The sequence below is a fragment of the Ascaphus truei genome, chromosome 5 (assembly GCF_040206685.1).
Source record: "Ascaphus truei isolate aAscTru1 chromosome 5, aAscTru1.hap1, whole genome shotgun sequence".
Lineage (NCBI taxonomy): Eukaryota > Metazoa > Chordata > Amphibia > Anura > Ascaphidae > Ascaphus > Ascaphus truei.
The window spans coordinates 38,516,928-38,589,016 of record NC_134487.1 but is presented as its reverse complement, the minus strand read 5'-3'; the positions used below and the strand labels follow the sequence as shown (position 1 = coordinate 38,589,016).

Sequence of the window (72,089 nt, the reverse complement as noted above, 5' to 3'; positions counted from 1 at the left end):
TATGAAAGCCCCTGTAAGACATGCACACGTATGAAAGCCCCTGTAATACATGCACACGTATGAAAGCCCCTGTAAGACATGCACATGTATGAAAGCCCCTGTAAGACATGCACATGTATGAAAGCCCCTGTAAGACATGCACACGTATGAAAGACCCTGTAAGACATGTACATGTATGAAAGACCCTGTAAGATATGCATATGTATGAAAGCCCCTGGAAGACATGCACACGTATGAAAGCTCCTGTAAGACATACACACGTATGAAAGCCCCTGTAAGACATGCACACGTATGAAAGTCCCTGTAAGACATGCACACGTATGAAAGCCCCTGTAAGACATGCACACGTATGAAGGCCCCTGTAAGACATGTACATGTATGAAAGACCCTGTAAGATATGCATATGTATGAAAGCCCCTGTAAGACATGCACACGTATGAAAGCTCCTGTAAGACATACACACACACGTATGAAAGCCCCTGTAAGACATGCACACGTATGAAAGCTCCTGTAAGACATGCACACGTATGAAAGCTCCTGTAAGACATGCATACGTATGAAAGCTCCTGTAAGACATACACACGTATGAAAGCCCCTGTAAGACATGCACACGTATGAAAGCCCCTGTAAGACATGCACACGTATGAAAGCCCCTGTAAGACATGCACACGTATGAAAGCCCCTGTAAGACAAGCACACGTATGAAAGCCCCTGTAAGACATGCACACGTATGAAAGCCCCTGTAAGACATGCACACGTATGAAAGACCCTGTAAGACATGCATATGTATGAAAGCCCCTGTAAGACATGCATATGTATGAAAGCCCCTGTAAGACATGCACATGTATGAAAGCCCCTGTAAGACATGTACATGTATGAAAGACCCTGTAAGATATGCATATGTATGAAAGCCCCTGTAAGACATGCACACGTATGAAAGCTCCTGTAAGACATACACACGTATGAAAGCCCCTGTAAGACATGCACACGTATGAAAGCTCCTGTAAGACATGCACACGTATGAAAGCTCCTGTAAGACATGCACATGTATGAAAGCTCCTGTAAGACATGCATACGTATGAAAGCTCCTGTAAGACATACACACGTATGAAAGGCCCTGTAAGACATGCACACGTATGAAAGCCCCTGTAAGACATGCACACGTATGAAAGCCCCTGTAAGACATGCGGACGTTTGAAAGCCCCTGTAAGACATGCACACGTATGAAAGCCTCTGTAAGACATGCATATGTATGAAAGCCCCTGTAAGACCTGCATATGTTTGAAAGCCCCTGTAAGACATGCACACGTATGAAATACCCTGTAAGACATGCATACGTATGAAAGACCCTGTAAGACATGCATACGTATGAAAGCCCCTGTAAGACATGCACACGTTTGAAAGCCCCTGTAAGACATGCACACCTATGAAAGCCCCTGTAAGACATGCATATGTTTGAAAGCCCCTGTAAGACATGCACACGTATGAAAGCCCCTGTAAGACATGCATATGTTTGAAAGCCCCTGTAAGACATGCACAAGTATGAAAACCCCTGTAAGACATGCACAAGTATGAAAACCCCTGTAAGACATGCACATGTATGAAAGCCACTGTAAGACATGCACACGTATGAAAGTCCCTGTAAGACATGCACACGTATGAAAGCCCCTGTAAGACATGCACACGTATGAAAGCCCCTGTAAGACATGCGAACGTTTGAAAGCCCCTGTAAGACATGCACACGTATGAAAGCCCCCGTAAGACATGCACACGTATGAAAGCCCCTGTAAGACATGCACACGTATGAAAGTCCCTGTAAGACATGCACACGTATGAAAGCCCCTGTAAGACATGCACACGTATGAAAGCCCCTGTAAGACATGCACACGTATGAAAGACCCTGTAAGACATGCACACGTTTGAAAGCCCCTGTAAGACATGCACACGTTTGAAAGCTCCTGTAAGACATGCACACGTATGAAAGATCCTGTAAGACATGCATATGTTTGAAAGCCCCTGTAAGACATGCATGTTTGAAAGCCCCTGTAAGACATGCATATGGTTGAACTCCCCTGCCTGAGCTACTGTTGTAACGAATTGCAAAAAGTCACATAATAGATTGCATTTGTTAATTACTGCATCAATCAATTAATTCTGATTTGTGGCTCTGGATTTTTCGTGGATGAAATTGAAGGACTAATTCTCTAACTGGCATAGCAAGGCTTTTTTTATTCTATGCACATGTTCATTCCCATGCTTTACTGCATCGTTGATTTATTCTGCAACATAAGCATTGATCATAAATTCTACTAATGATGTAGCTATTCTGCTAACCTTAAAACCTTTGCATGGGTTTGCCACAAACATGATTTGGTTTTGACTTTTTTTTTTTCCTTATTTTTTTTTTCTTTATGATTAATTCTAATTTCCTCCTTTCCTTTCTTATCGCATTCTTTTCTTTTCTCTCTCTGACCCCTTTTCCTCTCTTTCACGCCTCTCTTTCTCTCCTTCATAGACCACATAGCACACATCATTGAGCTTCTAGGCAATATCCCAAGACACTTTGCTCTGTCTGGAAAATATTCTCGGGAATTCTTCAATCGCAGAGGTAGTACCTCTCCTTTTTGGAAGGCACCGTGATGCAGACAGAATGGAAATCTTTGCTGCTGTTGTTATAAAATGCTATGATACCTTTTAATGGACTGGCACAAGAGCTCTGCTTAGATTAAATGATAGTGAGCAGAATTTCTGGACCCGCACGGGTCTCGTCTGCATTTGTGTTTTGTATTGGACTTCTCAAAACCAATGAAACTTTAAAATGGGAACTAGAACTTTGAACAGATTTGAAATATTGAATTATTTGCTTTTTTTTTATAGCACTATTTGTGTAGTAAATCGAAATTACAGCTAATCCCAGCTATGGAGAGATTGGATATTTATTCCACCCTTCAGAATGAGCTGCTTTCATTTAACGCCAGTGCGAAAGCCTCATGATTGCCATTTTATTTCATTTCCTGTGGCTGAAAGATTGCGTCTCCTTTCAGTGACGGTCTGAAATCGGGCTCATCTGAAACTGCAACAGATGCAAGTTGATGTTCAAATTTCTATTCCCTTGTAGTATGTGATTCTACTCTACAGCATGCCGATTGATTCTGTCTGTACCGGGCCAAATTTATGCATTGATAATATGTACTGATTAAGCTGTATGTTTCTGTTTTGCTGGCAATGTTCTCCAAATACAGATCACTTAGCATTGATCATTGAACTGCTGGGAAAAATCCCTCGAAAAATTGCTATGTTGGGGAAATATTCCAAGGATATTTTCACCAAAAAAGGTAACTGTATTTCTGCACCACACAATCAAGCTTTTTGCTATGTGTCCGGAGTCAACACTGATAGAAGTGGTAATGAATTAGTAATGTTTTAGTAAGCTACATAATACATTGTTCATGTTACATGCTGTTAATGGTACACCAATCTAATTGTAACACACACATCTAGCATTTTAATGTACAAATTATATCTTTGTCGTCATTAATTAATGGTTTCATATGTGAATTGAGTAGTTACATAAAGATTTAAATCAGTTTGTCAAATACTTGTCACTTTGCCTGGCGCTTAACCAACGGGTGTATAATCGGATGGAATAGGGTGAAATTCAAAGGTTACAGTTAACCAACTTAAAGAGAGAAGTTGCATTAATATGGTCAGTATTATATTGGGAAAACAGATACAGTCCCTAAAGACCAAAGACTGCAACATAGAATAATTACAATAATTAAACTAGGCAGGTATTGAACATGTGATAAATGGGAACATTGGTAAGGAGGCTAAATAAGGGAGCTTTTAATGGTGAGGAAAGCATAGATCTGTCCAGTGTCTGTCTCTGCCGGTACAACATATCCCGCAGAGAGAGCGGTGATACGGGTCATATCCGTACAACCGATTACAAGATAAGATACCGTGTGACAATGGTGCAAGTAAGTAGAAGAAAGTGAGAAGCTGGGACGTGACACGTGCTTCAGGCATACATATTTTGAAGGATAGGGAAAGACCCGAAAACATTTCAGCAGCCATGACTGGGAGAGAATCACGAATTGTGCCAATATCAGAGAGAATCTTGGATGTGTGAGAGAAAAAGTCACACAGAGAATTATTTCCATTGAATGAAAGAGCTCAGATGACTTACACAGGAAAAAAATATATATACTTAATACATGGAAAATATATACAGACAATAGAAGATGAAGCAAGGAGCGGAATAATATTCTGTAGCGTTATTTGACTATGCCACCTGCTCTCCTATCTCTCTCCCCCACCTTGAGTAGCTGCACCGTTAGATTTATATATATATATATATATATATATATATATATATATATATATATATCTGAAATAATACAGGTGGCAGAGAGGTGTATCGAGGACAAAGGATGGTTTATATGCACACATTTTTTTACGCACAATGGTGCAATAAAGTGATGTCAATAGTGTCCAAATTCAGTGACCAGTTACAACAACTTTTGCTGCCAGAGGGACCTGCAATGTGTTGTAAAGTAAACGAATGTGTTTCAGCTCCTCTGGCAGCAAAGTAGTTAACATTGCATATGTTTCACGTGTGATGTGAATTCGAAGTAGAAAGCCTAGTGTGAATAGACAATGTGCAGTTGTGTGAAACATTCTGGACTTTGTGTGAGGGGGAAAAAGGTGTTAGGAAATATATTTTTTTATTTGCAGATTTTAGATTAAAGAAAAATGGAATAAAAAGTTGGTTTGACTAGATAAGAATAAAAAAAACAAGAATTAAGCTAGAAGCTGAATAAAAGAAGAGGGTTAAAGCTGCAGTTCAGTCTTTTTTTTTTTTTTTTTTTTTTTTATTCAATAGTTTAATGTTTGCAATTTCTAATTACCTAAAGAACTGTATAGCTGCCAGTCAATTTGTTCTCCATGTATTGATTGGCGAAATCTTTAGATATGGGATATGTTTTTCCTCTGCTTCTGTCACTCAGTGCAGGAGTGCTCATGAATATTCATGAGCTTCCACTGACATGTGCTAGAGGGAGGGCAGGGCTGACAAAGGGGTGTGCCAGGGCTTGTGACAGGACATGAAGGGGCAGTGCCTTAGCAAATGGCTGTTAAAATAGAATACAAGAAAATTGATCTTTTAAAGTTGTTTTTTTTTAAACAGAAAATGCTAAAAGTATTTTTTCTTACTACAGAACTGATTTATTAAAAAAAACACACACATGCAGGATATTGACTGAACTGCAGCTTTAATAGGTCCAGTACGTTTTTGTGTGGTGAGCTTATTGAAGAAGGCTTAAGACATTAAAAGAAGTGAGTTACATACATAGCATTTAGAAATAGCAGCAGGTGAGGGGGAGAATATTGGGCTTATGAATGAACAGCTAAATATATCAATGTGTAATTGAATGAGAAAAGTTAGTCCAGGATACCAATGTTGAAGACTGCATTTGTGAAGCTCTTTGTTCCAGATACCAAGAAGATCCATATTTTACTGTAGTATTTTCTAAGAGCTGGGTCCACTTACACCAAGTACATCATGTCATGTTGGCTTTATTTGGACATAAAAAAAAAGTAGAACCACCCATGCTAATGTGTGGTATTACTTCGAACCGAAGACATATATTTAGATTTCATTCAAATAATTTGTGTACATCGATAGTGACCACGGAGTAAAAAAGTGAAATACTCTTCTCTCTCCGTTGATCTGCAAACATTCATGTAGTTAGTTTTGTACAGTTGTCAAACTTGTTGCATTGCAGTTCAACATTTTTAAAGTTACAGATTGTTATGTCGATGTAATTTTTCTGCAACATAAGGACACATAATAATACATCACAGATTTGTCTTAGCATTGAATGATAACCTGACATTATATAACATAACATCATGAATAAATGTAGAGATGATAAAGCACGAAACCAAGGCGCTGTATGGGGTTATTAAGATTGCATTTTTCCCTACACAGGAGAACTTCGACACATTACAAAGCTAAAGCCGTGGAGCCTCTTTGACGTTCTTGTGGAGAAGTATGGGTGGCCTCATGAAGACGCCGCCCAGTTTACAGATTTCCTGACTCCGATGCTAGAAATGGTTCCAGAGAAACGGGCATCTGCTGGGGAGTGCCTCAGACACCCTTGGTTGAGCTCTTAGCAAAACTTCCAGGCTTCATCCTCTGAGCCAGAGATTTTGCTCCAGTACTTCGGACCTAAACACTGACTGTCACAAAACGTTTAACAGGATTGAGTGAGCTAGCATCAGCCTCAGACCTTTTAAATTTCCTTTTTTGAAGTACATTTATGTTTTGTTTCTTTGCTTGGTGTGCGCTGTGGTCATTGGAAAGGGTAGCCTTTATGTCCAGCTATAAGCTTTACTGACCCCCCTCCCCCCCCACTTTTCTGAGGAAAAGAAAGCTTAGTATCTGTCCTTGTTTCTCGTGTTACGTGGCATTCAGATGTCCAATTTTTGAACAAGGAGTACATTTTTTTTCCCTCAATGTGTCTGACAGATTTTGTAACTATTTATGGAGATATGTTTTAGCAGATGTGTTAGATAAATCCATGCTTTTGAAATTCTTAAAACGGGCCTAAATATATGGTCACTGTACAATTTTTACCCTCTCCGAGGGATAACCATTCTTGTACTATAGTGTATGTACATTCACTTTGTAAATGTTTATTTTCATTAAAACCCCTGCAGTGCTAGAGATGGCCGCAGTGTGCTGCATGTCCCTTTTTAGCACTGAAGAGGTTCCTGACGGGAAAGGAGATTGAAATTCCAAAGCAGATCCATCTTTTCACGGTTATTTTAGCAAGCAAATTGCATGTAGTGAATTTCAGCCATTTTCAGGAGGTGCATAAAGCCTCTCTGAAATGTAAATGAAAAGAAAGCTGCTCTCACTTTTTTAAGCAATTACCCCAAATGGCACTTTAGGGGAAGTTGAGTTTTTTTGAAGTTTAAACCAATGCATTACATTATAGCACTGCTGTATTTTGTATATTTTTTTAATTGATGTACAAGCAGCATTTCATATTAGGAGCATTGCGATGAGTATCTATATCCGGGGTGGGCAACTCCAGTCCTCAAGGGCCACCAAACAGGTTAGGTGTTCAGGATATCACTGCTTCAGCACAGGACTGAGCCACTGATTGAGCCACCTGTGCTGAGGCACCGATATATCCTGAAACACTGACCTGTTGGTGGCCCTTGAGGACTGGAGTTGCCCACCCCCGCTCTATATACTCCCAGCCACCCCTCTTTACAGCACACATAACAATAGCCCCAGCATGCCGACGCATAACAGATCTAGTGTTGATTGTGTGGTTCCAGAACTTACCATCCTTTTGACTCGCTGTAATAACCAACAGGAGTTCTTAGGTACAGGCACTTCGGTAAAAACCTCTAACAATAGAGCGAACGGTTTTAATTCTTGGTGTCTGTATTTCATAGAAGAGCTGATGGTTGGTGTATAGTCATACTCCAAATTGCTATATACTAGACACTGCATGTTATTTCTTTAGGAAGAGGTTTCAAATATGAATTGTTGCTTCCGGTTCTCACTGCTTGAGTGACCTGCAAAGTGCACATCGCTGCTGCAGGAGATACCCATACATTTAAGGGTTGATAAAAAAAACCAGTCGTGTTCCCTTCCAATGTGATGAAGACTTGATATCACGTGTTATTGCCCCATAAGAACACTATTCAAGTTGTACATTACATTCACTGAAAATTGCCATGGGGATGTGTCAATATGTATAATGTCTAAGGTAACATTTATTATATTTTTGCAAATATGCAAAATAATTAAATAGGGATTTTAAAAACAAACATTATGGTCCATAGTGCAATGGGCAATGTACTTCTTCCTTGGTGTGATTTCAGCACATTCTGAAAGTTAAATCGCCCATTTCACATGGTTGCTTAGTTGTACATATAATTCAGCATTATTTTTTTAAACTAATTGCACTGGTTACATGTATTTTGGATGAACTAACTACATAAAAATTTTCCAATTGAAAGTTAAACAGTTTTTTTTGTTAGTGTTCCCTTTACAACTTAAAGTAATAGAATTAAAGAAAATGTTCTAGGCTGTACCGATTTTAGAATGTATAGAGGTCTGTTTAGCCTCTTTTAGAAGTCCGTGGGTTGAATGTAAATTTATTTCTGGTTTTACAAATGACGGTGCCACTTTTTTCTTGACTTATCCATTGCAGTTTAATCACAAGCCTTTGCAATAATTAGATGTGAAAATATCCCGTGTTGTAACAGTAACCAATCGTTGTTTAAGGTGCTTGCAGTTGTCCAATAAAAGTGTATGTTTTTTTCAGATATTGTTCTGGTCATTGAAATGTTTACTAGTGCAAATACTCTAATTAGCTTTTTATCCTTACTTTAATCTACCTGTCCATTAAACAGTGGCACGGTATAGTTTGAAAGCATTTAGCCTGTCTAATATTTTGACTGTATTTTATTACTTCAGATATGTTGTGAGGTTTAACAGATACTAAACAGAAGTCAGAGTAAAGAAACTGCCACTGAATAACTCAATACATACTACTTCTGTGCAGAAGTGCAGACATCCCCTACTGTGTAAAGAATGCTGAAGTGGACCAGGTCCGATTTTAAATACTTAAAAGGAAACTTTTGGGACCATTGTGATTTTTAATGTTTTTGATTAGGACGAACATAGAGTATTTCAGTATGGTTGAGATGAAAATGGAGAAGTAAAATAATGGGGGGTTTTTAAGGACCAGCGCTTTAACCCACTTTACTGTGCAATCGCATATATTTGGCCAATAAAATAACAATCTTCCTTAATTAAACACGTCTGCTAAAAGCAGATGTCTGACTTTTTGTTTCTTTGGAAATTGTCGTATTTTCCCATTCAGAGGCCCTAATAAATTCAATGTTAATCATATGTTTAAGAAACATAACATTAAAGGGCAAATCAGGACCAATTGCCCCACCTTGTCTGCCATTTTGGGATTTGCTTTATAGCCTCAGGGCATATTTGATCATTGGTTTTTCCTATTTAGAATTGGTTTATGTCTATCCCATGTGCTTTTATTTTTTTATAAATCCCTTTCTGTATTAACCCTTACCACTTCTGTTGGATTATTGAATAGCCTTCACCACCCTTTCGCCCCATTTTTTATTTTTGAGATTTTAAAAAGCGCATCGGAGCAGGGTTTGCCGTGTGCATGCGCTATACAAGGCATTGAGATAGATAAGTATGTCCTCACATTTCCCCTTAGCCTGCCACCCTCCAGCTTCAATCCAATGTTTCCCAAACTGCATGACACAAGGGTGTAAAGCGTGACGGGGGATACACATTGGGAGATGGATGCACAGTTGAGGGCATTCAGTGACAAATAGACAAGAACACAAACGTTACAGATAATCCAATTAATATATTCCACAATGTGGAATCCCTATTATATAAGCAATTTTTTGTGGACCCAAATCTTGGACATCATCTTTGCACATCAAATACAGAAGGGAATTCTGAAAGCTAAAGGAACGCTTTTAGGGGCATCCAATGTATAGGATTTGTGAACCGTTGCCTTTACCCCACCTGCCCTTGTTAGCGAGCCAATAAAAGGAGGGAGCAAATGGGCCTCTGGTTGTGCAAGCACTAGTTGGTGATATTACACACGGAGCAATCAAAGAAAATCAAACCCCTGCCAAGTCTGCTCACGTTTACAAACTAACTGATACCTATAAGAATTTTATAATCTCCCAGATATTACCCCTTAAACATGACCACGTAAAAATATATTATAATTCCCACATGCAATGAAGGGATTTCACACTTTTGTGGTAGATTCTGTTCAGCTCTGCTCTTACGCAGGCCAAAATAGTGTGTGTGTGTGTGTGTGTGTGTGTGTTTTGAAGAAGGGGAGCCTGGTTCAATTCCTGGTGTCAGCTCCTTATGACCTTGGGCAAGTCACTTTATCTCCATGTGCCTCGGGCACCAAAAACATAGATTGTAAGCTCCATTGGGCAGGGACCGTGCCTGCAAAATGTCTCTGTAAAGCGCTGCGTACAACTACCAGTGCTATACAAGAACATATTTTTATAAATACATTTCTAGAAGGGTTACCTATTTAAGAAAATCAAGACCTTATTTAATAATTTGAGTTTGAGGGTGGGGTGGGTGGTCTGACATGCAGCAGTTTGAAGGAACCATGTAAACTTGCTTAATGTTCAAATGTAGGTTATTGGTGTAGTTTTATCATGGCTCCATAAAGTGGTTTATTTTGAAATACATTTTTTTTTTTTTTTTTTAAATACAATTCTAGGGTGTTACAAAATCAATGAAGTGGTATCTTACCCATTGTAACAGTAATGATCTTTTCAAAGGAAGTAAAAAAAAAAAACAGGCACAACATATTTTGATTAGAAAGCATGTTTTTTTTTTTTTGGGGGGGGGGGGGGGGCAACTGCGGAGCTGCTTATTCCTGTTTTCCCATTCTCCTCTGCACCACTCCTTCCATCTATAATCTAAATATATTCACCCCCAATTCTGTCTTATGTTTACTCAAACCTTAAGTTAATTTACAGACTTTGAATCAAAATTCTTGTGCCATGGTCCTCACTTCTGATCAGTTCAACTTAGACTGCAACAAATGAAGAGCGCAAACCAACAGCTTTGGTCTCCTGTCAAACGGTAATGTAGACCAATGTTTTTGTTAACCTTTATTCGGTTAAGGAACCCTATAATTATATTGTGAAATTCTGAGGAACCCCAACCTTCTCTAATAGCGTGTCTGTGATCCGACGCCTTGTAAGGAACCCCAACCCACTGATTTCACCCGCGTTAAGTGTTGGGGTTTCTTACAATGCATCAGAGTCCAGATGTGCTATTAGAGGGGGTTGGGGTTCTTTACAATGCATCTAACAGACGCATTATAAATTCTTCTGTATTTGCTACAATTTTCAAATGACCTGAAAATTGCAGGGAACCCGTTGATGTCTCGGGAATCCTGTTGAAAAACACTTAAGATATTTCCTTTCTAGGATCAAAGTGAACCTTCAAGGTGCAAAGAAAGTTTCCATTTATTTGTGAGCAACAAGTTTATGGAGGCTTTGTTTGCATTTTGACGCTTCACTTTGATCCTTGCAAGGAAAGATCTACAGCAGTTGAGCGAGTGTCGTCTTCTTTCCTTTCTAATATTGAACAGTGTGGCCAGTCTGGAGACAAGCACCTATTACCACAGATGGTATACCTGCTTTTTACTCACTTGTAGGATCTCTTCATGTACAGATGTTAAACTACCATCCCCTATGTCAGTCCCTGCAAACTAAAGCCTTCTCCTTCACCTCTATTTGGGAGAGTTAAACCCTCCAATGTTTTCTCTGTTAAATAACATATTAGCACGTTCACATCTTGGGTAGGTCCATAAACCGTCCTCACCCCACAATCTCAGCATCATACATTGCTTTCATCGCAGCCAGCGATTCTGGGCAATGACATGCAAACGAACATTCAGCGGGCCAGTTTGTTTTAACATGGATCCCTTTAACTTTGGCTTTGCTGTGTAGAGCAGCAGCCATAAACGTAGTTCATGGCCAGTCATCATACAGCTTTTGGATGCCAGTGTGAGGTTGGTTACTAACCTTACATTGTGAAGCTGGTTGTAGCTACAACCCAAGTACATAAGTACCTATTTTCTCTACTACAAATGTAACCTCTTTAATGGCGCCATCTTCATTTTTACTCCCAATATAAACTATTAACGCAATAACAATTAGCTTCTAAGATCTAGGACACATGTATATTTGTATTTCTCTAGATTGTAATAACTTTAAATTCATCAATGCAAGTTCCTTCTAAATTACAATGTACTGTACACCACTTTTCAAAATCTCACATTTTATAGTTTTCCCCATTCTGGGGTTCTTTGGCAAAGGCCCATTCTCCTCCCCCTCCCGCTGAGGCTTACTGTCACCAGCCACTTAAAAAATATATAGACAGTACTTCAGTTCAAAAGCTCTGTATTTTAATTTAATCTATGCCCAACTCATCGAATCATTAAAAAGGTATTACAACTTAAACAAATCTACATGTCCCCAGCGCCAATCTGACAAACACAACTATTCTAATTTGACATTTTCAATAGTTTTTGGGTTACCAGATTCTGCCATTTCTTCAATAAAACTTCCTCACAGAATAAGATTTTTTTTTTTACCTGCTACCCAGTATTATTCATTTACCTGATGCAGAATGAAGTGCTCCAGCAAGTAGACAATCTTGATCATAAATCTTCCTGTATGTGCTAGTGCAGGGGTTCCTAATCTTTTTATATTGTGCAACCCCTGCTAGAAAATGTATGGGGGGAAAAAAATATCTATTTTTTTAGAACAAATTTTCTAGAACTATATATATTTTTTTAGTATATAGTGTTTGCTTTGTATAGCAAGCTAAATTGGAAACTCATCATGTGCGGGTTAATTGGTTTTTAGTTAAAAAAAAAAAGTCTGTATAATTGGGTATTTAGACTACTTAAGAATGCACCAGTAGTACATCATTACGCCGAGACGGACGCTGTTTGATCCAGTGACCTGTCTATCGAGGTGTAGAAGGTATCTGAAGGAATTACTCAGACTCCTCCCCTCTCCAGTCGCCTGTTTATGGGCAGGGTGCCCTTTTACTGGGCCTGCTGCAGAGTATGTGAATTGTAAGTGTAGAAATTTCTACTTACAAGTCAAATGATATTTTTCTAACTCTACTGTGTCCCTTTTCTTGCAGTTATGTCAGGAAGAATAATAAAGGTTGCACCTATATAATTTGTTGCAAGAGGAGTCTTTCCCAGCAATACTATTTTCAATGTGTGCTATAAAATCCAAAATCAAATTTAAAAAAAATTGAGGGAACTGTTCACTTATTCAAATTTACAGTTCAACTAATGGCCAAAAGCATTGTGTTACTGGTTTGACTACGTAAGTATGCATTCACTACCACGCTTACCTTTTCCGACAGGCTGGTTTGTATATAAAAATAAATTGTAGTGTATGTAACCCACTGTATAATACAATCATAGCTTCCCTCTCCTCAGCAATTTAACAATCCTGCAGTCTACTAGCTGTATTTGTCACTCAACAGAAACCAATAGATGTTTGGAGTTTACGTACAATACTGCAAAGATCCAAGTGCCGTATCTAATGGCTCCCATGTCATTAGTAACAACCTGCTTATACAAATTGCTTCGTTTGTGAGAAGTGTAAAATAAAATTGTTTTCCCTTTAGGCTTTCCCAACTTTAAAAAAATATATATTTATATATATTTTTTATAAATTGAATACACCATTTTGGAATGTGGATTATGCCTTCAGATTACAACAGCTCAAGATTGGTCGGCAAGGCCTACCAACAGGCCAGGTTTTCAATATTTCTCCAAAACATTCTTAAATTAAACCAATCTTTACCATAATTAAAACATGGGTATGTATTGCCCTGAAAACCTGACTTGATAGTAGACCTCAAATTAAACTGACTCCATGGATTAACATATGCCAGATGTTACAAGACATACACGTTTACCATACATATGTTAGACTCAAAGATGTAAAGTCATCAGATTGTGAAGTGCTGGAGAACAAACAACAATACAAAAAAGGCACTCTGAAATAGTCAGAAAAAAAGTGCTGACAACTCATTTTAATGTACAGTTTAAGTGCTGTATTTATGCATCAACTTTAAGTCTTTGTAAAATGTATGAAAGCACTAACCTGATAAAACTGACATAATTGTGATTTATTAACATTAATTAAAATGCCCAACCAGTGCTGCAATGTGACAGTATATTACAAAAATTAAATGTCATATACTGTACTACTTCCACAAAGATCATACAATTTTTGCAAAAACATTATGTACAATGCGTTATCAAATGAGGTGGAAGCTTTTAGCAATATACAAGCAAAATACAGTATTTACAGAACTTCTAAAGAAGTCAAGTTGTTAAAACAGAACTATACATTAAATTACAATTTTGTAAATAACCAATGAAAGAAAGGAGCAATGTAACATTGAAACCTGTATTGTGTTTTCCATCTATATGCGCAGAGAAATTAAAGAGAAACCTGTTAGTGCCATCACTTACCTGTGTATTTTAATTACACATGTATAAAACGTACTATAGAAAACATTCACTAAATTAATTTAACTTCAACAAGAAATGTACAGGTTATGCAGTATCGACTACACTGCTTAAAAAACACAACTGGAATGTTTACTTGGTATATAGACTCAATACTGGCTTAAAAGCACATAGTTCTCAGACTTGAAAATGAAAAAATGGGGGAGGATACAATGAAAGCGCACTGGTATTTGAATTTATACAAAGTTTCATGTACAAGCTTTAAAAAGTACCTTTATAAGGTACATATAAAATATACAGGTTTTTTTTTTTACACAACATTTTAAAAATGTTTTAAGCGCAAGGGATCCAAATCTAATGCCAGCCAGAGCCATGGTAATTGTTTTGGAAAGTTGGTGGCACCTGTGGTCTGTGAATAGGTATCTGGCCAGGCACAGTCAATGCCTGTTGAGGTCCTTGCACCACATGGGGGAGACTCACAGAGCCAGGATGCGGACAGAACCCTGCAGCTGTTGCAATACTGTTTGGTCCTTGCGGCTGAATATGAGAGCCATGGCCAGGAAGTGGGTGGTGTGGTCCTGTTGCAGAAGACTGGTGTTGTGGCACAGGTCCCACTGAGTTATGAAGAGGAGTTTGTGTTGAGTATGATGTTACACCTGGATGAGCACCTGAAGGGAAAAGTGGAGGTCCCTGGTGAATCTGTATATGCAACACTTGTGCTGATGCCGAGTGATGACCAGAACCACCCAGAACATTTGATGCCGGTGGTGGGGGAGGCGGAGGGGGAGGCGGTGGTGGAGGAGCTGCATTTAAAACATGCTGGTGTTGCGCTTGCAGCCCTTGGTGTCCTGCCGTTGCATGCTGAAGGTGCGGATGGTGTGGGCTTGGGCCAGGTGGTGGTGGGGGAGGTGGTGGTAAATGGTGCCCTGAAGTTTGTGAATGAATGTGGGAGACACTGGCTACCGGCACTGCATGAACTGGACCAGCCACATGTGGCACAGGATGCTGTTGGTGAGAACATGGTCCAGGTGGAGGAGGGGGGGGAGGAGGGGGGGGAACTCCTGAAGGTGTAGTCTGGAGGTGTACAACAGTGCTCTGGGAAGGCAAGTAAAGTCCCGAATTCACATGGTGTCCTTGAATTGCTGGTTGCCCTGTGGTGGCTGGGTGGGCTTGATTTGGGCCAGGTGTAAACACAGCTTGCTGGGGGATGTTTCCTTTAATCTGACTGTAATTCTGAAAGTTTACAGAGGGCTGCTGGTTTTGATAATAATTTGTAGTGGGGGGAGGGGGAGGCGGAGGGGGAGCAGTACTGCTGGTCACAGTCTGTTGATTAAAGGGACTATAAACCGTTGAGCATTGTCCTGCCTGTGCCTGGGAAAACAGCTGTCCAGCAGATGGTTGCAGATTACCAGATTGAATAGTTTGTGCCACTGGGTAAAAGTTTACATGAGTTTCTCGCTGTTGTGTTCCCACCGGATGAGACGGCGGATGATGCGGCCTATACGGAGACCCTAACTGTTGTGAATGAGGCTTTGGTGAAAGATAACCATGCTGTACAGGGGTGTGTGGAGTAGATGACTTTGCGGGATGTTCTAGATGAGGGGAAGAAGGACAATGCAACATTAAAGGTGTAGAAGGCAGCTTCTGTGAATGAGGTTGAGCAAGGAGGGGCTTTGAGAGTGCCAACGGTTTCTGCTGTGGCTCCGATTTAGAAGAAGTGTTTGCAGGATCAGTCACCGATGCGTTCACTGTGGTTTCCTGGGGAGTATCTAGCTTCAATGAAGCTTTCCCATGAGACTGAGCAGAACAAGGCTGCAGGGAAAGAAAAGGTAAAATAGCAAGAGGAACAACACCTTGAAGTTCTCGCTGTAATTTATATTATGCAAAGTTTAAAATATCATCTGAGATTACATAATATTTTCCCTGTTCATTTTGGCATACATTTTCACAAATTTAGCACAATGATTTGGAAGACTATTCCCTTTTGTCACATTCATGATGAAGGGGAACATTGTACAATATTTGTGTCAATATGTGCCGCCATACTTTGAGAGGCCCTAAACCGAGACCACGTGTATTTGTGGGTGCGGCGTCCTCTTTGTTAATCAGACACTGTTTCTGATAAAATGATTGTTACCTTGTTTTGTTTGGAGGGACTTGTACACTTTTGTGGGGATATATCAGGTGACTGGCATTCCTTTGCATTTGAAGACTCTCCATTTTCTGTGTCAGGGTCTGGAGAGAAAAAAAAATATTTGCAAACCCACAAATGTTATGCGATCTAGATCTACTTCGTACAAGTAGACCAAAACCATTCACATAGTTTCACAGTTCCTCCTCACCCTCCTCCCGTTTATTAGCATGACACATCTATAACATTGTTATGCCAAGTAATTACCTCTCCAGTCAACCAAGCATGATTGTGACCACACAATCCCAAGCATCTCATGTTATTACTTCGTAAACAGAGATCCAACAAATTATTGCATTATTGGATTCATCATACCCATACTAAGAACACTGCGGTTCCTAATGCCCTCTAACCCACTCCAACCATTACCACAAAACCCACTGCTAGGAAGAAAACATTTGATTTTGTTGCTCTGGTTTTCACTGCATCATAAACTTAATTTTACATTTCCAAGAAGCTTTGGTAGCCCAAGGTGTAAATTGTGCAGTTCATCTAAATTGTTTTCTATTCCCACTATCTGGCTGAATAGGTACATCCTGGCCAGTAAATGTATTGGTCACATGATTTAGTAATTTGCAAGCACGCCACAATGTTTGCAATGAAGACACTTGCTGTTTATTGGTTACATCATATCAGTGGCAGATGTCTTGGGCCGAAATTGTCAATGACTTACCCTGATGAAGTCCAGTATGGGTCCAAAAAGTTAGATATGATGTAACAAAAACTGCAATATCTTTATTGCAAACATCGGGTGCCTGAAAATGTCTCTTAATTGATGAGGACGGAAGGCTAAATGTTTTCCTCCAGGACCACTCTGCAACCTTGCTACAAATGTCATTAATAGGAACTCACTACCAATCACCTTAAAGCTGCAGTTCATGCAATATCCTACGTGTATTTTTTTTTTTTTAAATAAATAAATCAGTTTTGTACTATGAGAAAATACTTGTAGCATTTTAAATAATTAAAAACATTTTTAATGTATAGAATTCTAACGTAAAACGCATTTTTGTTTCTATAGCAACCATTTACAAAGTCACATCCCCTTACTTTTCTGAAACAGGCTCTGTCTCGAGTCCTGCCCCCTCTCTAGCAGTGCACCAATCAAAAAATGCATATCTGATTTTCCAATTCCAGCTATTGAATCCATGCTTTTTAAATAAAAGGGAACGGCCTTAAGCAGCGCTCATACACTCCGCTTGCTAGCGAGAGTGCGAGCTCGTACCGTGCCGCGTGGCTGCAGCACAAGTGATCCCTGCTCACAGTACTGGCTGCGATGAGGCGTGGCAGGGTGCGGATATGTTACAGAGCTGGTTCGCCGTGATTGGCTGAATCGCTCACGTGATGCGGCCGCTTAAAGAGACATTGTCTTTTCCAAACGCGGTCGCTCCGTCGTGCACTAAAAGCGGCCTTGAAAGGGTCTTGCAATTTGTGGTTGGCGCGTGCAAGCGCCATCGCACACAGTATGATAGGGAATATCTGGGGCGCTCCCTCTAATGAAAATTAATAAGTCTGATAGTCAGTGTCTTGAAATGTAAATTCTAAACAGATGAAACCCAAATGGTGCAATACTGGCCCGGTATTGTGTTGCTGCCCAACCCAAAAAGTCGATCCTCCCTTGACCCTCGTGGAACGATAGAAATAGAATGCGGGGAGCGCAAGAAGAGAATGAACAATAATTAGTAACAGTGGTGCACTGATAAGAGGAATTAGAGCTCTCAGAATGATGGGTGTGTGGAAAAAATAAATAAATAAAAATAATACACATATATAAATGCTATACTCACTGGGCCGTGTGTGAGACTAACTCACAGAGTGGGTTCTTTGCACACAGTAGTGCCTCCTTTCCTCAGCAGCAGAGTTATACTTCTGGATCTCTATATGGTGTATACATAGACACCCGGTGCCCTCACACTAGACCTAATGAGTATGACGGACAGCCGCATAGAAGGTGTAAAAATTGCAATTTATTTGTTACAAATAAGAGTAACGAGTTACACACATGTAAAACACGTCTCTGGTGCACGCAGCCGCTTTCATCACTTACACACAGTACGATTCTGCAATTTTTACACCTATGCGGCTGTCCGTCATCCTCATTGGGTTTAGTGTGAGGGCGCCGGCTGTCCACGTATACACCATATAGAGGTATAACTCTGCTGCTGAGGGAAGGAGGCACTATTGTGTGCAAAGAACCCACTCTGAGTTAGTCTCACACTCGGCCGTGTGAGTACAGTATGTATGTGTACATATACGCATCCATGTATACATGCACCCTGAGAGCTCTAATTTCTCTTATCAGTGCACCACTGTTACTAAGTATTGTTCATTCTCTTCTTGTGCTCCCCGCATTCTATTTCTATCGCACACAATATGATCCCAGCCTTAGAGGCAATCCAAGCAGTTTTTTAAAAAAAAAAATTGTTTTTTTATTTAAAATATATGCAGCCTTTGATTACCTTTATTGAAAACAAATTACCTAAGCTGACAATTGATTAGTTCTCCCATGATTGATCAGCAAAATCATGTTTCCCAGGGCTCACTTAATGGCTGACTTTCAGTTTAAAATCAATCCTTCAGTTAATGTAACTCAGCAGCTATAATGTATCCTGATATTACTAGGGTAACATTATCTACTGTTAGACATGGGCCATGTTACTTGCTTGCTGGCGGAAGCGCGCTGAGGCGCGCTCACGCTCAGCACTGAGCCCCTACAGCCGCAATTAGAGCGACTTTCGTAGGGGCTCGCCTACGCTTCCGCAAGCGCGCGGAAGCGTAGGTCTTAGGGGAATTTAAAATTCCCCCGGTTGCCGGCGCGACAGGCTGGTCACGTAAGCGGTTTGCTCAATGTGGGCGAACCAGCTCCGTGACGTCACTGGCCCGCCCATGGCCAGTGATGTGCCCGCCCCCTGACGGCGCGTGCGGTAAGCAACCGCAAGGCCAGGGAAAGCACCCGCTTTCCCTGAGCCTCAGCACGCCAGCAGGGAGCCTGGCCGAGGCCTTAGTTTACAGCTCAAACTGCTGAAAATATTGGCAACAAATTATCACGAGCAGGAAAGTGTTAAAAATTTCTTGCACTGTTGATGAGGTGGGCTAAACCTGCTATAGAAATCAAAGAATGCTCAGTATATTAACTCATTTTAAAATGCAACTCAATGCCATTTTTAATAAGTTATCTACAGAACATATTTATTTTAAAAAAAAATGTAAGTAAGTTATTGCTTGGACTGGTAAGTTAAAATGAAATTAAAAAAAATAAATCAGAGTGAACAGCAAGTGTTTCTCCTCCTAATACTTGCGCACCTATTTTACTGCAATGCATGTTTGAAAGCCTGCCACAAAGTTAGTGGAGTTTTTGCATGTGCTACAAAATAGTTATTCACATGCCTACAAGCACAGTGGTGATGGAAAGCCGGGTATCCATTTACACACAAGCAATGATAGGAGTAACCCAACAGCACTTTCCAATTCTGATTTAATAAAACTAAAAACTCATGCAATATTATACAATATAGATCAAATAAATATATGTATATTGTCACTCTACTGTGCACAGAAGAGTCAGGAAAGACTGGCAGTGTCCTAACTTTTAACCGTCTTAGTTTGACCCCTCAGATTACCTCAATAACGCCCCAATGTATTTCTCACACAACCCTAGCATACATGAAGTTATGAAACCTGTTGCTTTCTAAAGGCGTGTTAAAATTAAAGGTTACACCCATGATCATCTGAGAGGGGGAGGGGGGGAAGTCACACACGTGCGCAGAGAGTGACAAAGTCTACCTACATCAACAAAGCAAGTGATTATGGAAAGACTGGTGAGCAACAATGTATAGCTCAATTCTGTAATGTAAGGATATCACACACACGGTTTCAAGTTTATCATCTAAAAAGTGCTATGTACATATTTGTTTTTAAACCATTACAGCTCAGATCTCTTAAGGTTTGTAATCTGTAACATGCTCAAGCCTTTTCACATTTTGTAAGATTTAACCTAACTACTTTTAGGATAAGCTCATTTAGTAGATTTTGTGCAACAAGTTTTGGGAATTCATTACTCAAATCATAGAAAAACCTGACAGCTTTTCCCCTGGATTTCACCTTTTTATACACAGTTGGGAACGACTACTGAATAACCCACTAATTGGTTATATTTAAACTATGATAGTGCCCGTTAGGGCCCCATCACAGTCACTCACATTGACATCATGGGAGTTTTTGTGCAATAAATGCCCTGATCTGCACAACCACAGTTTAATTAATAACCCCCTTAGACGGAAGCTGTCTAACAACCAAAATATAAACATCCACATAATAGGATGGCATAACATACATACCAAGAAAATTGGGTAAACCATTTCTTAGTTCCTGAAAACATAGACTGTACCCCATTCTAGTACCTAAAAGGCTGTAGTGTTACATCGTTCATGCCTTGTATTACATCACCTGCTTACTGACCTTCTGATATCTCACTGACAGAAGGGGCTGGTAGTGTATGCTGCAGCTGGGCAATGGGATGTGAATGAGATGAAGGTGAAGACTGAACATGAGACTGTGACCATGGTACAGAACATGGGCTGCAGGAAGGTGAATCTCCTCCTACAGAGGAAGAGCACCCAAAATACATTAGAGGGGGTGATTTATGAAGAGAGTTGGGTAAATCTTTTGCACCACAATCATCCAACTTACCGCTGTCTTTATCCTTCCTGTGGTCACTTAACAGCAAGGCTCTGTGATAACTTCGCTCTCTGACCTGTTCCACAGAGGTTGAAGCAGTCCTGTAAGAAATGTAAGCGTGAACATAAAATGTGTAGAATGTAGTGTAGATGTTACTCAGTGTTTAGCAACAAAGTTGCCATTCCCCCTTCCCGCCTTATAAATTTAGGTAGTTGGTGCAAAAATAATTTGTAATCTAAATCCCATGATACCAAAAAAATGTTCATTAAAACAATTTAAGACATTAACCTCTTTTAAAGCAGCAGCCCTAATGAATCAGGGTTAAATGGTCTAGATTAAAATAAACTTATTTTTTCTTTGCAAGAAATCATTAAAATGTTTTCACTGCAGCAGCTTTTGCATATTAAAATAATGAACACATGTAATCCTGGGTCTTCCCCATGTCACATTTCCCCTCAACCAGATGGATAGTGTGTCCTATATATGGCCGCCTTGCAGCACCAAGTAAAAAAGAACCTTGGAAAAGGAATGGCTGCAAGAACAGGACATGGACACCAAAGTGGTACATGTTTTCTAGTGTGGACTCGCTTGCCGTAAAAAAATAAATAAAAAAAATGACGATCTCTACTAAACACAAGAGATGAACCAGATGCAAGAATTAAGGAACATGATAAAAACTCCTGGCGTTCTGCCGACTCGACATGGCCAATGCAATGCACCTAATCAAATCAAGAAGCCAGAAGCAGAAGGTAAAAGCACAAGATATGGGGTGCAAAGTTTTTTTGCTGTGCCCCCCATGTGTACCCGCCCCAGCGCTCGCGCCCCCCTCTCCAGTGACCGGGCATCAAATGATGCAGAGGGTCACGGGACCCCGCAACGTCATGACACCACGCCATGTCATTTGCCGCCGTGCTGTCATGGCGCCGTGACCAGAAGCCGGCTGAATCCTGGCAAGTTGAGGTTGCAGAGGCATCGCGCGGTCACCCGGCATTTCATTTAAATGCCTCGGGGAAGAGCACGGGGCCTCTGCATCTGCCGAGCCCTCCCCAAAAAATCATTTGCTTCCCAGTTCGCGCACCCCTGCACACACATGGCTTCTATTCTAATGTTAGGCACTCGCTGTTATTCACCTGAGCATCTCAATAATTTAAGATTCTGTATTAAATTGATACGGATAATAAACTACTGTAGAATACGTCATATGGCTTTCAGGTTGAATAATACAATAATACTTTGACACCAGTTAAAAGCCACTCAGGGTGAAGGCAAGAACAAGTAAAGAAAGGTCTTACCATTGAACCTCTGGGTCATTTTTCTCACTGGAGGTGTCCTTGGCTGGACAACTGTGGTCCATCTCCTCCTCTGGAGCATCATTTTGGACTTCCGGTGGCAGTGGTAATGCTAAAGTAGCCACATTTTCAGGTGGATCAACACTCTCAGTAGAGCTGCCACAGTTCTCGGAGGCAGGACAGTTGCCAGCTAGACTTCCTCCTCCGTCAGGATGGGGAGATAATGGGACCAGAGAGAAACTCTCAGGTTTGGAGCCACTTTTCCTTGCTTCTCGCTGTCTTTTCCGGTATTCCAACAAAGATACCTAAACAAAACAAAATTGTTTTCTAAATATTTAATCACACAATCAGAACGCAACCAATGTTTCAATGTATTCTTAGATATCTACATATTGAGTGCTAGACAAAGGGGAATGATCATAAAAGGAAGACACATCTGACGTCTGTGCGACAGTACAGATTATCAATGTTATTGCTGCCAACACCGGTCTCTTCTTTCTGTATGCTTGTTAAAGGCAAAGGGATTCAGGAAACCAACCAGGGCAGCTCTTATGATTTGGTCAAAAAGGAGAGATACCAACAGCTAAGCAGCTTCATTAGTGTGCACAAGGATTCAACATCTCGTTTGCAAACAGTGGACAGCCTTATCAATATCTCTATATCTATGAATGTGCACACATGTGATATTTCTATTTGCTATATGCTTTACGGTGAAGGGTTTTGTGTCACCTTTTTCACCCACCATAAGTTATCTAAATGTGGTGAAACCTACCCAGCCATAAAATTGCAAAGCCAGTACAACCAGCCTCACACGGATGAGACCCAAAAGGTCGAAACAGCTGTCTGTGAAGTAGGTTTACTGGCTATGCATCAAAACCCAGACTGTGCTGAAAGCTGTGTAATGCAGCAAGCATAAGCTTATAAGGGTTGCATGTAAAAATGGATTTGAGGCAAAAGGTGTGTGCTCATTTGCATGTCATTTCCCAGAATCCCTTGCTGCAGTGGAAGCACTGCATGCTAGGCGATAATGGTGAAAAGCAGGGTTACAGACCTGTCAGAGAGTCTCAGTCTCTCTCTCTTTTTTTTAATTGAGACAGTTCTGAAACCCAATTCAATGTCGCTAAAGTTATACTTTTCTGTCAACTCTTTATATCTTGTAAGTAATCCTTCAATGGAATTATGAATGCAAGAAAACTTTTCACTCCTTATAAACAACAAAAGCCATCACCTTTTTCTTTTGCGGAGGATTATGCAGAGTTCCATTTCCATCCATCACACCATCAGCACTAAGTGATCTTCCAAAACCAGACATAAGTCCTTCTTCTGAAGCACAAAAAACAGAAGCATCCATAAACATGCCCCGGGAATCTTCTTGAATCAGGCACTTCGACTCATTCATTCTGAACCCACCACCAACCTCCAACTGGTGTGAAGGTGTCAGATCCCTCAAATTAGAATTCATGGATGAGAAATTCACACCTGTTCTGTCTGGGCTTTTTATCCAAGTAGAAGAATACACGGTGCCCCGTCCGCAGTGAGCAGTTTCCTGCTGGCTGTTTGAATCAGTCCTATCCTGGGGTAGGGGCTCCACGTTTGTTTGCAATGCCTCAGTCACATCGAGTCCCAAATGGAGGTCTGGTGCAGCTTCCTTTTCTGCAGGGCACTGCCGGCTCCCATCTGTCCTACTCAGAGGGCTACAATAACCAATAGTCTTTATTTCTTGCAGACCCATTTCAGCCACATTAGAATTTCTAACTGGATTCTGTGCCAAAGCTGTAGATGCTCGATCGCTACCCTGTGAGCAAAGAAGAGAGCAGTATTAAAATACACTGCACATTTTTTCCCAAACTATTCCTTCTGGGGTGTTTCTTGAAAAATTTATTTTACATGGGGGGGAGGGGGGCGAATTAGTTTAATGAACTATTAAGTTCACATCAGCTAAGGGACTTTGCTCTGCACAATGTGACTCACCCACCAGTTAAAAAGCAGCCTAATAACTCACTTAAGAGGCCTTCTCAATTCTCTCCTAATGTTGTCTTGTTTTATTTCTCTCCTAAAATTGTATGTCTTCGATTTTAGACTTATACCGCTATTCCTTACGCAGGCTTCCCAGTGCTGGGGACGATTTTAGTCCCCTTCACTTGAATGAAGCTCTGCTCCTCTCCAGCACTGGGACAGTTCACACTATCCCTAAAATGCCATTCAATTCATGATCAGTTTTTTTTTTTTTTTTAATGGTTTCATTTAATCTTTTTTTACGTGATGTAAAATGTGTTGGTGTTTTAAACAGATATTTAAAACCCCCACAACATTTACACATGATAAAGATGAATAAAATCAGTAAAGGCGTGGGTTTCAGAAACGGAAAAAACGTTCATACTTTGAATAGTTGCTTATTTCTTATAACAGAACGGAGTGCATTTAGGAGCCACGCAGCACTTCGTTATAAATATCCAAACACTAGCCAAGACTTGGAATAAGTTGGAATTTTGAACGCACCCCAAAAGTAGTCATTAGTTTTTGTTTTTTTTGAGAAACTCAGCACTGAATTTACACCATTAAATGGAAATGCATTAAATACCTGTAATGACAACCACCCAATGTGTTTAGAGAAAAGTTTTTAAAGGATTTACCTCCTGACAGCAAGATCTTCGGGTTACTTCTGGTGAACTATCAGGTGAGGAAATGCTCTGCAAGTTATTTCATTAAAAAAATGGAAAATAAATTAAACCATTTAACTTGAGGAATACATACTTTAAAATAAATTTTCCTATTTTAATGTTAACGTTAGGCAAAAAAATAACAAAATAATTAAGTTGTTGAAGAAGGAAAAGAGATTTCTACTCAGCATTTATTAGCTTTATCAAGGCCTATTATAACACAAACCACTAATTCTGATAAAGTGGACTAGGCCAAATTTGTTAAATTGGTTGATTACAAATATCAAATCACAATTAAAAAAAAAAAAAATTATATATATAATTTTTTTTTTTTAAATATATACACACATATATATACACATATACATACACACACACAGGTAAACCCCGTTATAGCGCGCCCCGTTATACCGCGAAATCGGTTATAACACGGTTTTCACGTGGCTCCCGTTTAAAAAAAACAACAAAAAAAAACACACTGCACACACACTCTACACTGCACACACACTCTACACTGCACACACACTCTACACTGCACACACACTCTACACTGCACACACACTCTACACTGCACACACACTCTACACTGCACACACACACACACACACACTACACTGCACACACACTCTACACTGCACACACACTCTACACTACACACACACTCTACACTACACACACACACTCTACACCGCGCACACACACACACTATACACCGCACACGCACACACACTATACACCGCACACACACTCTACACTACACACACTCCCCCCCTCCCTACCTTTGGTGTCGGCTGCTGAGATCGGAGCGGAGCTGGCATCAGGAGGAGGGGGGGGTGTCAGGAGGGGGGGGGGTGTCAGGAGGAGGGGGGGTGTCGGGAGGGGGGGGGGGTGTCGGGAGGAGGGGGGGGTGTCGGGAGGAGGGGGGGGGGTGTCGGGAGGAGGGGGGGTGTCGGGAGGGGGGGGGTGTCGGGAGGAGGGGGGGGTGTCGGGAGGAGGGGGGGGGGTGTCGGGAGGAGGGGGGTGTCGGGACGAGGGGGGGTGCCCTTCCCCTCACTAGACCGGCCAGTCACGTGCTAGCAGTGAAACCAAACAGTCCCTCAATAGATGATAGGGAGGGTAATAGCAGAAGCCTGAAGGAATCTGGTGGTGAAACACCATCATTTAGCTGCAGTCAGTAGGTATAATAAAGTCCAGGAACTCCTGAGCGTGTGAACAAACTAAGGCTAAGGCCCCGCTCCCTCCGTCAGTGCTCCCGCACTGCAGACAGGAGGGGCGCTGACAGACACAGACGCGATATGCGGTCTGTAGGGAGCGGGAGCCGGGCTGGAGTGGGAGGGAGGGGGGCGTGGTTAAGGATCAGGCGCGCGGCGGCCATTTTTTAAAAAAAATTAGCGCGACCCCGTTACTAACGCGGTGGTCTCGGGGTGGGCCCCGAGGACCGCGCTATAACGGGGTTTACCTGTATATATATATATATATATATAAAAAAAAAACAACTTTGATCTATCAGAACACACTTTGAATAAGTCCTATCCCAATCCCTTCAATGCTAGTCAGCCTGAAACACATCTCTAGCAGCTGAAGGGGATAAACAGGCTTATTTCTGGCCACACAGAAATGGCTAAAAGCAGTGTGACTAATTAAGTGAGTTATGAACCACATGCGTTTCAGAATTTGTAGAGCAGCTTACCTCGAAATGTATGTGATTTCCACGGATGCAAGGAGTTACAGGAGTAACCGGTGAATATATCGGTTTGCAACCATTCCGACATGTTTCGTCCTCTGATTTTGCCCTGGGAGGAGTAGCAAACAGAGATGTGTCTGTGGAAGCAATATCCGTATGTGTAGGCGTAGCGTAAGGAGAAGGAGTAGGTGTCGAATTTTCTGAATAAGTACAGTCCAACAAATGATACAATCTTCTTTTTTTTAATGGAGTTGTTAAATCTACAAGATAAAAAAGTAACCAATAAAAATGTGGTTGAAAAAAAAATATATGCTGTAATGTTTAGCAAAGAATCTACTGTAAGGTGCAATTATCAAGTGACTTGTTTCTTACACAAATCTTTTACTAAGCAAAGGCAAAATATTCTATTCCCATGTATACAGCTGTGCTTCCACTTTCTTTCAGTTGTATGTAAATTGTATATTAACTGTATGATGGACACGTGATAGAGCAGGGGCGGCCAACTCCAGTCCTCAAGGGCCACTAACAGGACAGGCTTTCAGGATATCCCCAATTCAGACAGCCATCCGTGCTGAAGCAGGGATATTCTGAAAACCTGACCTGTTGGTGGCACTTGAGGACTGGAGTTGGCCACTCGTCTTATAGAGCTTAAGATCCAATCTAGTTGCATAAGAGCTGTCCACTAAAACTGAAAGTAAACATTTGGTGCGTTGTTCAATACTACAGCCATATATGGCACCTGAAACGTCTGAAGAGTATTTAGAGACCATATCCTTTACTGAACTTATTTGACAATTCACTTGCTTGCTGGTAAATGAAGACACTCAGTATAAAAACGGACTACTTGAATGTCTAGATTGGCAGGCTTGTAAGTAGGATATATAGATATAGTAAAGGAGAAGTCTGGGCACTCAATAACAGCAATCCAAAAGATTGGCGTGTGTGCTTCTGCTAACATACTAAACTGTACAATGTAGGAGGGTAAAAAAAAAAAAAGCAAACATATACAGGTACATACGCCAGATTTCACGTATGTTTCTAGTGTGTAGCGGGCCGCTAAAGATGCCTTTCTATTAGTGAAGAGCACTTTACATTTATTATTTGTTGTTTTGGGGAGCTGCCACCATCCTTTTTCTAGCCACCATTTCTACCCTGCTGCTGCTCTTGCAGACTTACCGCCTCACTGCCCAGCAAGAACAACATTCCAGTGATGTCAAAGATACGCCTTGCGCTCCCACAGAGGCTGTGGGGACTAGTTGTAAAGTATTTTACCAATAAATATACATTGCCATATCTCCTTCTCAAGTTTGCACTAGATTCTATTACATAAAATTGTTGCTCCCCAGTACATACGGTGTTGGAATACCCATTTCTACAGAAAACCTTAGAGAGCCCTAAACCATGCCAACAATCTTCCATTATAAAGCTTTAGCTATGCAATATACACAAAATATTTCAGTCTATCCAACAAATGCATACAAAAGCATTTAAAAGATGTTCTGTCCATTGAGCACGATGAAAAACATGTCTGCTGTGGAACACAGTTTGCCATATATGCAAATTACTCTGTGTTTTAAGATTAGATTTATGGCACTTCATTTTGTTAATGTTTAAGTCTGTATGAAATATTTAACATTGTAAAATATCTCAGATTTTATTATCCCACCTGATAGTGGACAGCTGCCATTCATTACAAGATGGCATTTATTTTCATTAAACGTAATGGGACTTTGAGATCGGTCTTGAGCAGGCGAATCAAATGGATCCATTAGTAACGAATGTTCTTCTTGCAAAGCTTGCTTTAACCACCGCTAATAAAACAAACAGAGAGCAGTATGATTACACTACAAATTTGGCAATGGTTTACTTAAATATCAAAATCATATCATATCAGAGCATTTTATTCCACCAACATTCAAAACACCACATTAGCCATCAGCCTTCTTTTGAGCGTTTTCTTTAGGTTTCAGTTTAAAGGCAGGGCGACACAGAATAGAGGAAATACGGTCACTCATCTCAGCCATGTAACACCTTCACGAGTCTTAATTTGATGTATATTTGACACATTTTTAAATATTATGAATACAACTTTCAATTCATACAACCAAAACAATGCATATAGCACTACATGTTTGCCCTGTTAGTTAGAACTGCTGTATAAAGCTCGTTTTATAGTTGGTGCGCTCGTGCACGTGAAGCACACTTTGTGTGTATAGACTTCCGTGCTCTGAGCGACAAATGGGCGTGGCTATGACGCGCATGGGTAGGCGTGGCCATCCCCCTCTCCCTGCGCGCGCGCGCACACACACACACACACACACACACACACACACACACACACACACACACACACACACACACACACACACTCCACAGACAGGAGACAGTAAAAGGATTGTGTCACATCACTAACAGCAGAGACAGATTTCCTATATTACTTCAGGGTTGGAGTTGACTTACTGCAAACACGCAGGCACTGAACAAGTTAAAAATACAAACACCCTGCAGAACAAAATGGGTTAAGAAGACGCTCAGATCCTGGAGAGGAGTTTCCAGAAACTAAAAGGCCCAAACTTCAGACCTGGGTCAGCTCAGTCTGCCTGAGAATGTCCCTCAGCTCCTCTCACATGAAATAGAGTGTGAGCTCTTTAGGGTAGCACAAGATGTTTTGAGCAGTTTTAGAGCATATAGAGCTGTTTGTACTCACTGGGCTATCACATGTGAAATAAAGTCCATCTAATTCCTGTATTACCAACATCTATATGAACACACACACACACAGATTGGGTAAAAGTGTGTGACGCGCAATGGGTAGCAGCGCGAAAACATACTTTTCAGTCTTTCCCCTGATCGGCTGGCTCCACGCTCACTGCCGTGCGCACGCGTGCGGTCCTAGTAAAGAACGGCTGGCTAACCACAGCCAATTATAAGTGCCGCGCGCGCACTATATTATGGCCCTAACAGCTGTGATAACTGCAATTATGAAACTTGTATTTGGAGCACACACAATAATGAAAAACTTTTAATGTTACAAGATAGAGCTGAAGTATTGCTGAAGGTAACTAGAACTGAGAATCAGTGACATACTGTGCACAATTCTGTTCCTTTATTGCTAGCTACAAATGGTTATTGGTTTTAATACCTTTTTGCAGGAGCCAGAAACCGTCTCCTCAGAGTCTCTCTTCTTCCTCTTCTCTGAAAGGAATGGTGACGTGAAGCGAATATAGTGCTTCGGAGTGGTGTACACATGTGGGCTGTATATGAGACCTGGCAACGAATTCAACTGTGTGGCCAGAACTTCAGGGTCCGTAGTTATACGCAGAGGTCTTTCCAACAAACTGTCTCCGTGCTTCCCAGGCTTCTCGTGCTTTTCACTTAACCACTCATTCACCAAATGCTAAAAAACAAAAAAACAAACAGAACATTACTTGTTATTTTACTTTTAGCCCTTATTCTCCTGAAACACATTGCCCTGCCGACGTTCTACCAAAAGAGGCGTTACAGTTTCACTGTACTAAAATGTAAAGAAGTCCTTTAGCTGCTTTTCAACTACAAAGATATGATCGTATCAAAATACAGCTTTGGCAGACATGTAAACTATATTTCTAGATTGGATTGACAAGGGGACAAGCCCTACAGTGACAGTCTTAAGTATTGCACGGCACTTCTGGCACAGCAGGGGTTAATACATACAGGGCCAGGGTGCTACTAGTTAAAGTAGTCTTTAGGCAAAGTGGCAAAAAGGCCAGAGAAGAATCGTTTACCAGATATAAATACACACAATTTTAAAGTGATTTGTGCCTTATAGGACTGCAAAGTTCAGTGTGTGCTCACAAATTGAAAATAGCACAAACTTGTGTATTTCAAGGACTTTAAGTTAACTCTGCAAAAAACATTACCAATGTTTTAATGAGATTAATATATTGTACAAGATCTTTAATACAAACAACCAATTGATATTACAAATGACAGTTGCATATATAATTAACCAATTTTCCTTAAAAATTAGCTTTTAAGGATGATTAACAGTATAAATGGGTGTAATTAACAGGCTTCACTGATACATTATGAATGTATCATACTGGCCAAATTGACTACATATACTGTATATTAGGCCAGCAAAACAAGAAAAATAAACCTCTTGGCTTCAAATCACATTTAAAAGGTAACGTGCTACTTTCGAAATGTGGGAGAGCAAAACTCCAGTTAGAAACCTTAATAGCTATATGAGCATAAGGTAGAAGATGTTTACATTAAAAGACTAGAAATAAAAGGAGACCATTTTGTTTGTGTTACTCCTCTAAAAAGCTTTCAAATGGAGGACCCCATCAGTAACTAGCAAGAAAAGAAGCAGTCCCAACCGGGGACTGAACATGGCTTGCCTTTTGCATTTAAACCCATAGATATAACATGATGGCAATCTAATTATACTTAAAGTAAATGCTACATACAATGCAATTAAACCGCTGAGCAAAAGGAACTTCAAAATAACATGTTAATAGTAGAATTTTTACTTGATCACAAACCTTCAAACTATTCTTTTAATAATTGCACCCACTTGAGATATTCTAATCACTATTACATTGATTCATCATAAATGCAAGATCCTAATATGTGTTAACTTAATGGAATTTGACATCATAAAATGATTTGTTCTTAAAACTGCTTTATTTTGCACATGATTAAAAGGTGTGGCTAATAAAATTCTAACTACCACTATCCAGCTATGGCAACATAAGTAAGCTATGGGTTGTTTTTTTTTATTATTACACTTCAATTAATTTTCACGTCAGTTTATGCTCATTTTATACATTTTAGGACACAGATTAAAAACTTGTGTGGAAAAAGAAATCACGAAACTGCCTTTGATACATACTGTAACAAGAGTGTCCTTCCATTTTTGAAGTGCCACACAAGTGCTTACGCAAGACTGCAAACAGAATGGCAATGTATGTATTATTCATAGGGTACACGCTCAGAAGGGAAACATGTAGCAAGCATGCCATCAGACACATTCTCATCAATACATTTGTTAGTTTGCATGTCAATCACAGCGCATAGCAGGAATTGTAATCATTTCCTGTGTTTTTAAAATATATATATATTTAATCCCACAATTCAATACAATGAGGATTTTAGCTTTTTATTTGTTATATAAACATACATTTAATTTACATCTAAACAGAATATTTTCTAGGATGTCATATTTACGCATTTTTGAATTGCTTAAATTGCTTTAAGAAAATTGAACTACACTTGGGTTGGGTATTAACTTTTTTTTTCTCTTCATTACAAAACACGTCACTGTATTTTTTGACAATGATGAAAATCCTAATAATTTTCCTTTCCTTAATGAAAATGCAGGTCACTTAACAAACACTTAGCATTACCTTTTTAATCAGAACACAATATAAAAATAAATTAGCCCTCAGAAAAACAAAATCAAATTTACAATAGAAAAGCACAGTGTGTAGCTTTTTAAGAGTAAGAGTGCTTTGGAGTCATTTTAATATGCCACATTTAGATGCAGCAGCAAGAGAAAATACATCAAATTGCAACCTTACTAAGCAGACAAGTTACACAGCTCTACAATTGTTAAAAGACCATAAAATATTGAAATATTTTATGTCCCTTTGAATTTGTCATATTGCCATCAAATCTTTTAAAGATGACTAATTCATTTTTGTAATAAACTAAAGCAGCGCTTGTAGCAGTAGAAGGCCCCGTGTTACACATGATAAACGTAGGCTTGTGTGTAATATTGTGGTGTGTGTAACAGAATATCAAAAGGTCACAATGCGGGTGGATGTCTTACCATGGGAAACATACCTTTTTTGTTTTCGGGTACTTTGCCGAACATTTAATTTGTGCAGAGGATTCAATCTCTGTAACTACATCTGCATCATCAGCAGCATCGGCAATGTCAGCAACATCAGCAACATCAGCAGCAGCAGCAGCAGCAGCAGCAGCAGCATTTTCACTTTTAGGCTCTTCTGTAAGTGCATTATTCTCCGTTTCGACTTGCTGTGAGGTAACCTCCACGTCTGGAGAAGAAGGTTGGATATCGGAACAGGAGCTAATGGTTCTATGCCGGCGACGCTGTTGTCCAATGTGAGTTCGGCTCCTAGTAAAGCTTTTCCTCTGCTTGGTGCGATTTATTTTGGCAGGAGTAGGCTTGCTGGCAGTTTCCTCTTTCACCGGTTCCTAGTATAGGCAATGGTAGAAGTGTGAGCAAAAAGTATTGAGAGCAACAAGTCTTATGATTTTTACGCTTCAAAATGTGGAGACATTAACGTATTTCATATTTGCTCCACTTAAAACGAAACACGCTGCAACATAAAACCACACATCTCAAAATCAAAAACCAAATACAAAACAACAACGGATGCATTCTTAAATATGTGGCTATTGATTACCGGTCCTCATCAGTTTAGCGGTCTAGCTGTCATACACCAATAGGGACAGTAGTTCTGTTGAGGACCACTCTTCTCTGCATAGGGAGGCAGCTGGGCAGACATAACTGTGTTGGGTGTACTCTTACATTTGTGCCTAAGAAGAGGCTTTGTTTGGTAGTATTTAGGGATAGGTCATAGTGTGCACAAAATCATTTTTCATGTACACAAAATGCTCTTAATATATAATATAAATTAATATCTAAAAGCAAGAGTCCCTAATGCAGATGTAGCAGGCCTTATTGTTCCCCCACATAACATAGTATTCAATAGTTATGCTCCTGCATTATACGCCAACATACCACAAAGGAGAAAATGTCTTAAAATGCATCTTCATCTGTTACTTGAAATGCAAACATTATTTCTAAAAGCAATACACTAAAATGACAATTAGTTGTTAAATAAAAGACTCCATTAATGTTAGTCTTTGACATAAGTGACACGACCATGGTTGAACAACGACTATAGAAAATATTACACCTTGTGCTTAACCTAAACTACAATGTGATAAAAATAGTTGCAAAACAACCTAATCATAAGTGATATAATCCCAATTACAACAGTGGAATATAAAATTGTGGGATGGCAGCCTTAGGGCAAAATGACAAGTCTATCCTGTGACTTGTGACAACAATTGGGAAAAAAAAGAATAAAGTCCTGGCGCAAATATCATAAAGAATACCAGTCCTGCCAAAGAAGTGAGGAGAGTTGAAGAATGGAGTGTAGGACAGTCCTGTTTTCCACCGTTCTCTTCTTTATATGGAGTATTCTTATGTTTCTATCTTTTTGTCAGAATATTCTGCGAGGAAAAAACACAAAAACAAAAAAACATTGCGCAGTATCTTCAGGGCAACGAATACACCTTTCCCCTGCCACTAGCTTCTTACAGCAAGGCTGTAGGAGATAGACCTTGATTGGTATCTTTGGTGTTGATTCCAGGCATAGCATACACTGGATCACTTCGCTCACCGTCTTGTCTTCAAAATATTTAGTTGACAAACGTAGATGAAATAAACAGGCATGTAAGGATAAAATCCTTTCTGTGAATGCAGCAGAGAGGCTGGTGATGTCAGGAACTCCACTCAGGTTAAACACTGTGTTCACAATCACTGAAGTTCCCTTGGTTGAAAGTGAACTACACAGTCCCAATAGTCTTTCACAGACGAACCCGGTAGGGTGAGGGTCTCTGAACAGATCTCCCTGTCTGTCTGAAGTAAGGACATTTTACTCTCCTGCATGTGCTGCAAATCCTTATTCAAGGCTATTGGGACTGTGTAGTTCACTTTCTACCAAGGGAACTTCAGTGATTGTGAACACAGTGTTTAACCTGAGTGGAGTTCCTGACATCACCAGCCTCTCTGCTGCATTCACAGAAAGGATTTTATCCTTACATGCCTGTTTATTTCAGCTACGTTTGTCAACTAAATATTTTGAAGACAAGACGGTGAGCGAAGTGATCCAGTGTATGCTATGTCTGGAATCAACACCAAAGATGCTAATCAAGGTCTATCTCCTACAGCCTTGCTGTAAGTAGCTAGTGGCAGGGGAAAGGTGTATTCGTTGCCCTGAAGATACTACGCAATGGTTTTTTGTTTTTGTGTTTTTTCCTCGCAGAATATTCTGACAAAAGGATAGAAACATAAGAATACTCCATATAAAGAAGAGAACTGTGGAAAACAGGACTGTCCTACACTCCATTCTTCAACTCTCCTCACTTCTTTGGCAGGACTGGTATTCTTTATGATATTTGTGCCAGGACTTTGGGCCTCATGCAGAGAGCAGCGCTATTTAAAATTGGAGAGGGGAATAAAAAGTAACTGTAATGGAGAGTTTTTTTCTCCATATGCAGAAAGGGCATAAAACTGCATTTAGAATCCTTTCTGCATATGGAGAGTTTCAACCAGAGATATGAGCGCTGTTGAAACTAGTGGGGGGGGGGGGGGAAAAAAAATCGTTTTTTTTTTTTTTTTTTCTCTCTCCCCCACCGGCCGCCGAGCGCCAGCTTCTTGCTGGCGAAGGAAAATGTTGAAAATCGCGCCATTTTTTTGCAGCGAACAGCCACTAGATGGCGTTCGCGGCTCTCTGAATACGGCCGTTTTCAACACTGGAGAGATTTATGTTCTCTCCAGCCGCGCGGCGAGATTCTGAGAAAAAAAAATGGCGCTTTTTTTTAAAACTCGCCATTTTCTGCCTTTCTAAAGGCAGATTTCGCCAATACATGCCGCTTAACCTGTTAGCGCTGCTCTCTGCATGAGGCCCTTTATTCTTTTTCCCAATGGTTGAACAACATTGATATTTTGTAGGCGTTTCTCACACACGTAGTGCAAGATTTAGCGCTAGTACAGGTGATGTTGATTAGGATGATTAAACCTTGTGCAATAGAAGTGGTTCCAACCACAGTCTTGCTGACTGCCTTATACTAAATAAAAACGAAAGGCAAATTTGGTGCAGGATATCCCAGAACCGAAGTGAGAGAAGAGATGAAGTAAAAAAATAAAATATTAACACCCCCCACGAAATGTGCCACCCTAGGTCCAGGCCTCATAGGCCTGTGTCTAAGAACAGGCCTGCCCTCCCACAAGTTAAGCTGCACTGGGAGCAGGCATAGTCACGGAGCACACTCCTCCCCCCCCCCCCTTCTGCTCTTGCATCTCGCTTCCCCCCCCCCCCCCCCGGACAGAATTAGCTGCGAAGTGCTGACTGACCTGCCAGTCACCGCTGCTACGAGCGCAACCTATCCTGCTTAAAGCAGCACTGCAGTCACTTACAGGTCAGTCAGCAACGCAGCACAGGCGCCAGGAGGGAAGTTTTAGGTGACTGGGATTTCCCAGCCCTGTATACACACGTGCGCACACGCACATATAAACACACGCACCATATTATTTCCCCTTTATTACCTGAATGAGCTCCGATTCACTGAGGATCTGTAAATCCTTGTTTTCGGTTTTGAAATCAGTTTTAGTTGTGCCGATTCTTTCTAATGCCTGCTCCCTCCTTTTCTCTCTTTTTTCCAGTCGCGCAAATGCTTGAAGAATAGCTTCCATTTTTCTTTCTTCTCTTGTCTGAGACAAAAGTCACATGGAAACATTTACTTATCGTAGAAGATGCATTTAAATAGCATGTTACAAAGAAGGTCAGCCTGCACTGGAGTATGCATGATATGGAATATCGTCCAACTGGTGCTCACCATGTAAGCGGCATATTTATTAGCAGTAAAAGAAGTATGATGAACAGACAATGGAGAATCATTCCGAGGTTTTAGTTGTATAGCATATATGTATATGCTATCACTGGCAGCAGCCATGTAGTGTCTCTTAAAGGTACATTCCACCTTACCTACAGCTGGTAATTGAACTGTTAAGTCACAAAAGGACCCAACAAAATGCATGCAGAAAAAAAGTACAAAAGTGCTCCAAATGTAATCTTGATAAACAAGTGACTTACATTTCACGCAAATATCAAGTCAGAGGAGTTTACACCAAATCAGACATGGCAAAAATAAATGTATGTCTCACTACAATACTGCCACAAAGTAACCCCTCACCATATTGCAGACGTGGGGCAAGTGGTGAATACTTCCCTAATACGTTGGCGCTTACAGACGACATGTTCAATATGCCTTTTTTAAAGACCTGATCTTTGTCCCTTCATACTTAGAGGGATAGCACTGATGCTAATAATTATCAGGCCTACTTTATAAAGAGTGAGTTATTTAATAAAAAGGATATGTTTGAGGCCTGCAGGTTCAACGTTATCATACCATGACATTTGGGTTCAGTGATTAAGGACAAGGACTAAAATGAAGAAAAAAAACTCAGAAAACTGATTGGTAGATGGCTGGGTTTTTTTACGTGGTGCTAAACAGTTTTACCAGAGCATGGTGGGGGGCGAGGGGGGAAGAGAGGAGAATCTCTGGGTATAACACCCAAAGTAGTATCATCCATAACCTCAAAAGAAAAATTACGTTTTCCCACAGTAAAAAACAAAATGATAGGTATATTTAGTACAAACACTATTTTAACAGCCTTTCCTTGCTCCTACCCTGTGTCTGAATGTTTACATATTAAACATTAAAAATGCAGTTTGTTCATTATTTCTAATATTTACTTCCCCCTATTTTAAGAGGTTGTCCACAGTCCTAGATATATTTACAGGACCATCCTCATTAAATCATGGACTCGTGCTATTGAAGTGACTTTAGCTAGCACTCCCATTAATGATTATGCTTCACTAAATTAGGAAGAGTTTGCTAAAAAGTGTGCTACTTTTTATGTACACCTAGCCTGAGAAATTCAGGGGGAAAGGGTTGGGCAAAAAGAAAAATGTAAAATTCAAATAAAGATGTGTAACAAGTAGGCTGTTGCTTAAGAATCTTAAAAGAAAAGAAACAAAAAGACATAACAGAACATTTACAATCCTGTATTATAAGAAAAAAGTTACATGGCCGTTGCTTATTGAGTACCGTCTTTCTGTTATTAACTACAATAAAGCACGGAGAGGACAGGGACATTAATGTTGACAAGTTGCAAAAACATTAAAATCGCTTTGCATGAATAAATCAACTATTCTCACACTTATTTAAAAAAAAAAAAAAAAAAGGAGAAACTGAAAAAAAGATAACTATGTGGAGGATGGTTAATTTATGATAGGAGTACGAAGTGCAAAATATAAACAGCCCCCAGGCCCACAAAAATAAAAAATAAAGTGTGTGTGTGTGTATATAATGTATTTTTCTCAAACATCCAGGGGGAGCATATGGGGAAAGAAATACAAATTTAAGTGCAGACATTTCTATAAAGTGGAAGGATATATAGAAACGTCTGCACTTAAATTTGTATTTCTTTCCCCATATGCTCCCCCTGGATGTTTGAGAAAAATACTTGAATCCTTGGAACCCGTGAAACAGGTCCCACCAGTGAGGTTTGAGCTGGGTGGTTGGACTTTAATCATCATATATCACTTTTCATAGATTTATTCACAATTGTTATTATTTTTAGTCGTTTGCGCCTTTTATCACTTATTTCACAATACACTGTGTATATAATGTAAACATTGATGGTGTCACGGTTGAACTGATTTCTGAGAAAAAGCAGTCAGCATTTGCTCTAACTGGAACAAACCTTTGTATGCCTAGAACAATGACAGGAAGTATTTTTTTTTTAATGCAATGAATTTTCATCCAATTGAAAATTGGATTCATGTTCTGTCCGTATTTCCCCTTTATTAAGCCAGCCATTTATAGTAGACGGCAGTTTTGCTATTGTCACTACCTAGGCCGAGAAAACAGTTTGTGCCACTGAGCCCAGTGTAGCCATCCCTTGCATTACAAAGAGAAATTAAAATGTTAGCCGCCAGGGGGAGCCTGAAATATAAAAACAGCACAGAATTAACAGATTTGGGTTTGAAAGTGACCCAACAATAATAATGCAGGTGCATGGATTCTTATTTGTTGGTTACTCCTAAAGTTAGCTAGTGTATTGCATTAACCTTTCAACCATTGGAAAGTCAGGTAATATTACCTTTGAGAAAACGCCCTGAGAGGCGAGAAACGCGTCAGGGGATACCTTGTGCTTTTTAACATTGGCGTCCATGCCTCAATAAAGTGATTTTTTATTATCCAAGATCAGCCTCGACATCCAGTGTTTGCGGTGCCCAATTTCCTCTACTAAATAATATTATGCACTTGAGAATGGCTTAAAGCAGCAAACAACCCCCAAGAAGCCTATATGAATGCAACTCCTAATTGTAGTATCTTGCACACCCACCGCGCATGTCCTTTTGTGTTAAAAATGGTTGTTTTCTTAATCTCTAGCTTCTAGGGTTACAATGGTAACCGTTACACTGCACTTTGCTCCATTTCAACTTCCCGGACACTTAAAGCAGCAAAACTTGTAATTTTATGGTTTTGGGTTTTTATTTTTTTTAAAGTTCTGTAGTATTAGATAATAGTGACCTTTTTTTTATTCAACTCTTAATGCATTTTAATGAGTTTTTAACGCATCCTTTGATTTCTATAGCAGGTTTTAGCTCACCTCCCAAGCAGTGCAACATCCTTGCAACACTTTCTTGTTTGTAATAATTTGATACCTATGTTCCCAGCAGTTAAGGCTGTAAACTGTAACAATAGATCATGTTACCGTAGTAATATAAGGATACATTGTAGCCGCTATGTTTCACAGACTGAAGCAGCTATGTTAGGCACACAATTAGATTTATAACAGGAGCACCAAACAATTGCCAGCTTAGGCAAGAATGTAGAAATACATTGTTACATACTTCACATTTACAAATAATAATAATAATAAAAAAGTAACAGTTGGAAAGGAGTATTGCTAACGCTTATATCTCATCTTCTGATCGGATTGGGGGGGGGGGGGGGTGGACAGCTTTGTAAAAGGCAAGAGGAGATCCGTTAAAGCTGCAGTTCAAGCTGACGTTTTTAAGAAAATATGTATATTTTTTCCCATTCAATATGTGCATCAATACAGTCTGCACACTGACAAGTGATTAAGCTGCAGATCGATCTGTTCTCCTGTAATCGATCGCTTGCTCGGGTCTATTTAATTCAGTTCTTGCACAGCATTGTGGGCAATCTAGTTCCTGGAATATGATTGACTGTCCAGTTACTAGATACAATTGGTGCACTGCTAGAGAGAGGACAGGTCTCAAGAGCCATAGCCTATCAGAAGGGGAAGGGGCTGTCACTTTGGAAATGCGTCCTACATTAGAAACATTAAAAATGTCTTTAAAAATAGCCTTTTTTTTTTTTTTTTTAAATGCTACAAGTATTTTCTCATAGTACAGAACTGATTTAAAAACAAAACACACACGTTGCTTGAACTGCTGCTTTAAAGTAAACAAAATTAAAATGCAAAGAAAATGCTGATCAGCGGGGATTGCTTTTTTAAGTACCAAGACTGCTGCAAAATGCTTCTAGTCAGAGTAAGGAAAACTAGTAAGCTTATTTTTGTATGCATATATCCCTTATAGCCAGAAGTAAACCAGAGTCACTCTTGGAATATACTCCTATAAAAAGGACCGGCTGAAATAGTGGTAAAATTATATATTTATGAAATATATAAAATATTATATATTATAACCCTCTCCTCCTGCATCTCACTATGCCCTCCCTATTTATTTTTCTGTTTATTGTTTCCTCACTCCTTTGTGAGCAGTTCTGTTCTCTACAACATCCCCACTACACCATTATTTATACACCTCTCTCCCAACAACTTCTTTACCCCTCAATAAAAAACACCCACACAAATCCTCTATTCACACCCTCTATCTACTCCTTCCTGCTGCTAGGGATCTCCCCTAAGCCATACACACCTGATCTCGCTCATTCCTCCCTGCCACCTCTTCCCCTGTAAATGGTGTTAACCTTTTCATTTAACACTGACCTTCCTTAAATTTTACCCCACAAATCAAGCATCCCAATAGCCTGCACTCATGGCTATTGTCCCACACTCAGTCACTCCTACCACCCATTGTGACCAAGCACTGCCATCTACAGCACTTACTCCCTCACCTGCTGTCTCTGTGTAAGTTTCCCATTAAACCTCTTAGATTGTAAGCTCTTCGGGGCAGGGATTTCCTTTCCTATTGTATGATTTTGCTACACTTATTGTATAATTATAATGCCCTGTACTGTATTCTTTGTGGAGCGCGGAGTACACTTTTGGCGCTATATAAATAGAGACATACAATACAATATTACATATCTTTTGTGACTAACTCTTTTGCTGCAACAAAATCAATCGTCTTTTCTGCAGAAAATAGATTAACAACAACCAAGTTATTAACTAAAAACACAGGCACCCCTTTATCTCGTGCTAGGATACACTAGTGAGCAGACGAAAGCCATAAACGCAACAGGTAATGCAAATATGCAGAAATATTTTTAACATTACAACCCCGAAGCCATTTTACAAAATCAACAGAAAGATATTTTAAAGAGCCAAATGAAATGAATGCACCAAGCAAGCCTTTTATTAAGAGTATAAAGCAAATAGGAAGCCATTAATACATGATCTGTATCTAAAGCCTAAAAGGAAGCAACAATCAGCATGGGAAGAGCAGTTGTCACCAAGGCCCAGTGATCGCTTTAACTAGCCACTATCTTCCCGACTTACCATCTTCCTTTTCCTTTCTGCAATCTGCTCCTCTGATTCCATTTCTACTTCATTGCTAATAGGGTTTTTTTCTTCTATATCATCAATAAAATCTGGCTCCTGAAAGACGGAAATGACTGCTTTACAGAAGCTCCACTGCACTACTTAATCTAGGGTAACTAGGGCTACAAGAACTACAGGAGTCCTTAACCACGTCCCCCAAGAGAAATTGGTGGGGCTTGGGTGCCCATTTACATGTGAACTGGAATTCAATTCCTGAGCTATACAAGCATTCAAGGTGGTCACATGCTGCTTGCAAAAGCACAGTAACCATCAAATGACTCCTCCTCGGTTTAGACATAAAAGGTAGTGCAGAGGGTTGGAGCTACCTGAAGGTTACATCACCTATGCAGTGCTGCCTGGCTTTAAAAAAATCAATAGACAGAAAAGATTCTGTTCCATCAACATGCAACTTGGGTTACCTCGTATTATGTATCCGGCCTGTCTAAAAATCGGCCCCAGGGGAAAAACTCTGCTGGCTGCTCAATGGGTCCGTGCCGTATTACCTGGAGAGGTAGATGCACCGATTCTCCTCTTGTCTCTAAGACCGGCACAGAGGAGAGCGGAGCTTCTCCATCCCCAGACAGCACATACGCATTGAGCAGCTGACAGGTTTTAGGTGTGTGGTAAGGTGGAAGGGAAGAGTGAAGGAGTGAGGGCTTTGTGTGGGAAAGGGTGTGTCAAATGGGGGTGATGGCTTTGTGTGGGGAGGTGGGATGGTATGGAAGCAAGAAAGAGGGGGGGGCGAAAATTGTGTATATAATGGGGTGAGAAATGTGGAGTGTGTTTGGAGTAAAAGGGCGCGTATCATGCGTGAGGGCGAGTGTGCAAGAAGAGGGTGGGTGAGTGTGGTGGACATGTGTGTGAAAAGGAATAGGAGCAAGGTCTGAAGAGCAGGGCTTCCCCAAGATTTTAAAAATCCTTCATGGCTGCTCCGAGAATCACTGGTATGGATATTGAACTAATGGGACATTTGTGTAACTTTATAAAATGTCAGAATTCGTTATATTGCATTCCAACGATCTAACAGCAGCAATATGGACCAGTTAAAAAAAAAGTCCCCCTTTCACTACCAGAGGCACCTGCAAAACAGCTGCTACCTCTGGCAACAAAAGGGTACACTGACCGATTGTAAATGCCCCTTTCTTTCTGGAGAAGAGCAGGACTGGATAACCCCCCTACCCGTGAATGTTATATTTAAAAAAATAATAATAATACATTGGCCCGTATGCAATATATTTTGAAGCGGCTTCTAGTCAGGTAAGCCCTAGACTCCAAAGGAATGAGCGTTAGACAGAAGCACCTTCTGATCATATTGAATCATTAAGTGCAACGTCCTTATCAATTAAAATGAACGCGCTCAGTCTTCTTGAGATGGAGAAGCAGTTTTATATTTTTAGAGGTTATCATGATGTAAATTATAGCAGGAGAAATTCCAACAAGTCGCCAGAAGCTACCAAGTACAAGCGTCCCTTTTATGTCAAACGTGGACCCAAGTCTTCATTGTAATGGCTGCCATGCGGAAGATGATGCATTAATCTTATTATGACATGGAATCACAAGGTAGTTACTGATGAGATTACTGGCAAAGTTTTACATATGATCAATTAGTTGTTTACACCATAACAAAGCACCAGCATTAGCAAAGAATGCTTCTACAATAATGAAAATATACAGGGCTCCTTGCCCTAATTTTCAATGTAAGCAATTCACTGCTAGAGTGGACTTGAAATCACACTCTAGCTTATTTATTTTATAATGATGATGATGATTCAGTGATTCGATCATACTGTATATCTTCAAGGAAGCCAGTGAGTTTCCTGAAACAGAAATTCCTCTAACACACTCGTGTGGGCTTTAAAAGAAAGATATTCCGTTACATAAGTGACATTTGCCAGTTTACGGTTTCTTATCTTACAGACATGAAAAAAAAAAAAGATAAGAAAAAAAAAGGGGGGTGGGGGGGGGGGATTCACTGAGGGGGAAAAAAAAGGAAATATGTGCACAAAATTCTGCACCAAAACCACCATAGACATTTCCAGTTCAAGACCATATGTTTGAAACACTCATGGAAACAAATGATTCTGCATTATATGAATGCAGCCCTGTTCTCACTCTATTTTTCCCTGATAAACCTGCTTTGGCAAACAAATCACCCGCCATAAAACGTTATACGTTTACTAAATGGCTATGTATATTTGTTCCAGAAACAGTTGAAGTCCGTTACACATTATTTTATTCCACTTTTGACTAATATTACCTGGTTATTCGATATTGACAGTCGAAGTGGGGAAAGCTTCCTTTGCTGTTCATCCGGCGTTTTCAATTGGTTGATTGCTCCCTCTGAGTCCAAAATAATGTTTTGATTTTGAGATTCCCTTTCTTTAGAAAGGTCCTTTTCTTTCTTCACTTTTTTTCTCCTAGTTTCATACCCACTGTTGATATTTTCAGTGCTATCCGAGCTGCAATTGAGAACCGGGCACTCTGGATTTTCTCGGAAGCATGCACAATCCACCTTGTATTTACTGAAAAGATTGGGGGAATGGGAGAGAAAAAATGGATTGCTGTGAGAAGCATTCTTAGGTTAACTGCACTTTTTGTGCTAGTCAGATAAACCTGTGTTATCTGTGCCCATTAGGACTTTTATGCATCATATACCCTATGCCAGGAGTGACCAACTCCAGTCCTCAAGGGCCACGAACAGGTCAGGTTTTAAGGATATCCCTGCTTCAGCACAGGTGGCTCAATCATTCAGATTCCCTGATTGAGCAACGTGTGCTGAAGCAGGGATATTCTTAAAACTTGACCTGCTGGTGACTCTTGAGAACTGGAGCTGGCCACTCCTGCCCTATGTGTGTTGCCGTGTTTCTGATATAATTTTGAAATGTTCATTCAACTATTACATTTTGAGCTTGTTTCCACTGAAATTAACAAATGTTTTATTAAAAGACCTGCAGGGTTTTGGCATGCCACAGGATCTAATCAGTAGCATGCCCCTTAAGGTACAGTTGCCCCAAAAATACCCTTCAACGCAGATCATCAACCTTTTTATTTGTTTTCTTACTTTATTTTTACGGACGGCCCAAAGCCTGCAGGAGAGTTCACGTGGCAACTGCTGCCCTTTATTCTCACGTGCCCTGTGTGCCAGCTGTTTCCCCATGCAGAATACAGAGGGCCGTATCAGAAAAGCCGTCTTAGCTTTATTTTATTTGCTATGAGTGGAAGGGGCTTAGCAGCCATATTCATTTATGGTTGGGCACATTTTTCTTTTAGGAATGAAATACACACTTAAAAAGAAATAAATAAATATATCGAAATAAATAACAGGCAGGCAGTCACCCCTACAGCACATTATCTTGAAAAAAAATGATACTTTCCGCTCCATGGACACCCTGGTTCCCGAGATACTTACCGGTGAAGTTACCAACAAAACGGCTGGCCAAATCTTGTGCCAATAGGAAGCCGCAACATCATCGGTTGCAGCTTCTTTTTGGACAGCCATTTAAATCCCCTGAAGAAACCAGGAAGTAACACCGGTAACTTCACTTGAAAGCATCTCGGGAACGGGGGCCTCCAGAGCTAAAATAGCACGGCTCAGCTCCAGAAAAAGCCCCCAGTACCTATGCTGCAATAAAAAAGGGGCGTTCGTTAGGCAGGATTACGCTTTAAGATAGCTATGTTGCCATGTTTTGAAGATAAGGCCCAAATAACATTTCAGGCTTTGTAAAACTGCTTTATTCTAGCTTTGTAAAACTGCTTTAACGCAGCAATCCCTCCAAATACCAAGAGAACATTGTCACAAAATCTGCTAAATTAAACAAATATTTAAAAAGTTTATAATCTGTAGTTGGCGCACAGATCACACAAAAAAGTCGTGGGCGGCAGGGGGGGAGGGAGGAACAGAGACGTGAAGGCTTTTTTTAGTTAAAGTTTTGAACTTACCAATTTGCATAATCAAAATCAAAAGCGATTGTGATTTCTGTCCCCCTTGGAATGCTTAAAACAGAGTAAATATATAGATGAATGGTTCCTTCTTCGATAACGTGTCGCACCTACATTCAGTGGATAAATGGCAAATTAACAAGGGAAGCAAGCACACATCTTTTACACTATTTTACTGCACTGTTTACACACAGAAATCCTGATCCTTTAACACAGGGGTGCGCAAACTGAGGGACACAGTGCTTAGAGGCCCCCGCACTCTTCCCCACAACATTGAAATAAAATGCTCGGGGAGCGTGCGAGGCCCCTGTATGCCTCTTACCCACTCTCCTGTGGCTTCTGGCAACGCATCACCATGACACCACGGAGTCAAATGACGCTGTGGGATCAAATGGCAACGCAACGGCAAATGACACCACCGATGCCGGAGAAAAAGTAAGAGAGAGAGAGAGGGGCGCAAACAAAAAAAGGTTTGCGCACCCCTGCTTTAAACAGATAGTTGTGCACCAAACATTTGCTAGTTTTAATTGCAATGTCTGCTTTATAATTTCTAATACAACGGTCTGCATTTATTATGTAGATTCTGCTGAAACTATTGCAAATTCCAGAGATATTTCCTAAACTGAAATGAAGCAATGAATAAAGACAGATGTCACAAGCAATATAAACATTGCAGAGTACATATCCAGATAGACAACGAATTTGTTTCACTTGGACTCACCAAATGAAAATATATGTCGGGGTTCTTTAATTCTATTGCTTATTTTGTAATGTAATAAAAGTAGTATGGTCCAAACATACCTCAGCATTTGGTGTACAAGAACGCCTGATGAACCGAGCTTCATTACCAAAAGTCCTGGCATCAACACACATCTCTAATCCATGAAATTTAGAGTAAAACAAAACAAACGGGTATGGCCTAAACAAGGGGAAAATGTTTACAATAAAGCAGGAGTCAGTGTACACGTTACAATAAGCAGCCTGACTAATACATTAAATATCATATCCGCTTTGATATTAACAGCATAATGTTTACTATAACATGTTTAAGAAACACACGACAGAAGTAAAAAAAAAAATAATAAAGTGTTCCAGTGATTTAGAAAGATTTTAAATCTTTCCTGTTGGAGGAAGACCATCATTTACACTCATCTATAATGTGATCTAACTGGAGAGACAAAACCCTTCTGAGGACAACTAGCCTGGAAGCCCATTTACTGCTGCAAATCAAAGACTATGTTAGATCAGTGATCTTTTAGGTAAAAATTGGATTTTCAAGCAGGATAAACAAATTAACCAAAACATAACACCACAAGTAAGAGAGGCCATGCAGTTGTCTGTGTGCCTCATATTTCTTCTACCAGTTTAAGGGAGGAATAAAACAAAAAAAAAAACACTACATACCTCTTAAAGAAATATCCATTTGCCTCAAATTGTTCTCTCAGCATGAACTTGCCCCTGTATTCAATAATCAGCGTTTCGGGAAGCAGGTCTTTGGCAGCTTTCAGGATTCTTTTATTCTTCTGCAGGTAGCTCTGCAGGTTAAAAAAAAGAAAGAAAGTTTTTTATTCACATATATATCAAGTTCAACAGCTGTTTTATAGTAACACCATCTAATATCACAGACAGAGCACATTTTACATGTTTTAGACCATTTTAAGAAGACGTAATGTGTGAAATAAAGCAGTCTTCCTTGTGGTTAGAAGGGGGCAACAAGTTACAAACATTTTCCACAGATGTTTTGACCGTGCTTTCAACAGTACAAATTCTGCTGTCATTGTTAAAAAGGATTTATATAAAAGCGTGTATATATACATATATAGTGGTCTAATACAGGGGTGCGCAAACTGTGGGGGTTGGGTGGGATGCAGTGCATATAGGCCCTGTGCTCTTCCCTGCAACATTTAAATGACGGGGGAACGCTCTAGGCCTCTGTAAGTCCCTTACTCTGTCGGAGGAAAATGTCGGAGAAAAAACGTAGGGGGGTGGGGGGTGTTTGAGGGAAAATCAGACAAAAAAAAAAGTTTGTGCACCCCATGTCTAATAGGTCTAAACACACTATGACAAATATTTTCACTGAGGGTAAATTTTCATTCTGCATAAAGAAAAAGAAAGCCTGAAAGGACTCACCTCTACTGGTGGTTTAAACATTAGATTGCTGGTGCTAAAGTTTGACTTTATGATCTGTTCTTTTTTGTCACTGTCACAACTGAGTCGCAGAGCTATCCTTTGTGCCTCTCTTTGAACACCCTCACTGTACTGGTTGTTGTTTGCTTCTTCATAGTGGTCCATCCAAGCTTTGATTTTACCCTCCCAGCCAAAAGTTGAACTGTCAGAGGGATCAATCTCTGGTGCCGAACCCTGAGAAATGACAAAATGATACATCTTCGTTACAAAAGGTCATTGTTATTTTCTTAGTGCATTATATAAATATCAAACTTTTCAAAGTGTATAATTGTGCACCAAGAAGAGAAAACCATAAATGAAAGGGTGTGTCAAGTAATTCTCCGCTTCAACTTCGATCTCTGAAGTTCCCCAGTACATGTGAACTTAGATTAGGAATGGCTCATTATTTATAACGTGCCAACTGGATAAATCTTCCAAAAGTGTCTATTGTGTAGATAATCTGCCTTTAATGCAGCAGTGCATCAATACAATTGCACAATGATAAGTATTTAGCAAAGTTGCAGATCGATCGGCGAAGATTCAGCTGGGGGGTTCACTAAATGTCCGTCAGTGCAGCAGAAGACAAACAAAGATGCAAAGTTGTGTGTGAGATCAGGCAGGGACTAGATACAATTGGTGCACAGCTAGAGAGGGGGCAGGGCTCAAAAAGGGGTGTGCCAGAGCCTGCTTCAGAAGAGGAAGGGGGATCTGACTTTGTAAATGGTTGCTATAGAAACAAAAAATGCTAGTTACATTATAATACATTAAAAATGTAATTCAGAGTTCATTTTTTTATGCTACAAGTGTATTCTTTTAGTACAAAACTGATTTATTAAATAAAACACAAGTAGGATATTGCTTGGTCTGCAGCTTTAAGTGAGACATTCTTGTAAAAGGGAACACTACAATTGGTTCCTTGTGAGCTGTAATCTAGGGATATCTTTATGGCTAAATAAAGATTCCTTACATATCTTTAAGATCAAGCCAGCATTGAATGTAAGAGTTTCGCTTATTTCAAACGTATAGAAAGTACACAGTCACTGAACCAGTCCTTTGCACCCTGCAAAGAATAATAACTCAAAAAGAGCACAAATTCTGCATAAAATAAAGTAATATTTACCTTAACTCTGGAAGATTTTCTAGATCCTTCCCTAAAGGCCTGAGGAAACAAAAAATGAACGTCTCCTTAATATTTTATAGCACGACCACACAGATTGAATATGTGAGAATATATTACTGTTACAAAAGTATAGCAACCGACAATTCTTCAGTCAACATTTAGATGTTGTTCCCTCAGTGTGTAGAATCTCAATGCAGTAAATGCCAACCTCTGAAACACTTGGGTAACAGGGAATGGTTATAAGATGGCAGTGTATGACCTAATAACATTTTACGGAGCATTCAAAACCTCTGTTCCAACGAGAAATTCTACATCACAGTGTGTGCATGTCTATCAGATGGTTGCATTTAAACAATCAGCTACCTAGTGAAAAAAATTATCTAAAAATGCACCTGTAGAAACTCAGAAACAACATTTTTACAAAAGATTAAAGACCCTCCAAAACAAAACCTTGGAAAGCTACATTTAACCTATTAAACATGCCACTGACACATTCACTATGGTCCTAGGAGGGACTGCCCCTTTAACCACAGCTGGACAAAATATGTTATGGCTTTTGGAGCATTTCGTGTTTTAAAATCATACAAATAGAAAATGTCGTTTTTAGTTATTAATTTAGGTGAATATAAAAAATTTAATATTTTCAATCGTTCACCAGTGCACTGCTAAAGGCTGTTTTAATACTACAGTAACAATGAAAATGCCCCCCGCCACCCCCCCCAAAAAAAATCTCCATCGACACAATTCTATATAAAAATAGTTTTTTTCTGTGATAAATTCAAGTGCATATTAACTAGAAACACAGATGTCTGTACAGAAAGAAGAAACATTTGACGAAAATACAATGCAAGAATAAAAAGCAGAACAGCAGCAAAGAACAAACAAATGTATTTGGGAAACTGCTTTTATTTCATTTTGTAAAGGAATTACACTCAATATCAGCACAATAACTCAGATTTATTGCATCCAATCATTTACCTTTTTAGATTTTGCAATATTCTGCTCTTTCTCGCCACTTTTCTTCCTCTTTTTGTCGGTGACCTTTGTTACTCTGGTTGCGGTGAGTGTAAGTGTTGTAGGGGTGTGTTGGAAAGCAGTATACAGCTCCATAGGGACTTCATCGCCACTTTCAGTCGCGCTGGTGTCGCCATCTTTAAAACAAATATCAACAAACCGATAAACTAATTCATTGTTTTAATAAAAAAATGTTTAATTTATCAATGTATTCGTATATCAACTAGTACTAGTGAAAATGTTACACTATAAAGTATAACATACCAAAATATATGTGAAAACCCATCTAGGGGTTTGTTGAAACTATATAAAAGATATATTTTTTTATAAATAAGGTTTCCGATATTATAGGCTTAGAATATTATATGCTCCCTCATCACTGCATGCTGGTAAATTGGGAGGATCAAATTAGCCATTTTGAAACCATGATTTTCCTTACATAGTGTAAGTGGAAATATTTTTACATCGATTTTGTCTGTTTCCCGCTTTGTGAACTCCTTAAGTTTCAAATAATCCAAATACATGCACTATGATGACATACTGTTAACTAGTAAACTTGTCAGCTGTCATTTAATGGAAATAAAATAAGTTGCCTGCAGAAAATACCTATGGTATGAAAAGGTACAATGTAAAGTATTTGAATGTATTAAAAAAAAAAAAAAAAGGCATTTCTTTTTACACTTTATTTTTCCTATCAATTCAGAGACTATATTCAGACTACGCTGCCCATTTTGCTGATGGTTTTATTACATTGGACACTATTAAAGTTCTTCACAGATGCGGTTTCTGCCTGAGTTTTATACTATATAAAAGTCTCTTTATGAGATGTGAAGGTAGAAGTGTCATTTGAAGAGGCATTTCAGGTCTAATAAGCAACATATACAACGGACATGTGTTCATGAAATAAAAGGTGTTGGAACAGGGGTGGGCAACTCCAGCCCTGAAGAGTCACCAACCGGTCAGGTTTTCAGGATATCCCTGCTTCAGCACTGACTGAGCCACTGTGGTGAAGCTGGGATATCCTGAAAACCTGACCTGTTGGTGGCCCTTGAGGGTTTGAGTTACCCACCCCTGTATTAGAAGCAGGGGGGGGGGGGGTGAACTAGCTTTGCCCAGAACCAATATAGGTCTCTGAAGTACAAAGAATATACAATAAATACAAATGGGAAAATGTTTTACATTTCTCTGAACCACACAGAGTAGCAAATCATCCCACGTGCAAAGCAGAAGAGGCATGTAATATGGGAGGGGGGGGGGGATATTGTACTATATTAATTTGCAGGACAAAAAACCCTCAAATTGTTTCATGTGGTAAAAAATAAAAAAGGAATCTTGCTAAAATTTACAAGGAAATTCAGCGCAATCCCCTGCACAAAGGAATCATGGGTAATACGGGGTTGGGGGGGTTCACACTTGAAATGGTACCTACCAGATATAAGGCTTCCGTTGTTGCCTCTACCATTGTAGCAGGTTTGAAGATCATCTGCATTAGAGTCACAAAAGTTATAGCCCAAAGGTGTGTGGCATTCAAGAATGTAAAATTAAATCAGTGCACTAACATTTCTTGCCTCCGGGCATGACCAGTTTGAATCATGCACCTAATGGCATAGAAAGTAATGCCTCCTTATTAGGCTTCACTATTGTCGCAACTATGAAGATGATCTATATTACAGCATTCAAAGGAAAAAATTTGAATAATTACAGTTTTCCTGCTACTATTTCAAAATATTTGCCATCAAAAATTTTTTTATCTGCGTTTATGTGTGGGCCGCAGGGTACAAAATGATTGGGGGGCCGCCTGCCATGAGGTATCTAGATTTTTCTCATCTGGCCCACTTGAACAATTTGATGGGGTGTAGAAAAATAAAACGGTTATACCCTGGTGGCCAGACACTAATGTAGACATTGTATTACTTGGCATCTTCTACATTCTCATTTCATCTTGGAGTGTGCGGAGGAAGTTAAAAGGATCTGCACCCCCTGGTCTATGAATTTGGTAAATATACAGAGTATGTCCATATAAATTTTACACCACCCAAATGCATCTCGTTCCAAAAATCTCTATAGAAACCAGGTACAACACACTATTGCCAGGTCTGCAATGTTTATTAAGTGTGGAACCTATGCCGCTTCCCTAAGCACCACAGCAATTACCAGCACAAAATATTTCTGCACAGTAGGCATCTTTATTGGTGTTTGCTGAAAGCTGGAGCACTAAAAAATGTTTTGGGGTCTCCAGTCTATAAGTGAGATTTTAGAAAGCAGGGGATACCTGAAAATGAACAGATAATTAGGCAAAACTTCTGGAAAAAACTTTTCAAGACTATTTGTGTGTGTATAGGACTGGAGAACAACCTATATATTTTTAACTCATCTTCACTTTGCCCTAAGCCCTAAAACAAGACACTAAGCAGATTTCTTACTCAAGAGACCTTGATTGGAATGGGCTGCAGGGTGTCTTCCAGCACCAGAGGGAGGAATCTTACGGCAGAAGACTGCTTAGTAAACATGGTCCTCTGTATTCAATAAATTGTATAACTGCAGAGTGATATTTTTTACACAAGGGTTATTCAACAAACTACAATAGTGACGATCAGGCAATATTGCACGGAACCTTGTTTCAGTGGGAGTCTCCGTGTTAAACTGTCTTAACCTGCACTATCGCAGTTATTTGTAGCCCCGGTGTAATTTAACAATGTTTTCTACAATATTACAATTGCACCTTACATTTTCTTAAACCTAATGTTTCTGCACAGAAACCCAGCCATATATAATCATCTCTCCTTAGACACGGCTGGAACCTTATACGTGTTATTCAAATGTATCTGCTTTTCTACCCAGTGACACACAAAGTCCTGAAGTTTAGGAGCAGAAACGGGTAACACATGGAGCACCCTGCACACAAAGGGTGCCCAGTATGTCTTTATAGGCCAGTGACACCCAAAAAGACTGTTCTCAACAGCTTATATTTACTACTGCAAATATAAACAGCAATCGAATCATTAGGATCCACATGCTGTAGGAAATTTGTTGTGGGGAATTCGGGACAAAAAGATCATACAGCTTCACCAGCAAATTGCCGATGTTTTCTCTCAAAACTGTAAGTAAAATATGAAGTACAATGCTTCCTTCTGTCAGGGTTTTTATGCTTGTCCTTTGGACTGCATCGATAACACCATAAAAAAGGTAGAATCTATAGTAAAGTACCCCACACATGAATCTGGCATTTAGCATTTGTAAAGCAAATGTGCGTCTCCTTTGTTAAGGTGATGAAATGTAAACATACGGCTGGGATTTCCTTTTTAGTGCAGCTCCTGGTAAATAATCTTTCCAAAAGGTTCAATGCAAAAGCAAACTTTGTTTTGGACACGTGATAGTCTGTCTACACAAAATTCTAGCTTCTTAAGAATACGGTCTAACAAACACTCTAAAATATAAACACTTTACCAATACATATTATTCTGCTAAAAATACATTCTGTTGATTCTTGAAGACCAAACTCAAAATGTTACTCTAAGACGACATTAAACTGTCACAAGGAGTAGTTTGATTGTAGGACATAGCCATAGAGTTGCTGGCCTAGGCCACCTACTGTGTAAATTCAAAAGTTTAGCTTTATAATGCATAACTTTCCTGTAAAAGACAAACTGAAATGACAAAAATGAATAAATAATTACATAGGCAACAGACATGGTCCAAGATCTCACTGACCGTTATTATAAGTGAATAACTTGGGCTACTGTTTTTAACCTACTTAATGGGGCCAGTGCAAAGCAAAATGGCCAAATTAATGCACGTTAAATCAAAAGTTCAAGTTTTTACTACAATGTACAACATAAAAAAAAAGTATAACTGATAAAGGAACATATATCTACCCACCTGACAAATGTTCCCGTTTTCTTTGTTGAAGCAAAACTGCTCTCTCTTTATCCAATGTCCTGTGAATAAAAGCACACACTTTGGTTATTTGGCAACTTGCTAAAATCTAGTACATCGTGCTCGGACCCTGCCACTACCAAGAACATATTATTCCAGGATTAAATAAATGTTACAAAACAAAGTTTTAGTAGAAATCCCTATTATAATAATAACACATTTAAAAAAAAGTAAAACATGCTTTGGAAAGCATTGCCTTACCCATTTCACTTTCTATTTTAACCAATAATTAATAGTATGTGCAATGAGATGATGATGATGAGCAGGCAAGCCAACACGGCTCGTTCCTTCCAGGAACAAATTTTAAACAAGAACCACTAATGTGCACATTTCAAAATGATTCCGGGTGTTCCTAGGTCACCACCTTGGTGGAGGAAAAGTCCATAACCTCACCACACAACCAGCGTGTTTTCTAGTGTAGGGCCACTGCAATAGTACCCGATCAGTTTGTGTTCTTTTTGTAAGGGAGTGGTTTGAAAGTAATTAAAAGGAAGCCATGACCCATACAACACTTGCAGAAGTAAACTGACTTATGGGACAATTTCACTTACCGAGGCTGACAACGTTCACATAAGTAGATATCTGGAATATGTTGTCTGTCGATACCCATACAATCGATATGCTGCCAGACACTGGGGGGTGGGGAGGGAAGGAATGCGTTAACATTAAAAACATTGTATTTTGCCATATTATTATCACGACCATTAACAGTTAGATTACATTAACTACTTTATAGGTCAGCTTTTCCTTTAAGACTTTGTGACATGGTGTCCACCTGGAGAATTTCCTAACCAAACCATGTTCTCCCTATATGAACTGAAATATAAACATAACTAATCCAAAACTAATAAACCGTTTTGAGTACTATAATACAAGGAGCGCATACACTGCAGGTTTTTCCAAATTTTCTATTTGGCTGGTCACTTTCACACTGTAAAGAGATATTGTAATATCATCATTTCCCAATAAAGACGACGCAATTAAAATCTACACATATATTGCATAATATACCTGCATTTGTCACAACAAATCATGTACCCATCGTCATGGGTAAAACCACAGATGCACCGAGTGACATCAGTGCCATAGCTTCCATCTTCAGAGGTGCTGATAGTTGTAGCACTGGAGGTCTCATCAAAATTAGGAGTAGTAAATATGCTAACTTCATTCTTACTAATAAGAACCGGAGGAGGAGATGCTGGAGGAGTTGGTGGAGGACGAGCACCATAGTTGTGATCCTGTATAATTAAGGATCAAAAAAAAAATCATCAAATATAAAATATTTACAGTAAACAATGGACAAGAGGTAAATTAGTAATTGTCAAACAGACCTAGAAAATTTGTATCAAATCCAAAGCAGTATCCCACATATGCAACAATTTACATATTTATTGCTATAAGAAAATGACCGACCAACGTATCAGCATTAATGTAAATAAGTGGTTTAATACCAAAGTGGCTGAAAATGTAGTTATGAAACATATCAAGGTCCTTCCATTAAATGTATTGGCAACATATGTGATAATTAACAGCTATTAATACAATGCTATATATGAATGGTTTGCAATTAGGCATATCTCTTTTAATCCCTTAAAGCAGCCGTCCAAGCTGCATTTCCCCTCCCCCCTTTAATATGTGCATCAATACAATCCACACAATAAGTAATTAGCTACGTTGCCGATCGATTGGTGAAGATTCGGCTCGGGGTTCACTAAATGACTGCAGAGGAGTATTGACTCAGTGAATCTGAAACTTTGTAAATGGTTGCTATAGAAACAAAAAAGGTGTGTTACATTATAATACATTAAAAATGTCAGTGGTTAAAAAAATGCTACAAGTATTTTCTCGTAGTACAGAATGGATTTATTAAAACAAAATACACATGTAGGATATTGCTTGGTCTGCTGCTGTAAAATAACTTTCCTTTTGCTGTATGGACAGACCCACTGCAGTCATTCTCCCTCCAACAGAGGTAAAAGAGAAGTTTAGCAGTTTAATGTTAGGACCTGAAAATTTGGTTATGCCTTGACATAGCATGCAGGCTTATAAAGCTTCGGCCAAAGGATTTAACTAAATGACCCTTACTCATGAGAATATTATTATTGAAGTATTTAACTATATACTATTCACTATGTATTTTGTCACATTGGATGTAGCATTTCTGTCTTTTGTTGTATTCAAATAACTTTGGCAGGTTTTTATAATACTATGGGAGACAAATGACCATGGAGTCTTTGAGATGAATATATGCTCTATGACTAAATATATATGTACTATTTCCAACTGCAAATATTTTGTTAGAAAAACTGTAAAACCTTAAAAGAATACCATTTAAAATTGGTATAAAAAAGTAATACTTACCGCATAAGGCAAACCAATGTAACTGTGGGAGTGGTGTGAACTGCTGGTATATAACTGATGAGGATAACTGTTTGACTTCTCGACTACCACAGGGCTAGCTTCTACGGATTCTGGTCTGTAAAATAAGGTCATTTCTTAATGCAGTTTAAAGAATAGAGAAATGGTATATACATCGGCTTTCTTTTGCTTGAAAAATCTATGTAATCCCTACTAGAAGCGCGCACACACACAGGCTTGTCTAAATTATATAACTTCTTACCCACCAATAGATAATATAATATATAGATAACAACTATTCACCCATCATTGTTTTATGATTATCAATATCACATACGTTTCATTGTAAAGCTTCAAATCAAATACCTGATTGAATTTAGAATCTGTAACCTCGTTGGGAAAAAATCTTTTCCAGTGTTTATTTTAATGTCTGAGGACACACACACACACACACACACACACACACACACACACACACACACACACACACACACACACACAAATTTAGCTATAGCAGAAGGCAATTATCCTGCCATAATGTTACACTGCAGTGTCAATGTTACAATGACAAAACTAGACATCTCAAAAATGATTTGAGCAATATATGTCATATATGTCCATTATTATAATAATATGGCTCGGCTAGGAAAAGCAAAAAACAAGGAATATGTTGCACACCAGAGAAAAAAAAATACCAGCAATATGAAGCCACGGTCTATCTCAGATAGAAAAAGTACATGCACCATTTGGCACTCACGTGCAACTTATTAATAATAATCATTTTAAAAAAACAGACGGACATATTTAAAGTTTCATGGTACGGTGTCAGATCACATTAAAAGTTTTAGTTATTTGCAATCTCTTGCAAGCTTCTCCAGTAGGGAAGAGAGAAATCCCCGATTGCCAACCCAACATATACCAACATGCAGTAAAACCACCGAATCTGTGAAAATCAAGTTATACTCACTCTGAGCCTGCAGCCATTTCCAAATACGGAGTTTCTGCTGTCTCAACCCGCAAAGGGATCACTATGCTCATGACGTTCGCTTCTGATAAATTCGATTACCACGGAGTCCTATGCATCGGGATCCAAAACACTGGGGCATGCCAGCCACAGTGCTCATTGCAAACATCTAAGTGCATCCACAAACCCTAGAGAAAAGGGAAAAGGAGATGCATTTTAAAAGAGATTGTTCCCCCCTAATGGCAAATATATTGTATACGAAAGAAACATTTTTTTAAAGTTGATTATTAATTCAATAATATTGAGGAAAGCCAACATCTATACACCACAGATTTTTTTATGGTGTGCAGGTAGAAAATAAAAATAGCAAGATACTGCTCACTATAAAGGTCGGAATTAAATAACGTGCAACAGTTCAATGCACCTCAAATATACCAAATAACTAGCTGCTGCAGTCATTTATAGCTGACAGATAAGACCACTTGTTACAGAGCAGGAAACCTGGGTTTGCTAGCAGTTACTTTCAAAGAAAACCACCCGTATTTGTGAAAGAAGACATTAAGTGGCAGTAAGATAAAAATCCTAAAAGTGGATGAAAAAATAAAGATTCGTCAAAAAAGCAAGTACGCCCATTGGTTCCGACCACTAGTGAGATGGGACAGATAAGATGCAGCGAAGAGATTTATGAACATATATACATCAGAAGATTACTTAACAAAATCACTTCAAGTGGTAAAATCCTGGCAGTAGCGGCGCACGTTACCATTACTGAAGGGTGCGAAATTATTTATGAATAGCTTCCCAGTTATATCAGGCAGTTTGCCTCCCAAGAGCATTTTTTGATCCCTCAAATGTAAAATATTTCTCTCCCCTCACGACTACCTGCTACGGCATGATCCTTGCCAAGCCAGAGACTTATGACGTACTAGGTACACCAGACACGTACTCATTTTGTAAGAGGCGATTGGCTAGTATGATCAAAACAGAAGTGAAGCAACACCAATTCCAAATCCAGCATGGAGGCCCCATTCAAATCATGTATTAGCTCCTGCAGCAGTCACATGACCCAGAAGTGCCAGGGAATGGCAACCAGACCCCAGAACTCGAAAGGTTAATTTAATAACTATAGATCTTCACAAACATGTACACCGGAATTCCGCTATTTGTAAATTAATAAGCTTTAGGGAACTGAAAGCAGTGAAATTATTTTAAGTAATTGGTTTTTGGGTTACACATACAATATTCTAAAAATCTTCACGCTTTAATTTTCTTTTTACTACAAGTATCCTAGAAATCACATCGCACGCATTCTACAAACCAATGGGGTTTTTATTTTAGTTTTTAAATAAGGACATTAAAGCAGAAATTACACTTTAAAAACTAGGTTTTTCTTTGCAGAATTGGAATCAAGGTGCCTCCGGTGCATTATTTTCAATTGTAAGGTTATGACATCCTTTTAGCAATACCACTTAACCCCTGCAAAACCTGTGCTTGTATTCTGGGAATATAATTTGTCAGCAGTGGGAAATAAATATGGCCCCTGCCATTCACACACATTGAAACAGAGGTTGCCACGGTAACGTTTGGCGAGGAAGAAAAAAAAACCCAGATGAAGGCTCAAAAAAAATGAAAGGCCAAGAAATAGATCAGTACTATATAAACTAATCATTTGTGTTACGATGTCCCTTTTGATTTTGGGGGAGATCGGCACAAACAATATTGTAAAAGCAATGTATTTAGATTGTAAAACGTTCCTGGCATGGTCTCTCCCTTATGTTGTAATTTACCTGTTGCACTTAATCCCATTGGCTGTAATGTATTTACATTGTATTGTAATTTTGAAAAGGACTATGTACATTGCTGGCTCCATAGAAATAAAATGATACATACATTTTCAGTTAAACTGATGTTTAAAGGTGCAGTTCCACATTGGAATAAAATGATACAATGTGAATGAAAATCAGCTATTCATCCCTTTTTTTTATTTATTTATTTATTTTTATTTTTTTAAATCGCCCACCAATTTTTGAGATACCTACCTTTGAACAGTTTGTGCTTGACACTGGGAAACAAACTAGACACAGGGGTCAGGCACACTCCAGAGGGCAATACAAAGCTACTGAGACATGACGTCACAGCTTTTATTGGGAGCCACCAGTGTACATCAAACTCCCTTTCAGAGAGCAGTAAAAAAAAAAAAAAATTATATATGAGACACGGATCATGTTTGGGGGACTGCAGCTTTTAAAACACGGCAGGAAAAAAGAAAACACAAACTAAAAATGTTCCCAACGTGTAAATCAGTGAATCGCTGTTAAAACAAACACAGGACTTAGTCTGTGGAGTACAATGGAGACATATTTGGCAAGGTGACAATTCTCAAAGACTTCAAAGCAGTTATAGTTGCCGAAAGTCAGTTTTGGATGCCAGATTATTGCAGCAGCCACCTGTAAACCTCTGAAAATGTACCGCTGAATAAAAACTACAAAGCTTTAATCAAAGGGTATATTATACAGATGAACAGGAACACCCCAAAATGTAGTGAAAGGTCTTATATTGTTACATCCATTATAGATGTAGGGGACTTACTCTATTATTTGACACAAATATTTCTGCCAGGAGGCAGTATGCAATATAACAGCTTCATGTCAATATGGTGACATCTGAAGTCACATGACTATACTTTTGTGGATACATGCGCACACATACAACATTTACAATAAGCCCTTTCGGTTAATATAAAATCTTAGAAAAATATGTGCTTAATAGAATTCTTTTACAAATGCATATTAACTTCCATATTCCAGTTGCTCCTAATGTCCACGTGACATTCAATGCTTTGCTCCTAATACAGCCTGACTGTCGTCCATTTAAGGAAACCAAAGTTATTGGAAAGCTTTAGTAAAACACAGAACTAGGGAAATCGGATACAAACTACATTCTGGTATTTGAAAGAAATAACAACCAGTATAGAATAATGTGCATGTTGTTAAAAATATACCACACGATTAATATACCTCAACCTTGCAGAAAACTTTCTATGGGTCTGATTCAGGAAAGGCAGAAACACACTTACGGGTGTATTCAAGTCTGACAGGTTCTCAGAGCCAGTTTCAAGATCTTTCATACCGTGTGAGCTGCAAAGACTGTGGGTGTGACATGTCAATACAGACAACTTCAATTGGCCTCGTGGCACAGCAAGGATTAGTACCATTTAGTAAACCTGTGCCTTTGTGCATCACATTTCCTTCCGGTCTTTTCAAGTATATCCCTTGTAATAACCTATCCCATAACAATGTAATAAAACAACAAAAAAATACAAGGGGTGGGCTACAGTAGACCAGATACAATTATGCTATGGTGGGTAAAAAAAATTAAAAAAAATTAAGTTACAAAAACCCTCCACCATACAAAGTACAACAAAGCAAGAGAACCCATGAGTGCATCTGCAGATCTTCCACGGGACTCGTACAGAAGCAGTCCAAGCAGCATTTAAATAAATAAATGATAAGTAATTAGCTAAGTTGCCGATCGATGAAGATTCGGCTCAGGGGTTCACTAAATGGCTGACAATGCTGCAGAAGAGAACCAAAGATGCACAGCTCTGTGAGGAAGATCATGTGACCAGGGAGTCACTGGATACAATTGCTGCACTGCTAGAGTGGGCAGGGCTCAAAAAGGAGCTGTAAATAGTTGCTATTGAAACAAAAAATATAATTGGGGGGTTTTTTTGTTTTTGTTTTTAAGGCTACAAGTATTTTCTCATATTACAGAACGAATGTATATATTATACTGTAATTTTAAAAAAAGTAGGCTATTGCTTGGTCTGTAGCTTTAAGCAGTCTTTTTTGCATCTTATTTTTCTCTTTTTGCCTCTTCTAACGCTGTTTTTATTTTTTAAATGTGATGCTTCATTCGGGAAATACAAGCGTCTGAAATATTAACGGTCTGGGAGATGAAAATGAAGTTCACTCCAGGTCTAATTCCAGACTAAATGTTCCCATGGTACACCTGACGTTTAACACCAGAAAAGCATTTGTTTAAAAATCACACGGGCAGTACATGTGCAGCAGCACGATACGAACATTATGCGTGTTAAGCTTTTTATAGTTGACGCTGGTGCGCGCCCGGCGTTGCGCATGCCGGTGATGCACGCGTTTTGTTTATATAGTTGTAAGCGGTGGCGTGTATTGTGATTGTGTATTAAAAAACATTTAAAAAGTGTATTGTGATTTTTAAAACTTTCAATTATTCAAATAGTTGTAATTTTAATGGAAACATAGGAGCGAACCTATGCTCAATTCAGCTAGTTTTTTTCTCATTCTGTATTGCAGCCTCACTGGGATTGGCTAAAGAGCGTGATGTGCAACGGCAGCAGCGCGAAAATATACTTTTCAGGTCTTTCCCCCGATCTGCCAGCTCAACACTCACTGCCGTGCGTGTCCGAAGTATAGAAAGTCGGGCCTGGACACAGCCAATTCTAATTTATGGCGCACGCACGGCAGTGCATGCACTATATTACACGCCTTCATCTCAAGATTGCTGGTGGGGATTGCGGGTTTATAGCCACTACCAGCTGTGTAGAAAAGCAGACAAAAGCTCTAGGGGGAGGGAGATCTAAAACCGGATACTAAATAAAATATCCCATTGGAAAAAAAAAAAAAAAAAAAAAAAAAGAAGTGTTGCCAATTCGTACATACCAAAGCTGGATGCTAAAACAAGTCTGTTACCAGGGTCCTTTAATTAACCAATTAAAACAGGCTGTTTTTTTCAAGCTTCGGGGAATTATTTCACCTATTGATTTTTATTTAGAATTAACTAATCTACATTATGGAAAAATATTAGAAAAGAAAGAACACATCTCACAACTTTAGATAGCAGAAGTTAAAGTTGACTTGTGAGTTATGATGAGGATATTACTACCAGACATACTACACAGTAATGACTATGCTTACAGCAGTCGCCTTTAGGCCTCTGCCATGGACAGCGCTTACGCGCTGAGCCGTGCTTGCACTTACCTGTGAGTCCCCACAACCGCAATGAGAGCGGCTTTAGTAGGGGCTCGCCTACGCAAGCGCTTGCGGATGCGTAGGTCTTAGGTAATTTTTAAAATCACGCGCTTGTCGGAGCACAGGGCCGGTCACGTGAGCGGTTCGCCCAATGAGGGCGAACCAGCTCCGTGACATCACTGGCCCGCCCCCCAACGGCGCGCTGTCTAAGGCCAGGGAAAGTACCCGCTTTCCCTGAGCCTCAGCGCACCTGCCGGAACCTGCCTACAGCAGTCATTTCTCTTTTGCAACACAATTACATTGTGGTATTGTTGTATTTTACAGCATGCTCTGCCTCTTCATTAAATCAGCAGGCAGTAATCAATTCAACCAACACAGATCCTTTCACATGCTGTGCTTGCGCTCCTGCAATCATATTTGCATATTGTACCTGCTGCAAATTTAGCCTCTCGATTGTTAAAGTAAAAAATGTTTAATCTGCGGCCTTTAAAAGATGAAAGCTTTTTTTTTTTTTTTTTAACCTGGTCCTGCAAAATGACTTCTATAAATCTGGTGCAATTCTTTTGCGCTGGTATTTGCCCCCCAGGTTTTGCAGGCAGGAGACGGTAATAAGTTAACCCTTCCCCCAAGTGTCCCTTAAACAAATATAAAACAGTATTCCCTCCAACCTCCAACAACTGTTATCTATTTAAAAAGATTAAAAGTGGAATCACACCCACCGCAAACTCAATACCTTCTGAGCCTCTCTAAGTACGTGCCTGGGAACACAGAAAAAGCAAAATAGGTAGAAAGGGTAGGAGTGGCTGAGGAAATAGGATAAACCTTTTAGAAAGAGCAGACAGAAAGTAAAAGAAAACTCTTGTTGCATTTCAGGACGTGACAGGACGTAATATACATGCATCACCAGCACGTTAAAATTCTGCAGTTTAATATCTCTTTTTTTTTTTTTATTGTAATTCTGAAAAAGTACATAAGTTGAAAATTCTTGAGTCTTATTTACTCCTTTCAGATGGCGAGTCCTAAACCACATCTTAAACCAACTATTTCACATGGTTTCTTTCGTCTAAATGTAATCTTTTCCTCCTTCCATGGAGCGTTGCATGAATGTGACCAGACAGGATGCTTTGGCATCACAAATCCCCTCCCTTTCCTTTCATTGTTAGCCTGCAGAACCCTGCTGTTTCTGCTTCCAAAACATAACTAAGGTACGCCCCCTTTTCATCACCGCAAAGACGTACACCACCTAGTCATTCCAAGACATGATCGCGAATACTTTGAACAGAGACTCAATGCTGCACCAATTACAATAACCCTTTTTGAAGTGACAGCTAGGTGGCTCGTTTAAACAACTTTTCAGCATGTGTTTGTAAACATGGTAAGCCGACATTGGGAGGGTCTCACTATAGCTTTATATCCTCCCATTTGTTTCATGTCATTGTGTGCAGAGAACGCTCCCCTTTCCAAATCCCCCTCCCTTTTCCAACTTGGCCCCATCGCCAGGAGGGGAAATTAATACATTAGAATGAGGTCATCATGGAGATGGGGGTCACACAGGCCGCTGGGGGGAGAACATGTCAGGACTATAGCCGTGTACTGTACTTCCTTTTCAGAAAGCATTACATTTCACTTAATGATTCCATTTGTTAACTGTAATTATATTAGCAAGTTCTTTACAAAAGTATGACATATATGCTAAAAAAGGTACGTTAAGTTATAAAAGTTTTACTTTGTTATTTCCCAACATACTGCTGCAGAATTCTCTTTCTGGAGATTCCCTGTCATTTCAAATGCCATTCAGCTTCCCTATACAGACCAGTAACTTCACTAGACTTAAGGTGGCCCTCAGTGATTCTCTACAAACTGGTTAATAATTCATGTCTTGATCACTTATGTTCTGGATAGGAGTTTATACCAGAGGAAAGCATGCAGTAAAAATTCCAAAGCTGAGCAAAATCGGCATGTGGAATATATTTTGTGATGACGTCAACAGCGGGTCATTAGCGCGACTAAGACAAAGGTCTTAGGCTGCGCTTATACAACTACAAGACTGTCTACCAGATTTTTGTTAGAGCTGTCGCTCTGTCGCGTTCACTATAAGCGCAGCCAAAAGCCGTGCTTATAGTGCCGGTAATGCGACGTCGCCCAAAAACAAATGCATTAACGCCGCAGCGTGCGCTCATAGTGTGCGTGACGGCGACGGTGCGAAAACTGGTAGCTGGCAAAATTGTATTTTTGATTGTACCAATCAAATTGCCGGAAACACGCAACGCCGCCGCAATATAACTTTCGCCGGTGGCGCCGGGTGACATCACCCGCCGTGTCGCCGTCGCCATCGGCACGGCCTTAGTCACACAGTGCTCAGTACTCCGATTTTTATCTTATCTGTTTAAAAGACTAACTGATCTTTAAACAAAGATGTGGGCCGAATCAGGAACCCAATAGCACTAGTCAGGACTTAGGCTAAGGCCCCACTCCCTCAGTCAGCGCGTCCGCACTGCAGACAGGCGGCGCGCTGACAGACAATTGACCGCTACTTGCGGTCTGTAGGGAGCGGGAGATACAAATTTTCTGCCTCTCGCGCATCACCCCTCCCGAGCCAGCCAAAAGTTAAGAAAAAAAAAACCAGGACACACACCCGCAGCTCCTTCCCTCCTATACACACACACACACACACACACACACACACACACACACACACACACACACACACACACACACACACACGGAAATCGGAACGGGGATCGGAGCTGAAGGGGGAAATCGGAACGGGGCAGGGGGGGGAATCGGATTGGCTGCTGGGATGTCACGTGACGCGACACTGGCCAAAACCACAAGCTTCTTGTAGCTCCGGCTGGCTGACGCGTCACAGCACTCCGTCAGCCACGCCGGAAGGAGCCAGCGGGGGCATCTGGAACGGGAGCAAGCAGCTGGTGGCCCGCGGCGCCTTAGCAGGATCACACGCTATCTCAGTAATAGGATTGGAGCTTCAGTTAAAACCGCAGCGGAATTAAGTGTTCTACAACTTTTGCATAGGTCATAGAATAGGATTGCAATGAAGTGGACTTAACCTTATAAAAAGCTACAGATATTATACTTTTGATCTGTATTAGTCCACCATTGGGATCTACAAGCTCCCTAAATACACTTAGGCCTCGGTCCCGCTGCGCTCGTTGGCGCGGGCGGTGGGTCGCGAGTTCCCCACCAGCAGGGGAATCCTCGAGAGCCGGTCCCGGTCCCCACTGGCTGCACAGCTGACTACACGCTGTAGCGCGTCAGCCGCTGGAGACACCAGAGAATGGTGTTTCCTAGCGTTGACGCGTGACGTATGTGGCTGTGAGCCAATGGGGAGGGGAGGCTGCGGGAGGAGGAGAGGCTTCGGGAAACGGGGAGGAGTGTGGAGTGAAAGCAGGTGAGTGCCTTTCTCTGTGTGTGTGTGTGAGTGTGTGTGTGTGTGTGTGTGTGTGTGTGTCTGAGTGCCTGTCTGTGTGTGTATGTGTCTGAGTGCGTGAGTGCCTGTCTGTGTGTGTGTGTGTGTGTATGAGTGCCTGCCTGCGTGTGTGTGTGTGTGTGTGTGTGTGTGTGTGTGTATGAATGAGTGCCTGCGTGTGTGTGTTTAAACTTACCTTCCAGCTCCAGCCCGAGTCCGTGGAGGGAGGGGGGGGGGGGGAAAGAGTAGCGGGTCCCTCCGCTCAAGCCACGCCCCCCCTCCCTGTCAAACCGCCCACCTCCCGATCAAACCGCCCACCTCCCGCCCACCTCCCGATCAAACCTCCCACCTCCCGCTCCGGCTCCCGCTCCCTACAGACCGCGGTCTGTGTATCTCAGCGCACCGCCTGTCAGCAGCGCAGGTGCGCTGACTCTGGGAGCGGGGCCTTAGCCTTAGGCTAAGGCCCCGCTCCCAGAGTCAGCGCACCCGCACTGCTGACAGGCGGTGCGCTGAGATACACAGACCGCGATATGCGGTCTGTAGGGAGCGGGAGCCGGAGCGGGAGGTGGGCGGGTGGTGGGCGGTGGGCGGTTTGACAGGGAGGGGGGGCGTGGCTTGAGCGGAGGGACCCGCTACTCTCCCCCCCCTCCCTCCACGGGCTCGGGCTGGAGCTGGAGCTTCGGTAAGTATTAAACACACACACACGCAGGCACTCATACATACATACACACACACACACAGGCAGGCACTCATACATACATACATACACACACACACACACACACACACACACAGGCAGGCACTCACGCACTCATACACACACACGCGCGCACACACAGGCAGGCACTCACGCACTCATACACACACACACACACACACACACACACACACACACACACACACAGAGAAAGGCACTCACCTGCTTTCACTCCACACTCCTCCCCGCTCCCCGAAGCCTCTCCTCCTCCCGAAGCCTCCCCTCCCCATTGGCTCACAGCCACACACGTCACGCGTCAAAGCTAGAAAACACCATTCTGTGGTGTCTCCAGCGGCTGACGCGCGACAGCGTGTAGTCAGCTGTGCCGCCAGTGGGGACCGGGACCGGCTCGCGAGGATTCCCCTGCTGGTGGGGAACTCGCTACATTGCCGCCCGCGCCAACGAGCGCAGCGGGACCGAGGCCTTACTCTCTTTATGTCTGCTACATTTACTAATGAAGTTACAACATGATGTTGGTTGCAATAGACAGTCACTAACAATCTATACTATGCTATATGTGTTCTGTAAATGACTTAAGCAGTTTGTCGGCAACAGTGCTAACTCTAAGGGAAAGAGACAGGTTTACCAAACTTGGAAGATTATATTCTTAAATTCCACCAATATTCTCCTCTCTAGAGTATAAAGAATAGGCATATGGACAAACAAGCACACAAACCGTAATTAGTCCCTGTGAGTCTAGAGGGACTACAGTATATAGGTAACCATCTATCATCTTGAATCACCAGACAGACAAATGGATCTGCGAGCCCGGTGCTTCTTAGCTATACATTTCTGAACAATAATTTTATAAAGTTATGTACAGAACTGGCACATTTGTATGACCAGTTTTGTTTCTAAGTAAGAAATGCAATACTGATTATTCGTGTCAATATGGTACACCACTAAGGGTTATATGTATTTTCCTTACTTGCTGTTCTGTGATTTTTTTGACGGACTGAGCACGTCTATGCGCAATTTGAGGTTTTAATGTAGTTAGTTCCCTTGCTTTATTTCGAATCCAATTAAATTTGTTTTCATTTAGTAAAAGATGAGTGCATCATCAGGGATTCTTTTTCGCTCGTATATACTATATTTTGTGATATCTGCTACTGAGCTTCTCTTGGGCCTAAATCTGTATGTTATTGAAATTTCTGAACAAAATTAACAATGTATTGACGTGAGAGTATTGTATATCTTTATTTATATAGCACCATTAATGTACATAGCGCTTCACAGTAGTAATACACGTGACAATCATATAAATAACGGGTCATGGGAATAAGTGCTTCAGACATAAACATAACATTTAGGAAGAGGAGTCCTTGCTCCGAGGAACTTACAAACCTAATTGGTATGTAGGAGAAACGTACAGAGACAGTAGGAGGGCATATTGGTAAGTGCTTCTGCAGGATAGTGCACATTCACAGCAATTAAAACGTTTTTGTTTTGTTTTATTCTCTGAAGTTAAATCCGTTTCTCTTCTCAGTGGTGCCCTGAAAAGAACAATACGCGCCTATCAACTGCTCCCTACACCCTTGGCTGACCCCTTCCGTGTATACAGGCATGGACAGCACGGACAAGGAAATACGAGCTATGAATCAACTGCCACGTTACTGCATAACATGCACACAATTATCATTTAATGAAAAATATATACGGTTGTCCAAGTATAGGTCGGAGCAGAGCTGCTACTGGTTTGTTTTGGTCCTACAAACACCAGTTTTTTATTTTTTTGTCACAGGTTTAATGGGGAGAAAAAAAAAAGTTACAAAGTCACATGAATGCAAAAAAAAAAGAAAAAAAAAAAAAAAAGGGAAATGAATATATAAAAAAACATGAATGCCTAGAAAGGCAAGATTGTTTTATTTGTATGCACATATAATACAGAAATATGCTTTGAAGCAATATTGAATGTAAAGGGGTTTCACCAGCATTGCACAAGCATGTCCCCCCTTAGGACATCCCATTGTAATTCCAAGGTTAATCTATTGTCAAGCTTTTAATAATTGTACTAAAGCAAAAACAAAAAACATTATAAAAATCTGCATCAATTAGGGGGGCTACCAGTTACAGAACTACCATATGTTCAGCCACTGCACCGGGGCCCATCCTCCACGCTCCAGAACACTGGACCGGCACTTATTTTAGTAGCTGGAACAGCATTTCTAAAGTCCCCTCCTCCCCGGAGCCAACCTGTGGCGCGGGGCCTTACCCAGCAGCGGAAGGCTGCCCAGGTGGTCCTAACACAAAGGTTAGGCCCCACCAGAAGTCATGGCCCTATCTAAGTGGGTTCCCCCCGGTGGCACCGTGCAAGGATCCACTCCACAGGTTGGGCCCCAAATGAGCCTTTTTTTCCCCCCATAATTTCTTTTTTTAACTTGCACTGAGATTCACCAGTGACTAGTTCCGCCCCTGGAGCCTACCTGTTACATGTGCATTGCCAAACGTGTGAGCGTATCTATTGTGACTGTGCCATTATACGCGCATAGAACCGCAGACGAGAGAACACCACTGGTGCCAAAGTAGCTGCTGTTCTTTGTGCCAGTGAACATTTGCACTGAAAGGGTAAATTCCAACCCTCAACACTCGCTACCCGTGTAAAAATAGGCTGGAGAGTACAGCAGGATGTATAATAAATAGATTCAGGACAAAAGAGCAGGAATATATGCAAAACAGATAAGGGTAAAGGGTTAAAAAGGCAGATCCCCTCAAATGATTACTAGTATGTGAACCTTGGTTAATCTCATCTCAAGATGACCGCTCATGATAACGCAGAAGACCATGCAGGAGAAGAGGTATAATATATAGAAACACTGCAAAGTTTTCAGCATTTTAATGTTCAATGTAAACCTCTCTCTACCTGTATTTAACGCCTGAAATATGCCGCTGCTGTTGGTTCACCTCACAGCTAGGAGGGTCAGTACTATTAATATTTTACAGGAGATAAAACAAACATGTTCATTTACCCAGAAGAAAATGAAGGGGGTGGGGAAGAAAGCTGGCACTATAGCTTAAAATAGTTTTTCCAGCTTTCAAAATATGCCTCTGAACTATCCAGAGTAGTAGTTGTGTAGCTAAAAATAATTGATTGCTAGCCTACAATCTACTTCAATACTGGAAAAATCAAATTGCAAAATTAATCTTTCTAGCAACTTTTTTCATTTATAAAAATCGGCAAAACATCTATCCTTAATTATCAAAAACCTAAGGATACACCATGCCCTGCCAGGAGGGAAGAGGAAATGGGAGTGGTACCCAAACCTTAGAGCGTAATACTAGTAAGTGCACATGCAGATGCCCTAAGGCAGTGATAAGCAATGATATATTTAAAGTCCTGAAAAAGAACAAACACATTTAAATACATACATACGTACATACAGTACATATGTAAGTAGAAGGGATTGAGTGGACAGGGGTGCCAAGAGTCAGAGAGACTGTTCCTTAGCCTCTCTCCCCTAGTCCACAGGAAGCACGGATGTTGCAGCTACTGTATGAGTAGGATCTTCTCGCCCGTCCCACCTCCGGTCAGCTGCTTACTGCTGGCATGCTGATGAATATTGCCCTGTTTCTCTTCTTACACTCAGAACTAGTGTTTAGCACAGGAGAGTAGTGCAGTATTGATCAGCACACTTGTCATTAAGCAGCTGACCAGAGAGAAATCTCTGATCAGTGCAAGCAATGTCCCCCCTGCTCTCTCTGTACCAGGGAGAAAGGGCTGCTGGGATGGGCAAAAGCCGGGGGACGCCTGTCGCCCACATTTCTGTACTGAATTACCTTTTATTATTTCCTCCACTTCTTGGTCTATTTACGTAATGTACTTAACACTGCTGAGATTGTTGGACTGATACTTAAATTGTTTAGGAATTTAGTAAATGCAAACAGAAAAACTTTGGGGCTGGGGACTGAAATAGCAGCAGCTCCATTCCTTCAAACTTTACACAACCTGAAGCAGGCGTGTCGGTTAATACTGCTGGGCCATCAAAACAACTATGTTTTGCTGACTAGTTGGCAAACGAAACAATGGTGGCTTTAGTATATTGATAAAAAGCCTAGGCTTCGTTTCAGCAATACCCTAAAGTCTAAAAACTTAAATTCAATGGCAGCTACGATCTAGCTTTTGCATTGAAAGAGTTTTCCAACATGCATTTATATGCTTTTATAATATCCATGTTCCTAGTTCAATCACATTCAAGTAATACTACTCCTGCAATATACATAATTAAACCAGTGCCAAGTTGATCATATTTTGTATGAACAAGAACCTTGATTTAGGGGGAAATCATTGCTTTACTTATATTTGAAAACCTCTATGCCAATGGTTTTTAACCTTTTTAAACCTACGGGCCCCCTACATTGATTGTGATTGCAGAACTTAAATATAATCTGAATAATTTTTTTATTTTCTGGTTCCGTTTTAGGCCGTTCTAAAATGTAGTGTGTTTTTTTGGGGGGCGGGGGGGTAACGGTTACACAAACCCCCAGGGGATCCATGGACCACAAGGTTGAGAGCCCATGCTCTATGATAAATATTCATGTTTGTTTTTTGTTTTTAAGTACAAGTCAAAACACCAGATGTCTCCCCACTAGGACCTCTGTTGCGGATTCAAATCATTATAACAGTGCATCTAACCTGTGGTATCCACACTAGACAAATTGTATTCCTGAGATAGATTGTTATCTTTAATGTAATAGATAGATATCTATCTCTCCAGGAAACTAATATTAATCAAACAAATGCCTGTTTCACAGGATTTAACTTTTCCTAGATTAGTCTTGACAGCAGTAGACATTGTTATATGCACAATGAAGCAAAGACATGCCTATAAAATTATCATCACCAGTGTGGGACTCTATACTGCAATGTGTAGCCAGGAATATGTCAACGGTCAGTGTATAAACGTCTTGGTAAAGTGGCGTACACTACAGAGTGGAAGTAAAAGATGGCACCTTTAAAAAAAAGGTTAGCATAACTGAAAAACTGAATTCAATATAGAAAAAAAAAAGCCTGTGTGTTCCTTTTTTCCAAACATTAATTCCAAGAGCAAGTTTTAAAGCTTAAACTAATTACATAGACATACCGATGTGAAATTCGTTCACTGGGAAGTTGCTAGGATAGTATATGAAGCCACATTCCTGCTACATTTTGACTCTATACATATACGCGACTGCCCCACCCCCCCCCACCCACCCCCTCCCCAAAATCAATCCATGGTAATAGCCGTAAGTATTGTATATCGAGTGGAATTGGTTGATGTGGTTTTTGGAGTTAGTCTTTTGTCCATTAATTTTAAAAGCTATAAAACTGGTCTTAACCCTGTCGCATGCACAGAGGACAGCAACACATTGCAATGCAACATAGCAAAGGGAGAGAACACACAATTACAAAAGGGGAGTTACGTTTGGAAATCTTCCAATAGACCATACATATTTCTTTGTTATTTAACTAGTTACCACATGGCAGATAAACAACTCTTTGAAAATAATGTGATGTAATACCATAGCATATAATTATATGCTTACATAACCAGTCTCTTCACAATTACATTAGTCAAGCACTAGAAGATACATCTCAAGTTCTCTATGTATGTGAATCTACTTTTTTAGTTGAAGCATCTCCCTTTTGTACTGTCAATATGAAATATTTCATATTTTTATTAAACAGATGACCAATGAAACTAAAACAATGAAAATACTGAAGCTTTGTTAAATTGATAAAGACGTAATAATGGATCAGAATTACCTAGAGCCATGCTAAAAGAAATAAATATGCATTCCAAATGTTTTATTAATTTGTGATGCTTTATATTCCTTTTGAATTGGAAGGAATAAAAAGCATGTCTTGCCCTGGATATGCTACATACAGGTTCATGATGGTTATAAACCCGTGTATTACACACCCAGCCTTCATTACCTTGTTATGCAATGTGTTGTAAGCCCAAAGGGCAGAAAAAGTATCTAGCAGCGGTGTAACAATTCAAAACTTAAAAGGTTCTACCAAATAATTTCCACATTGACCTGTGGCTTTATAATTTTTTTTGGTTTGGGGATTTTTTTTTTTTTAAACTGTAACAAAGAGTTGAGTAAATACACATGATCAAATGACAAAATAGAAATATGTACAGTACGTTATAGAAATATTGCCA

General features: G+C 40.1%; 2 protein-coding genes across 15 annotated transcripts in view; one reads left to right on the top strand and one right to left on the bottom strand.

Annotated features, from left to right (window-relative positions):
- The window catches only part of SRPK2 (SRSF protein kinase 2), a 155,520-nt gene extending 147,170 nt beyond the window's left edge, over positions 1-8,350 (top strand). For 3 of the 6 annotated variants that reach the window (XM_075599672.1, XM_075599670.1, XM_075599674.1), the window contains 2 exons: positions 3,243-3,335; positions 5,993-8,350. In XM_075599672.1, coding sequence (XP_075455787.1) covers positions 3,243-3,335; positions 5,993-6,177 — 278 coding nt within the window. In that variant the 3' untranslated portion in view covers positions 6,178-8,350. Of the gene's footprint in view, positions 1-2,515; positions 2,609-3,242; positions 3,336-5,992 lie in introns of all 6 variants that reach the window. The other 3 variants (XM_075599673.1, XM_075599671.1, XM_075599675.1) reach the window with 2 other exon arrangements.
- A 5,299-nt stretch (positions 8,351-13,649) lies between these two features.
- Positions 13,650-57,004, bottom strand: KMT2E (lysine methyltransferase 2E (inactive)). 9 transcript variants are annotated; one of them, XM_075599665.1, is made up of 28 exons: positions 56,757-57,001; positions 55,793-55,907; positions 54,443-54,669; positions 53,983-54,063; positions 53,375-53,433; positions 50,925-50,978; positions 49,460-49,632; positions 48,482-48,520; positions 47,326-47,556; positions 46,600-46,730; positions 45,997-46,114; positions 45,196-45,305; positions 43,514-43,778; positions 41,215-41,313; positions 35,977-36,141; positions 32,457-32,831; positions 31,504-31,557; positions 29,770-30,024; positions 28,294-28,438; positions 26,634-26,887; positions 24,917-24,973; positions 23,763-24,078; positions 23,512-23,606; positions 22,287-22,588; positions 21,007-21,095; positions 20,776-20,916; positions 16,264-16,361; positions 13,650-15,938 (listed from the first exon to the last, which is right to left on the bottom strand). In XM_075599665.1, exons 1-28 carry the CDS (start codon positions 56,825-56,827, stop codon positions 14,481-14,483), a joined length of 5,577 nt encoding a protein of 1,858 aa, XP_075455780.1. In that variant the 5' UTR covers positions 56,828-57,001; the 3' UTR covers positions 13,650-14,480. The 9 variants fall into 9 exon arrangements, with proteins under 9 accessions (XP_075455780.1, XP_075455775.1, XP_075455779.1 ...); XM_075599660.1 differs by having other exon boundaries at positions 23,512-24,078; XM_075599664.1 differs by lacking the exon at positions 20,776-20,916 and having other exon boundaries at positions 23,512-24,078; positions 56,757-57,003.
- Positions 57,005-72,089: the final 15,085 nt, after the last annotated feature.

What these genes read in the sequence shown, in the direction of transcription:
- KMT2E (XM_075599660.1), bottom strand. Translation starts at nt 56,827, where the DNA reads ATGAGCATAGTGATCCCTTTGCGGGTTGAGACAGCAGAAACTCCGTAT. An exon ending in TGTTTAAACCACCAGTAGAG is followed by an intron (nt 46,731 to 47,325) that starts GTGAGTCCTTTC and finishes TTTAACCTGCAG; the next exon opens with AGCTACCTGCAGAAGAATAA. An exon ending in GAAATCACATACATTTCGAG is followed by an intron (nt 24,974 to 26,633) that starts GTAAGCTGCTCT and finishes AATAACTTGCAG; the next exon opens with AGCATTTCCTCACCTGATAG.